Genomic DNA, 60,948 nt, shown 5'->3' with positions numbered 1-60,948 from the left:
GTCAGCCTTACGTTCGCAGCGTTCGCAGCGTGCCTGAGCCTCAGAAGAGGCAGAGGCAGGGCAGGACATCCTACTGGCCAGCTTTAAGCCATCTCCTCCATGGCCCTTGCCTACCCGCTCCAGCCCCTCCTCCGTTAATCCCACCAATTATCCACAGCTTTATGCTAATTCCACCATGACCAATCCCTCCAAAACCAGCTTACCACTGATAAGACAGGTCCTAAACCCAAATTCTGCCATTGGCCTCTGCACATCCTGATAGGAAGGGGTCTGGTCTGCTCAGGGTCTGGTAGGGTAAACCTCTAAAAGTTCTCGTAGAGGACATGTTGCTCAGTAATTTTTTAAATTGCAGTAAAACACACATAACATAGAATTTATATTTTGTGTCCAATTCAGTACTGCTAAGTAATTCACATTCTTGTACAACCAGTCTCCTAAAACTCTTTTCATCTGAACCCCAGTAACATTTTCAACACCATTCTCCACCTCCCCCCGTCCCCCGCATTTCCCCACTCATATCTCAAATTCTTCTTGATTGCCATACATTTTTTCACAGACATTATGAATCCTTGTGGAGCTCACAAAATAAGCCCCATTAGTTCAGCCGTTTCTCATTTCCCCACAGGCTGCCCATAAACACTGGGTTGTTTAGTTTTTGTCTTTCCCAACTCCTTAAAGCAGTTTTTATTTCCTGGTTTTGGCACCTCCTGACGAAGGGGAGGCTGAAAAATGGACAACACTTGGTTTGCTTTGTTTTTCTGCTGCTGCAGCTCTGGGAGACACTTCCCAGGGAAGGACTGAAGAACTGTCACCTGAGCCGCCTGGATCTCAAGGACACTTAGAGGGCAATGGACAGGCTTCACTGAGCTCCAGAGCCCCCGACACTGTATGCAAATTTCATGTGCATGTGGGAATATACATTTTTCTAGGGGGACATTCTCTACCTTTCCTCAGATTCTCAAGGGAGTCCCTGACCCAGAAAAGGTTAAGGGCCACCAGCAAGCACCCTTGGAGATTAGCATCTGGGGTTTTCATTTATCCAGATCCTTTCTTGAACAATAAAGGGCTGTAAACCACACGATGTTCCTGCTTTTTGTGTGGCCACAGATGTGAACTGAGTGAGTGAGGACAACAGATTGTCAAGGACATCACAGAAGGAAATTTGGAGCAGAGCCAGCAAGAAAGATTGAAGTGGGAGCATGAGGGAAGGGTTCTAAATCTGCAGACATTCTTGGGAAGCCAGACATGAGGAGGCTGCACAGAGGCCTTTCATAACTCACTGTGGCCTTGGGTGACTTCTTGAGTTCTCTCCTGGGGACTTGGGTGACCACGGAAGCTTCCAGAAGACTTCTGGTAATAACACTTATTATGTTCTTTACAGAGATGCGCTTATCCATCCTTACCACAACCCATAAAAGTGGGTATTTTAATCCCCATTTTACAGAGAAAAAACCCAGAACCTTAAGGATAATAGGTAATTCTCCCAAGGTCAGATAAATACAGAGCACAGCCCTAGCCAGTTTGGCTCAGTGGATAGAGCATCAGCCCACAGACTGAAGAGTCCCAGGTTCGATTCCAGTCAAGGGTATGTGTCTTGGTTGCAGGCTGGATCAACGGGGCGCATGCAGGAGGCAACCAATCTATGTCTCTCTCACATCTCCATCTCTCTCTCTCTCTCTCTCTCTCTCTCTCTCTCTCTCTCTCTCTCCCTTCTTCCCTCCCTCTCCCACTCTCTCTAAAAATCAATGGAAATAAATAAAAATCAATGGAAAAATATTCTCAGGTGAAGATTAAAAAAAAAAAAAGACAGAGCACAGATGTGAACTCACTCCAAAGCACATTCTCCTAATCATGAAACTACCTTATTTATTTATTTTTTTTATTGTGATAAAACCTTGTTTATTTGGCCCATTTTAGCCTTTGGGTTTGACATGCTTGCCTAGAGTCAGGACTGGACGGAAAACGCCACAAAAAGCGAAGCCCTGCTGGGGGCGCTCAAGAGCAGTTCCAAGTCCCCCTCCACCCACTCGCTCCCCTACCCGGTCCCACAGCGGGTCAGCCTCAGGACTGCGCCGTTACCTCTGCTTTCTTTGTCCCGGGCAGGGAACTGCAGCCCTAGCCCCGGGCCCCAGGCCCATCCATGCCTGGGTAGGGAAAGCCTTTCTCTCACCTCTGGGCTTCCACCGACGGGGCGGGCTGGTCCTTGGCCCCATAACCCACCCCCACCCCCCACCCCCCGGCTGGTCTGAAGCGAGACTCTGGCCCCCGCGATCCGCTCTGTTCGGGAGGCCACGGCGCTTGGCTCGCCACAGGATACCATTCTTGCTTGACTTTCCTCTGACGAAGCTGGGGCGTCCTCCCGACCCTGGGATTTCCACTCACCCCACCCTCCCTTCCGGCACACACCCCGCATTTGAGGCCGATCCTGAAGCCATCCCTGCCTGTGCAGAGCAGAGAAAGGTGTGTCCTGGAAGAAGCGCCCTGGTGCCCGGTGCATGCCCAGCCACTTGCCCCCTAGGGCAGGCCTAGCTAACCCCCATTTCCTGTTCATTTACTACCAGGCCCTGTGGGACCCACAGCCGATGGAAAGGGGGAGAATGCAGCCCAAGAAACGCACAGCCAAGCGCGCACCCACACACTACAGCCCCCGCGGGTAGACGCGGGGACGCACGCCCCCGGGACCCTCTGGAAGCCTTCGGCATCTCGGCGCGCCCGCGTGCGGAGAACCGCGGCGTTCACAGGCACCTTCAGAGGCAGATGCAACTCAGCCACCGGGATCCCAGCGGCAGGTCGCGGCGGGAAGCGGGGCATCCGTTACCGCATTTTGGAATACTCGCTCCTCCGCGTCCTGCTCCCCAGCGCACAGACAGCAGACGCTTGAAGAAGCCTGGGCCGGTCCTAGACGGCGGCCGTCAGCAATGACAGGGAGTAACCTGACTGCCACCCGCAGAAGCTGAGACTCAGGGTCAGGGCTGCAGCCACGCAGTCCTGCGGGAAGCCGCCCATTGTCTTCACTAGCAGAGAAGTGCAAACAAGGATCCCTGAACCTGGTGAACTTTGAACCCATGGCAAGGGCCAGAGTTATGCACCGATTGTCTAGTCCAGACAATGGGGCTCTAGTTATTTCCTGATCAAATAGTCTCAGAGTAAATCCTTCTAATATTTACAGACCTTTAAGCGGCTCCCGCAATTGCCTGCCTGACTAAGGGCTTTATGTGTATCCAAGATTGAATAAAAGGTTGGCGAGGCCTGGGCACCAGTGGAAGTCCTTCCCCTTGAGTTGGACTTGCCCGCCTGGCCCCCCTATATTTCCAAATTATCTCTTGTCTCTTTCATTTGCCTGCGGCCCTCCTCCAGATCCTGAACCCTGAACCCCAGGAGAACATACGCACAGTTGGAGACTACCCTTGCCCAGCTGGTGGCGCCCCACCTCCTGTCACAGGGCTTTCCCAGTCATCAGAAAGGCTGTCAACCAGCCCCTTCATCCAACCCGTTTCCTCCTCTCCTTGTGGTACCAGCCGCACTGTGGGCAGGTTTTTCTCCCCTGAAAAGGACAGTATCTGCTCCGTGGGGACGCAGTTCTGCACCTCTCCATTCGCAAGGCGCAGGGGGCACAGTTGGCTGGGGCTTGCCGGAAGCCTGGAGGCTCCATTGGGCTGGAGTAGCCTCCCACTGGGCCTGCTCTGGATGCGGATTACCTGTTTAGGATTAAGTCCAAGAACCCCTGTGGGGAGAGAATGAAGGGGCGATGGGAGCAGCCTGGATGGAGGAAAGCAGCACCTAGCAGGAGTCAGGGCACCAAGCACTTCCACCCCCTGCACCTCATGCTTGGGCAGATTACTGATACTCCTAAGACTGTAAATGAGGACGATAATAATAATAATAATAACCGATCTCTTTGAGCTGTTATGAGGATTGAATGAGATGATGGACGCAAAGCTCTTAGAACAGCAAAGCTGTGGACCAGCACTCAAAAGCCATTAGCTATAATAGTAATGACAGTCTGGACTCCTTGGAAAAGCAGAATGCATTTACTGACAATTTACTCAGCCTCAGCCTCCATGTCTCCAGTGTCCTAGTCTGGTTTGCAAAGGAAGACAGGCACTCAGCATATTTTATCTTACTGAAAAGAGCTGGAAATAATGACCAATCCAGTACTTTTACATCTCCTAAAAGTGATTAGAGCTCCTTTGAGAAATGACTGACTCTAGGTCTGGGGCAGAAAATGTTCAAAAAATTTTTGGAACTTTTTGTCATGCCAGAAAGTAAAGAAGCTATCAAAGAGTACTAGGATTGTATCAAAAGATCTCACAAACTGGTTCCTCCTTCTGAAAATAAAACCCACAGCCCTTTCAGGTTGTTCTAAATAAAAAAATCTCCCAAACTAATTTCATTTGGCTCCTACAGCTCAAAGGTCAGACATTTAAAATATCAATAAGGATGACGTTTGCAAGAGAGTGAAACATCAAATCATTTTAAATTCATAAAGATTTTTTTTAATTTGGCAAATTAGGGGAAAGAACCAAGCATTAATTATGCCTTTCTACATGAAATCTACTTCACATTAAGCAAATCACAGTGAGGGAAAATTTCTATTTATAAAAGCATTCCACTTAATGAGTGAATAAATGATGTTAGAATTAGAATATCTGCCAATCTGCCACACAAATGAATTAATGGAGCTCAGCATAATCATCAATGATTGCTGACATCACAGTAAAAAACCAGCATCCTGCTCTGGCCTGTGTTGCCTAATGGTCACAGTGGCAGCCCGTGGACCAAAGGTTGGTCTATGGGTTTGATTCCCGGTCAAGGGCATGTACCTGGGTTGCAGGTTTGATCCTCGTCCTGGTCCAGGTCAGAGTGCATGTAGGAGGCAACCTCTCTCTCACATCAATGTTTCTCTCTCTCTCTTTCTCTCTCTCTCTCTCTCTCTCATCTTCTCCCTTGCTCCCTTCCACTCTCTCTAAAAAAAATATCAATGCAAAAATATCCTCAAAAAGATTTACAAAACAAAACAACAATAAAATTAGCACCCCATGCTTCCTGATGAAACACAACATCACCATGTAGGACGTGGCCTGACCAAGATTGAACTTGAATCTGATCAAGCCTCTAATTTGGATCCTTATTTTCCAAAAAATGCAGGAAGACAGAGGAACATGTTAAATGATTACCATGGGAATGAAATTAGCAAAATTCAGTCTGTGAGAAACCTTATAGGACAAAAAAAACAAAACAAAAACAACTCAGTTCTTCAATTTTAAAAAATTGCAAGAAAAACAACGGAGGAGGAAACTATTGATTAAAAGAGACATAAAAGACAAAACCATTGTTCCAGCTATCTAAACTTATGTAACAAATCACTCCCAAACTCAGTGCCTCAAAACAGTAACAATATTAAATTTGCTCATCAACCTGTAACTTGGGACTGGATCTTCAGGATAATCATCTTTGCTCCACTGAGTTAGCTGGGATGACAGGAAGGTTCGGGACGGTAATAATCACATCTATGTAACCTGTTGTGCCTTTTTATTACACTCAGCCTTGAAATGCTACTTAACTGTTTCATGTGACTAAGGTTGTTTCCCAACTAAGCTCTGGAGGAAAAGGACTGGATTGTACATGTTTTTTACATTCTCTTTGATGCCCAGATGCTATGGTCTGAATGTTTGTGTTCCCCACCCCCTCAAATTCATATGTCGAAACCTCATCACCAATGTGATGGTGTTTGGACATGGTTAGGTCATGAAGGTAGAGCCCTCATGAATGGAAGGAATTAGTGCTCTTATAAAAGGAGCCCCAGAAAGAGCCCTCACCCCTTCTGCCATGTGAGTTCACATTAGAATATGCTGTTTATGGCAGCTCGAATGAACTAAGACAGCAGATCAGGGCCTTCACATAGTAGGTGTTCAATAAATATGAGATGGTAAGGCCAGAAACCAAGATGGCGGCATAGGTAAACACCTGAAATTGCTGCCTCACACAACCCCTTCAAAACTACAAATAAAAGACAAAAAAGACATCATCCAGAACCACAGGAAGGCTGGCTGAGTGGAAATTCTACAACTAGAAGGAAAGAGAAAAGCATACTGAGACTCAGAGGAGGTAGGAAGTAAAGTGCAGAGGTACGGAGGCTCATGCAGAAAGGGCTAGCAACTGAGGGTGCGGTTGACTTTTTCGATTGGGAGGGAGACACAAGCTCCCGACTGCTCTGAACTCCAGTTCCGGGCGAGTCTCTGGGGACCCAGACTCATACAGGGAGAAACTGGACTGTCTGGCAGTGGGCTAAACTCAGAACTCGGAACTCAAGGGCGGCTTTCTCTCAGAGGTGCTTGCGGGGATTGCCGAGGGACACTGAGACCCAGGGCCTCTTAGGGCATGGCTGAGAATCAGCCATAGCTGTTTGCTCCGCCCTGTTGATTCCCTGAGACCCTGCCCCACCCAAACTGTGTGCAGAGGTTTTTGCATATGAATGGCCTGGCCCTTTGCAATCTAAAATTACCTAACAAACTGCAGCTGGGTCAGAGAGACCCAGAACATCCAAAAGAAGGCCCAAGACCCCACAGCAGCTTGCATTGCTTCACAGCTGGGTCTCATCTGGGCGCCTCCAAATCCCAAACAAAGAAGAGGAATCTGCAGATCTCTCCATAGCTCCTGCTGGGTAGCTCAGGCAGAGGCTAAATTAGCACCTCCTTAGAGATCCAAGTGCCAGTGTACCCAGTGGTCAGAGTGAGACCATCCAGATTACAACTCCTCAGATCCATAAGGGACACACTCAGGGGGCAGACTCAGTGAGCACCAAAGCCCCACTAAAGCAAGTCTTGCCCCAGAAGTGTGTCTCCAGCACAGAAGTTCTCCCACCGTGACACAGCTGATTCTCACAGCCAATTGGCCTCGAGGTCAATTCCTCCCAGTGATACCAACAACAATCAAGGCTTAACTCCAAGACTGTGCACACAGCCCACAAAGGGGTGCACCAAGAGTGTCCACCTCAGGTAATTGGTGAGGCTGAGCCACTGGGCCCTATAGGACACCTAGCACAGAAAGCCACTCTATCAACACAGGGAAGCAGCCAAAATGCAGAGACAAAGAAACTGGTAAAAAATGACAGAAATGGAGGAAAGCAAACTACTGGATATAGAGTTCAAAACCACGGTTATAAGATTTTTCAAGAATTTTCTAGAAACCGCCGATAAATTTAGTGAGACTCTCGATAAATCTAGTGAGACCCTTGAGGATGTGAAAAAGGACCAACTAGAAATTAAGCATATGCCTGGTACTGGCACAAGAATAGGCATATAGATCAATGGAATAGAATAGAGAGCCCAGAAATCGGCCCGAACCAATATGCTCAATTAATATTTGACAAAGGAGGCAAGAACATACAATGGAGCCAAGATAGTCTCTTCAATAAATGGTGTTGGGAAAATTGGACAGATATATGCAAGAAAATGAAACTAGACCACCAACTTACACCATACACAAAAATAAACTCAAAATGGATAAAGGACTTAAATGTATGACAGGATACCATAAAAATTCTAGAAGAATCCAAAGGCAAGAAAATCTCAGACATATGCCGAAGCAATTTCTTCACTGATACAGCTCCTAGGGCACTTGAAACTAAAGAAAAAATGAACAAATGGGACTACATCAAAATAAAAAGCTTCTGCACAGCAAAAGAAACCATCAACAAAACAACGAGAAAACCCACTGTGTGGGAAAACATATTTGCCAATGACATATCTGATAAGGGCCTAATCTCCAAAATTTATAGGGAACTCATACAACTTAACAAAAGAAAGATAAACAATCCAATCAAAAAATGGGCAAAGGACCTAAATAGACACCTTTCAAAAGAGGACATCCAGAAAGCCAAGAGACATATGAAAACATGCTCAAAGTCACTAATCATCCAAGAGATGCAAATCAAAACAGCAATGAGGTACCATCTCACACCTATCAGACTGGCTATCATCAACAAATCAACAAACGACAAGTGCTGGAGAGGATGTGGAGAAAAAGGAACACTTGTGCACTGCTGGTGGGAATGCAGACTGGTGCAGCCACTATGGAAGACAGTATGGAGTTTCCTTAAAAAACTGAAAATGGAACTCCCATTTGACCCTGTGATCCCACTTCTAGGAATATATCCCAAGAAACCAGAAACACCAATCAGAAAGGATATATGCACCCCTATGTTCATAGCAGCACAATTCACCATAGCTAAGATCTGGAAACAGCCTAAGTGCCCATCAGTAGATGAATGGATTAGAAAACGGTGGTACATCTACACGATGGAATACTATGCTGCTCTAAAAAGGAAGGAACTCTTACCATTTGCAACGTCATGGATGGAACTGGAGAGCATTATGCTAAGTGAAATAAGCCAGTCAATAAAGGAAAAATACCACATGATCTCACTCATTCGTGGACAATAGAGACCATTATAAACTTTTGAACAATAATAGATACAGAGGCAGAGCTGCCTCAAACAGATTGTCGAGCTGCAGCGGGAAGGCCGGGGAGGGTTGGGGGGCAGGAGGTAGGGGGGTAAGAGATCAACTAAAGGACTTGTATGCATGCATATAAGCATAACCAATGGACATAAGACACTGGGTGATAGGGGAGGCTAGGGGACTGTCTAGGGCGGGGGGATAAAATGGATACATATGTAATACCCTTTGTAATACTTTAAGCAATAAAAAAAAATTAAAAAAAAAAAGAAATTAAGCATACACTGACTGAAATAAAGAATATTATACAGAGATCCAACAGCAGAATAGAGGATTGCAAGAATCAAGTCAAAGATTTCAAATACGAAGAAGTAAAAAACACCCAACCAGAAAAGAAAAAAAAAAAAAGAATCCAAAAATATGAAGATAGTGTAAGGAGCCTCTGGGACAACCTCAAGCATACCAACATCTGAATTATGGGGGTGCCAGAAGAAGAGAGAGAGAAGAAATATTGAAAAGAAGAAATATTGAAAACCTATTTGAAGAAATAATGACAGAAAACTTCCCCTACCTGGTGAAAGAAATAGACTTACAAGTCCAGGAAGAGCAGAGAACCCCAAACAAGAGGAATCCAAAGAGGACCACACCAAGACACATCATAATTAAAATGCCAAGAGCAAGACAAAGAGAGAATCTTAAAAGCAGCAAGAGAAAAGCAGTTAGTCACCTACCTACAAGGGAGTACCCATACGACTGTCAGCTGATTTCTCAATAGAAACTATGCAGGCCAGAAGGGAGTGGCAAGAAATATTCAAAGTGATGAATAGCAAGAACCTACAACCAAGATTACTTTACCCAGCAAAGCTATCATTCAGAATTGAAGGTGAGATAAAGAGCTTCACAGATAAGAAAAAGCTAAAGGAGTTCATCACCACCAAACCAGTATTATATGAAATGCTGAAAGGTATTCTTTAAGAAGAGGAAGAAGAAGAAAAAGATAAAGATAAAAATTATGAACAACAAATACATGTCTATCAACAAGTGAATCAAAATCAAGTGAATAAAAAATCTGATCAACAGAATAAACTGGTGAATATAATAGAATCAGGGGCATAGAAAGGGAGTGGACTGACAATTCTCAGGGGGAAAGGGGTGTGGGGGTGCGGGAAGAAACTGGACAAAAATCGTACACCTATGGATGAGGACGGGGGTGGGGGGGCGGTAAGGGCAGAGGGTGGGGTGGGAACCAGGTGGAGGGGAGCTATGGGGGAAAAAAGAGGAACAACTGTAATAATCTGAACAATAAAGATTTTTAAAAAGCTTAAAAAAATATGAGATGGTACATGAAGGTAGACATTTCCTTTTTCTCTGGGCTTTCCCCACCACCACCTCTTTGCTGAGGCCAGACCAATGCTTTATAAGTAGGTAGATAGACAGAGACAGAATACTCAGCAGAGAAATAAATTGTAGCAGTGAATAACCAGCACAGGAATTTTGCAAAGACTCAAGCTTTTATTCTAACTTCGGAGCTATTGACTTGCTGGAGACTTTTTTTTTTCCCCTGAGCCCTTTGTGAAGATGACAGCCTCGTTGATGCTCTGAGTGATGTAATCTATGTTGGAGGCATTGATACAGGTGAAGTTAATCCGACCATTCCTGGGGACGTAGATGTGTTTCTTCTTGACCAAATATTCTACCTGTTGGGCTTGTGATAATAACAGGATCTCAGATCCTGGGGTGACCAACTCTAAGTCCTCTCTAGCCCAGGTGGATTATGGGGGATAGGGTGCATCAACATTTGTGGGAGGCCATAGGGGTCTTCAAAGCAGCTCCACTTTCCTCAAGAAAGATTCAAAATCTGGTGTGAAGCTGGGGACTGGTCACCTAATCAGTGAAGCTGAATATTCAAATACAAGCCCAAGGTCAGAAAGGGGAGAGGTCTCTCCTCCTAGACACTTACAGTTGAGTCCAAGATACCCATGGGTCCCATCCTGATTAGTGATGTGATCCCAGGAGCCAGGGGTTCCCAGAAGCCGGAGCTTCTCTTTAAACTTTTCTTTGATGAGCATAATGTTTTCTGCAACCTCTTTCAGACTCAGCTTCCTGCCAAAGGAAGGACAGCAAGAAATTAGAGTGTGTGGATTCCCTCTGCTCCCAATCTCCTCATTGTCATTCCACTTCTCTTCCCTTCAAAAGCCCCCAACCAGAGTGCCTGAGGGCACACCAGTGGAGTCAGGGATCTCAGATGGTTATGAATTGGAGAAAAGTTTCAGCCTGTATTAATTTAAGCAAGCCAAGCAGACTCCTATGCAGACTTTGGTAGAGTAGCAAGCTCTTGGGGCTTCCTAATCTCCTGCAATCTGGAAGAGTTCAAATAATTCATCAGTCTGTGTCCCATTCTATTACCCACTTCCCCATAGTAGGGAAAGAGTTGGCACAGTCATTGCCATTGGAACACAGTGGGTCCTCAGTAAATGTTTATGAATGAATGGAGTAAAGAGGCAAGAAGCGAAGCACCCAGTTGAATCTTGTGAATCAGGAAGTATGTAGGTATCTAGAGGCTCTGCCCATCCATTCCTGCCCCTACCCTTCACCCTTACCATGCTTCATACAGAGCAGGGTTACAGAGGATGGAGGTGATAATGCGAGCACCCGAGGTCGGAGGGTTTAGCCACAGGGCCAGGGCGAAATTCATCAGCTGGGAGAGGACACACAGCAGGAGCTGGTTGTTGAGTGCCACCACGGCTAGGATCCCCACTCCTTCATCTGCAGCATGGAGACAGGAGCCTCGTTCTCAGTCTCCTCTACCAGGGCCCTCCCCTGTAACTCAGCCTCCAACTTCGCCGAAGAGAGGGGCAACCTGCAGGGCCCTCATCCCAGCCCAGTCAAGCTGGTGTCCAGGCCCTAGGAAGTTGCCAGAGGCTCTTCTTCGAGGAAGAGTAACTGTCAGAGTCTCAAAGGTAGAAGGAACTAGAAAGATAACTAATTCTTAACCCCTCCTCTTAGAGATGATGAAATAAGGTCTAAGGGCAAAACAATGTAACTGGGGCCAGTTTTAATAACTAAGCTGAGATGATGTCACGGAACCAGATGTCTAGCTCCTCTCCTGTGCCCCATGCTGCCCTCTCTGGAGGCCATGGCTTTTTCCACAGGGTAGAGAGAGTGTGGAGTGTGTCATGGGTGTGGCAGCACTTTACTACCAGACCCTCCCTTCTACTTGTGCCCAGACCATACCATAAATGCCAAAACTCTTGGACAGAGACTGGCTGCAGAAGAATTCAAAGCCTTCAGATATGAAGTATTGTAAGAATCTAGTATCTTCTTCCAGGTCACCGGTAGATAAACCTTGATAGGGAATGTCAAAAAATGGGAATATCCGCTTTCTCTAGAGGAGAAAGGAGAAAGAAAAAGGGTGAGACTGATGACAGTGATGGTAGATGGTGAAAGGAAGTCAAGTGAGACACTGGGCTCACCTTCATGGTGGTCATCAACTTTGTCCACTGACATTGTGTCAACTTGCAGTAGTCGATGTTCCCGATCACAAAGATACAGCCATCTGGGGCCCCCTATAGGTAGAGACTGTCTCATCAGGCACTGCCCCTGCCAGGTGGTAGGGGCACCGGGGTGTTGGAGGAGAAGTGATCCTCCAAGTTGGTTCCTACCAAAGCACTAGACAAATCCAAGCCTAGAAAAGGCCTTGGATAATTAGAAGGGTGGGAAGGAAAGGAAAATAACACTGTAGGTCAGATCTGGGAAAAAGTTTTTGAGGGTGGCCTCTCTACCTTCACCAAATTGAAGAGTATATTGGGGTCCATGCACAGCTGCTCAGAGTCCCAGAAGGAGAATTCAAAAACTATAAAGCCCATGTCCTGGAAGATGAGTCCATGTTGTTCTGTGAAAACACAGCCCCCCACCAGCTGTTACATGGGAAATGGAGAGATGGAAGCAGACACACCAGAGAATGGCCCTGAGGGTCAGGGTTGAAAATGGAGCAATGACAAGAAAAGGGCAAGCATACCTTGGCTTGTCCACCATTTGTCATGACAGAGAGTGAGAAGGACAGCAGTGAAGAATGTAAATGGGGTGGGAATCAGGAACGGGAGAGGGATCTTCTGTCACCCTCACCTTGCATAACACTCACCTACTTGAGAAGAAATGACGTAGACTATTTGAGAATCCCCACGCCAAGTTTTGAGGAACTGGGCCCCAAGTTGGAAGGCACCACTGTCACCAACAGTGTGCACACCCCCTGCCTGCCAGCAAATAAATAAACAAACAAACAAACAAACAAACAGAAATAACACTTTAGAAGAGTAATGGTGATACTAGAACCACCTCAGATTCAGAATATTCCTTTCCTTTTTTTAAAAAAATATATTTTATTGATTTTTTACAGAGAGGAAGGGAGAGAGATAGAGAGTCAGAAACATCGATGGGAGAGAAACATCGATCAGCTGCCTCCTGCACATCTCCTACTGGGGATGTGCCCGCAACCCAGGTACATGCCCTTGACCGGAATCGAACCTGGGACCCCTCAGTCCGCAGGCTGACACTCTATCCACTGAGCCAAACTGGTTTCGGCAGAATATTCCTTTCTTGAGAGAGTTTGCACACTAGCAGTGTGGGCTGGTGCCAAGAGCATGGGCTTTGGGTTCTGATGCTGGCCTTGCCCTTCAACGACAAGCTTGGGACTCTATGAGCCTCACAAGTCTTCTTTGTCAATGCCGGGGGGTGGGGGTGGGGGGTGTTCCAAAGTCCCTTTCAGGTTTAAAATTGTGCAAACTCCGATTTCCACACCCTGTGTCTGTGTGAGTGAAGGAGGGGCCCTTCTCACCCTGTTCTCCACGATGGCTTGGCTGTGCTTTCCAAAGAGAAGTCCCAACGAGGCCTGGATGAATGACTTCATGCCCATCACCGGTAGATACTCATAGTTCAGGGAGGGATCCTGTGCAATCTGCCGTCGGATTTTGTGCACCACAAAAGAAACCCAGGGTTGTCCTTCCTGGGTCATGCAGACTGTGAGAAGAACCGCAGAGGGTGAACTGGAGGTCTCTGGGCTCTGCAGACAGCCCACAAACAATTCATCTGTCCTGGCTTTCCTGAAGCTTTGGAAAGCTGCCTAGGAAAAGACAACTTTCCTTCCCATCCCTCCCTTTTATAAAAGCAACTTGCTACTAGTAAATATTTATAATTTTTTAAAATATTTTTTATTTTTAAATGTTTTTATTGATTTTAGAGAGAGAGGAAGGGAGAGAGAAACACTGATCAGAGCTGCCTCCTGCATCAGGGATCAAATTCACAACCTGGGATCATGGTAAACAATGGAGCAATGACAGGAAAAGGACAAGAAAACCTTGGTCCCAGCGACCAAGAACCAGCGACCTTTTGGTGCACAGGATGACACTCAACCAACTGAGCCACACTGGCCAGGACAATTTTTGTGGGTTTTTTTGTTTTGTTAATCTTCACCTGAGGATATTTTCCCATTGATTTTTAGAGAGAGTGAAAAGGAGGGAGAGAGACAGAGAGAAACATCAACGTGAGAGAGATACATCACTGATTGGTTGCCTTCTGCACATGCCCCAACCAGGGCCAGGGATCAAGCCTACAAATGAGGTTCATGCCCTTGACTGGACTCAAACTCAGGACCCTTCAGTCCTCAGGCCTACGCTCTATCCACTGAGCCAATTTTTGCCTTTTTAAAGAAGACAACTGAAACCTATGTGCCATTTTAAAGGGCGAAAATTATATACAGCCTGGGAGTTATAAATACCTGAGATTAAACAAAGGTAACACTGACGTTCACAGTGGCAAGGGCTCTCTGTATATCAGAAGAGTCAATTTAGGGAACCATTCTTAGTTCAGGAACAGAAAGGGGGTGGAGAAAGAGGCAGAAAAATGTGCTGTGCTCATGCAGGCCCCACATACAGCTGGGGAAGAGGATATACCAGAGCTTGTTTCAAACCTCTGAAAGCCCCCAGAGAAAGGCAGAGGGCGCGGAATGACCCAGGATGGTTTCTGCTCTTTTGCCCACTGGGAGAAGCTTGCGCGATGTTCCTGATTCCTCTGTAGCAATGGAATACTGCCCCCTAGAGGCAATTATGATATACTAAGTTTTAGGCGTCTACCTTTATAGGCCAGGAACATCTTCTTAGAGTAAGTGTCTTGTTTGTAGGTCTTTAACAAGCTGCCTTCTAGCTTCTGGGCTGCCGGCACATCCAAGAACACTGAAAGGGTGGACATCACTGAGTTGAAAGTAGAACCAAGACTATGAGTCCACTCCTAAGCTCTCTTCTGCTTTTGCCCCAAGGCTTCCTCTAAGCCTGAGCTTCCCAGGCCTGCCTCTTCCCAGAACCCCGGCAGTTCCAGTACAGAGGCCCCACGCAATTGGTCACCAGAGCAATAGAACCCAACTCCCAGTCTCCATGGTGGCGATCCTCAAGGACTATGGTACTATTCCGTGGCACTTGAGAAGAATCCCCTGAGAGATGGCTAGGGGAGGGAAGACCTGGAATTCTCAGGCACTTCTCCCTAACTCATTGCCTTCTCCTCTCTAACCCTAATTCGCCAAATCCAAAATAGCAAGTCAGCCCTTTAGAAGATAGGGAAATACCTGGAAATAAATAAAAATGAACACACAACAACCCAAAATCTATGGGATACAGTGAAAGCCGTTCTGAGAGAGAAGTTCTTAGCATTACAGACCTGCCTCAAGAAGAAAGAAAAATCTCAAATGAACAATCTAACCCTGCACCTAAAAGAACTAGAAAGAGGGCAACAAGAAAAGCCCAGAGTAAGCAGAAGGAAGGAAATAATAAAGGTTACAGTGGAAATAAATGACATGGAGTCTAAAAGAACAATACAAAAGATCAGTGAAACCAAGAGTTGGTTCTTTGAAAAGATAAACAAAATTGATGAATATTTAGCCAGGCTCACCAGGAAACAAAGAGAGAGGACCCATATAAGCAAAATAAAAAAATGAAAGAGGCAAAGTAACAACTGACATCACAGAAATACAAAGGATTAGCCCTACCCAGTTTGGCTCAGTGGATAGAGCGTCCACCTGTGGACTGAAAGGTCCCAGGTTCGATTCTGATCAAGGGCATGTACCTAGGTTGTGGGCACATCCCCAGTAGGAGTGTGCAGGAGGCAGCTGATTGATGTTTCTCTCTCATCGATGTTTCTATCCCTCTCCCTTCCTCTCTGTAAAAAATCAATAAAATATATTTTTTTTAAAAAAGAAATATAAAGGATTGTAAGAAAATACTATGGCCGAAACCGGTTTGGCTCAGTGGATAGAGCGTCGGCCTGTGGACTGAAAGGTCCCGGGTTCAATTCCGGTCAAGGGCATGTACCTGGGTTGCAGGCACATCCCCAGTAGGAGGTGTGCAGGAGGCGGCTGATCGATGTTTCTCTCTCATCGATGTTGATGTTTCTAACTCTCTATTTCTCTCCCTTCCTCTCTGTAAAAAATCAATAAAATATATTTTAAAAAATAAAATAAAATTTTTAAAAAAAGAAAATACTATGAACAATTATATGCCAACAAATTGGACAACCTGAGCAAAATGGACAAATTCCTAGAAAGGTACAATCTCCCAAAACTCAATCAGGAAGAATCAGAAAAACTGAATAGACCAATAACACCGAATGAAATTAAAGCAGTAATCAACTACCAGCAGCCCGGCCAGTGTTGCTCAGTGGTTGAGTGTTCACCCAAGCACCAAGAGGTCCCAGTCAGGGCACATGCCCAAGTTATGGGCTAGTTCCCCAGTAGGGGGCATACAGGAGGTAGCCAATGGATGTTTCTCTCTCATCAATGTTTCTATCTCTCTCTAAAATCAATAAAAACATATTTTTTTAAAAAACTCCCAGCAAACTGGACTGGATGGCTTCACAGGAGAATTTTATCAAACATTCAAATAAGAACTAACACCTACCCTTCTCAAATTATTCCAAAAAATTCTAACCTCTTTTTATGGGGCCATCATTATCCTATTTCCAAAACCTAAAACCTGATGAAAAACACTACAAAGAAAGAAAATTCTAGGCCAATATCCCTAATGAACATAGATGCTAAAATCCTCAGCAAAATGTTAGCAAACCAACCGGATCCAGTAATACATTAAGAAGATCATTCACCATGACCAAATGGGATTTATTCTGGGGATGCAAGGCTGGTACAATATCTGTAAATCAATAAATATGACAAATTACATAAAATGAAAGATAAAAATCACATGATCATATCGATAGATGCAGAAAAAGCATTTGATAAAATCCAGCACCTATTTATGATAAAAACTCTCAGCAAGGTGGGAATAGAGGTATCATACCTCAACAAAATAAAGACCATGTATGAAAAACTTACAGCCAATATCATACTCAATGGGAAAAAACTAAAAGTATTTCCCTTAAGATCGGGAACAAGACAGGGATGTCAGTCCCAGCCCAATCCAGAGTGTCACCGTGTCATCAGGGTTCCAGTGTCATTCTCTGTGGTTCCCTTGGCTCTGCTCTTCTGGATGCTTCAGCTTTGGTCTCCAGCTGAGTGGGCATGGGAGTAAAAACGAATGTAGTTTATGTGCAAAATGATAGGCATTTGAGGAATTTTTATTGCAACTGTATGTGCTGTTAAAGTAAAAAAAAAAAAACAACCAAAAACCATTCAAACCTATAAAGAATTTTTGTGAGTTTAGTTGAGCCAAACCTTGTTTTTACATTACAATCAAAGAGGGAGACATGAGACATGGGGGGTGGGGAACCTCTGGGGTTGGATAAAAAGTAAAATGATAGACACATACTTCTTTTACTTAGGTTGGTATAGGGTAGTTAACAGTCAACAATTAACATGCCAACAATAACGATGAAGGAATTTGATTTCACCCTGAGGGATATGGAAAAAGGGAAGTTACAAGTTACCCTGACATTTCACAGGTATGGTATCTTAGATGCAAAAAGACAATAGGCTCAGTAAAGATTGAAGTTGATTTTTGTCAAGGAAGATACTGGCCTGGGACTTGACTACCCACTATAAACTGTTTTTTAAATGAAAGGTTTTTAATTTCAGACCATCCTTTGTGGTTACTTTAGGTCTCTTGAATTTGGAAGGCCGCTATGCAGGCCTTCCCTGAGTTAGTCAGGTTAGCATGTGGCCCTTTGTTCATCCACAGTACAAATAACCTAAATGTCAGTCACTGAAGGATGCTTAAATTAATAATGGACCATCCACAAAATGGCATTCTGCGCTACTGTTAAAGGCAGACCTATGTGTGTAGCCATGGAAAATCTCCAAGAAACATCATTAAGTAAATACAACGGAGGTAGAGAGAAAGAGCAAAGAGTGGGCCGTTTGGGGAAGAAATAAGATACACTTACATGTGCATGCTTGCATATGGCAGACTCTCTGGGAGGACACACGGAAGCACGTAACTATGAATTCCTCTGGAAAATGGAATTCGGTGGCAGCTGGACACAGACAGGGGAAAAGGCTGATCTGCTTTTCACTGTATACTACTTTTGTACTGTTAAACCACATGCATAAATTTCCTATTCAAAAACAGTAGTTTTTTTTTAATGGCTGCAGCCTTTCCAGACATTATATCCTTATTATGCAGAAGGCCAATCATTTCTTCTCTTAGCTCCCTGAAAGGAGGAGGAAGTTTCCTTTCCTGGCTTCCCAAGCCTTCTTTCTCCCTTCTTTTGGCTGCAGAGACCCATAGGCCCATCGCTGATCTTATCATGACTGAGTATGGGATCCTCTAGTGACTTTAACCCAATCGCCTAGCACTCAGGGTGGTGTCAAACCCTCCCAAGTTGTGCCGCCAGGAATAGAAAACTTTGGTTCCTGAGTCCTGAGACACAGTGCTTGTTCTGAGAAGGGGAATGTGGCTCAGTCCTGGCCTATTGGAGTCCCCTTGGAGAAGAGCCTTTCATTACTCTCTAGTCATGTGGTTATAAGGAAATGGGGATCCTAAATCTTCCAGGAGCTACTAAGGGTTGGTAAGACTGAGGGTCTGATTATTTCAGCTTCAATTGTGATGAATGGGTTCTGTCTCCCACCAAGACCCACAAAACAGCAAATTCTCCAAACTCTAGAAAGAGGTCCACAGGCTAGGCAGCCAAAAAAGACAAATTTTCACAATTATACTTTTCTCTCTTCTCCCAGTAGACTCATCTACTGCTGGCATTTCTTATTTCACCGAGACAATAAAAGCAATCAAGAGACTTCCACATACTCCCATTGTAACTACCAATCTACTACATAGATGCCCACCTACTCTGTCTTTCCTCTTAGTACAGTGCTTGAGTTCACCTATTCTGTGCCCCCATCTCAATCCAATCTTTTCCTTCGTGCCCTGGGTCCAAGCTACAATACTCTTGCAGTTGTCCTTTCTCTTCTCTCAAGCAAACAAGCAGCAAACTATCATCTTAAAAACAAACAACATTCCCTTGCCCTCACATCACCTCTGCAGCTATTACTCCATGTGTCAAGGAAACAGAGCTGCTGGGAGTGATATGGGTATTACAGGAATTAGACTTCACACTATTGGAAGAGGACCTGAGGAAGTGAAGGCCCAATGAAGGGAGCTAGAGAATCAGAGAAAAATCATTAATCAGGCTGTCCTTGCCGGTGCAAGGATAAATCAGAGCTTGCAGGGAAATTTACAAAGCCAGACACATACAGCTGCAGGAATGGCACCGAGAAGCAGGAATGCATGGAGAGGTCCATAGGGCTTCTCTGAAGCTACCACACCTGTGGGTCTGCAGCCAAGTGCCTGGTGGTGCTCCATTGGACAGTGGGGTCAACAGTCTGGAAGAAGAGCTGGACAGAGAGCTGAGAGATATGCTTCCATATCTCACCTGGGAGTCCTTCAGGTATTAGTAGACTCTGCTTCACTTCTGCCTCTCAAATCTTGAGCAAGATCCTCTTTTGGAGAGGATCTAACCAGGATTCTGAGAAACAGGCTGCCCAGACTGACCAAAATAACAACAGGATCATCAATCACACCACATTTCTCTGGTCCTCTTCTGAGCAATAGTTATTGAGAGAACGTTTGATTCTATCTCCACTTCTTCATCTCCCAAGTTCTGTTGAATCCCTCTGATCAGCATTTCATCCCTTCACACCATCAAGCTGCTCTCATCAAGGTAACAAATGACAGACCTTCGTCCTGTCAAATCCGAAGGTGTGTTCTCAGTTCTCCTCTTATTTGATGTTTCAACAGCATGTGACAAACTGACCACTTCCTCCTTAAAACACTTTCTTCCCATGGCATTCAGGATGCTACTTGCTTTTGCTTCTCCTTTCACCTCATTACTGCTGCTTCTCAGTGGCTTTCTTGGTTCCTTCTATTTTTGACTTTTAAATGTTAGAATGCTCCAGGGCTCAGTCCTCTGAATTCTTTTATTTATGCCTGGAGTAATTTTGTTTTATTTTTCCAAGCTTTTTGAGATATAATTGACAAATAGAATAGTGTAAGTTTAAGGTGTGCAGTGTGTTGACTTGAATTCTCTATCTATGGTCACCATGCAGGTGAGCTCATCCATTTCCATAAGCTTAAATACATTTCTGTCAAATTTATAAATCCATTTCTGACTTCCCTTCTAATCTAGAGATTTGGAAATCCAAATGCCTGCTTGATATTCTAAGACATAATTAATAGGCTTTTCAAATATACTATGTCCAAAAACTAAACCATAGTTTCATATCCTCCTCACTTTCCCCCCATTTTAGTAACAGGCAAGTCCATTCTGCCAAGTGGTCAGGCCAAAAATCCCTTGATCTCATTCCTGTCTTCTCCCTTTTCTCTTATACCCTACATGCAATCATTGGCAAGCTTCATCAGCTCTACCTTGCAGCATATCTGGAGTCTGTTCTCTTCATAAAAACTATCTAGCGGCCGAAACTGGTTTGGCTCAGTGGATAGAGCGTTGGCCTGCGGACTAAGAGGTCCCAGGTTCGATTCCGGTCAAGGGCATGTACCTGGGTTGCGGGCACATTCCCGGTGGAGGATGTGCAGGAGGCAGCTGATCGATGTTTCTCTCTCATCGATGTTTCTAACTCTCTAGCTCTCTCCCTTCCTCTCTGTGAAAAATCAATAAAATATATTTAAAAAAAAAAACTATCTAGCGGATGAGCAGAGTGTACAATCCGTATTTGGATGCATGACAGAGGGTAGTCTGTGTGAAGGTATAGAGATAACAAAAATAAAATGAGTTCTTTAGTGAATTTAAGCCTGGTAGGAATAAATGTGGATGGGGGAGGAGAGTGGTGAGAAATTGGGTTAGGAAGGTAGGCACTGTCCATCTAATGCCAGGCCTTTATGTTAAGGGGTCTGATTTTTACCCCAAATGCTTTAGGAAGCCATTGAATGATTTTAAGAAAGGGAATGACATTGTCAGGTTTATATTGTATAAAAATCCCCCCCTGGGGGCCTTGTGGAGAATGAATTAGAAGGAAGCCAGAGCTAGGCAGGAAGGCCAAGTGGAGACTATTTTAGTTAATTCCGTTAAGAAGTGATGAAGACCTTGGATTATGACAGTGGTTATTGAGTAGTCTTGCCAGTTGTCCATAAAAATACTAGGCACCAAAGCAGGAACATTCTGGTGGGTAAGGATTTTGAAAAATATCTGCTAATTTAAACTGTATTCTATGTATCAAAAGTAATTACTTTTGTACTATTTGTACCTCCTTTTTTTTTTAATATATTTTATTGATCTTTCACAGAGAGGAAGGGAGAGAGACAGAGAGTCAGAAACATCGATGAGAGAGAAACATCGACCAGCCGCCTCCCGCACATCCCCCACCGGGGATGTGCCCGCAACCCAGGCACATGCCCTTGACCGGAATCAAACCTGGGACCCCCCAGTCCGCAGGCCGACGCTCTATCCACTGAGCCAAACCGATCTCAGCCTCCTTTTTGTTTTTTAAAGAAACAGGCATGCCCTGGCTGGTTTGGCTCAGTGGATAGAGGTGAGCCTGGGGACTGAAGGGTCCCTGGTTCGATTCCAGTCAAGGGCACATGCGGAGTTGTGGGCTTGGTTCCCAGTGGGGGGTGTGCGGGAGGCAGCCCATCAATGATTCTCATCGTTGATGTTTCTCTCTCTCCCTCTTCCTTCCTCTCTGAAATCAATAAAAATATATTTAAAAAGGAAGGAAGGAAGGAAGGAAGGAAGGAAGGAAGGAAGGAAGGAAGGAAGGAAGGAAGGAAGGAAGGAAAGGAGGGAGGGAGGAAGGGAGAGAGGGAGGGAGGGAGGGAGGGAGGGAGGGAGGGAGGGAGGAAGGAAGAGGCATTCTTCATTGCAACAAGTTGCAAGAAAAGCAAGGTTGGAAGTCCAATACAGACTAACCAGGTCAATGCCAGTGAGCCAGCAACCCTACCAAGAAGATGGGCATGAGAGTGGGTCAGGGTTAAGAACTAGATTGCCCTTAAGATTAGTTCTTCCTCCAGGAAACTAGTGGAAGCCATCACACAGCTAGCTTCTGAGGCTTGAGGTTGCTGATGTAGTGAAATTCACCATCAGCCCCAAATGTTTCTCCTTCCCCAGAACTGGCAGGAATTTCTTCATTGGAGAAGCAGCTGCCCATTCTCCCCTCCTTCTCCAAGCCCCTCTCCCTGAGTTCTGGGAGAGTGTTCCCACATCAATCAGATTCAGATGTGGGCCCAAGGAGAGGTCTTAGAGCAAGCATGTCAAACTCAAAGGCTAACACAGGCCAAATAAAAAAGGTTTAAGTTTATGGGGGCCGCAAAAGAACAAAAGCTTCAATTTTCATAGAAACATAGGTTTATTTCTATAGAGACATGCTGAATACAAAGGGCTGAAATAAATGAGTAATCGTTAACATAAAATAATAGAGCATTTTAATAAAAATTAATATTTTTTCTTTTTTTAAAAAAATATATTTTATTGATTTTTTTTTTTTTAACAGAGAGGAAGGGAGAGGGATAGAGAGTCAGAAACATCGATGAGAGAGAAACATCGACCAGCTGCCTCCTGCACACCTCCCACCGGGGATGTGCCCGCAACCAAAGCACACGCCCCTAACCGGAATCGAACCTGGGACCTCCCAGTCCGCAGGCCAACACTCTATCCACCAAGCCAAACTGGCTTTGACTAACATTTTTTCTTGAACATTAACTTACCAGACACTGAATAACTGCACAAATTAATAAGCACAACACAAATAAACTTATTTTTCTTGTTCTCCGAAAGCGAAATATTTCCTGTTGCACACACCAATCAAGCCAGTCCAAGACTAATGACGTGGCAATTGGCTGCTAAAATATTCGCTGCTAGTATCAGTGGAGAGAAATGGTGTGCCTGCACGTAAGGCACGTAAGGGAAATGAATGCAACATGATTGTAGTAATCAGTCATTAGTGAACATTGTAGTTCGTTATTAATAACTAGAGGCCCAGAGCATGAAATTTTTTTAATATATATTTTGTTGATTTTTTACAGAGAGGAAGGGAGAGGGATAGAGAGCTAGAAACATCGATGAGAGAGAAACATTGATCAGCCGCCTCCTGCACACCCCCTACTGGGGATGTGCCCGCAACCAAGGTACGTGCCCTTGACCAGAATCGAACCTGGGACCCTTCAGTCCACAGACCAACGCTCTATCCACTGAGCCAAACTGGTTAGGGCCCAGTGCATGAAATTTGTGCATGGGTAGGGTCCCTAGCGGTTGCTGGTTGCTGGCCAGGGCCTCCCTTCCCCTGGCTGCCTGTGGCTGCAGCTGGCCAGAGTAGTGCTGGCTGGGGGGAGGGCCCGAGGGCTGTTGGCCAGCCAACCCCGCCCCCTGGTCGAACTCCCGGTTGAACTCCCTGTCTGGGGACAATTTGCATATATTTTTTTTAATATATTTTATTGATTTTTTACAGAGAGGAAAGGAGAGAGATAGAGAGTCAGAAACATCGATGAGAGAGAAACATCGATCAGCTGCCTCCTGCACATCTCCTACTAGGGATGTGCCCGCAACCCAGGAACATGCCCTTGACCGGAATCGAACCTGGGACCCTTCAGTCTGCAGGCCGACGCTCTATCCACTGAGCCAAACCGGTTTTGGCACAATTTGCATATTAAGTTCTTATTATATAGGGCTATGTATAATAGGATATTGTAAAAATTAAGTTATGATTTTTTTAAAAAAACATTTCTTACATACCGTTACATTGGCTGGCCCACAAAAATATTCGTTGTGGGTTGCTTTCAGCCCAAGGGCCGCAAGTTTGACATGCTTGTCTTAGAGGAAGGACTCCCTCACTCAATCTAGTGACTGGAAGGAAAACCAGAGACACTGTGGGCGGTGCTGAGCTGAGGTAAAGCTCTCCGTTCTCACTCTCTCCTCTGGGAAGAAGTGATCTATCCCTTTCCCCTCTTGAAATACCAACAGTGGAAGCAATAATATTTCATCTTGCTTTTTGCTAAATAGATTTTGAGAACTATGTTTGTGTGCCATTATGTTATAAAGTGTGGCACCTCACCTGCAATTTAGAAATGAAAACTGTGGTAAATGGGTTCTGAACCTTTAGCTCCTAATTTTCTTAAAAGGTGTGTGGGGGTCAGGGGGTCATAGAAACTGGTCATTCCCTCAGAAGTGGAGAATGAAGCCTGAGAGACCTGTTCCTGGGACACCCAATCAAAAGTCCCCAAGGGGCCTTTCGGGAGAATAGCAGGCCATGACCGATCATGGGATCTTCCTGAGCTCGTGGTCCCATTGTACTTTCAATTCTGATGAAACACCTTTAAAAACACCAGAGAAGGGCTGTTATAAAGAATAACCTTAGGCAGAATTGTGCAGTGAGTCTATATTCATTTTCTACTGCCGTGTAACAAATTACCACAAATTTAGCAGCTTAGAACAATACATATTTATTATCTCACAACGTTCATGTGTTAGGGATCTGGGTGTGGGTTAGCTGGGTCTTCTGTTCAGGCTCTCACCAGGATGAAATGGAGATATCAGCCAGGGCCACAGTCCCATTTGAGGTTGAGTCCTCTTTCCACTCACACGGTTGTTGGCAGAGTCCACTCCTTGCAGTTGTAGAACTCATGGTGGCTAGCTTCCTGAAGTGCAGCAGGATTGTCCCTGTGACTTCTTCTGTCTCAGACCTCTGACCTTCTTTTAAAGGGCGCACCTCATTAGGTCTGGTTCCCCCCAGAATTATATCCCTTTTTATTAATTTAAGTCAACTGATAGGGACCTTAATTACATCTTAGAAATTCCTTTGCCTCTGGCATATAACATAATCACAGAAGTAACATCCCATCACCTTTGCTATATCGTGTGTGTTGGAATCAAATTACAGGTTCCACCCACACTCAAGGGTAGGGGATTATCTAAGGACATGGTTTACTGGGGGTCTTCTCAGAATTCTGCCTACTACACAATCCAAGAGAATAGTCCTTCCATGAGGGGTGACTGGTGTGGATGATAATCTAATGAGATAAGAACTCTTAAGTAAGGAATTCGTAAGTGTCTCTCACTGAAGTGGGTTGACTAATGTCCTCCCCAAAATGTGTCCACCTGGACCTTGTTTGGAATAAGGGTCTTTGAAGATATAATCTAAGATAAGGATCTTGAGATGAGATCGTCTGGATTAGGATAGGCCCCAAAGTCAAAGATGCATGTCCTGTAAGAGACAGAAAAGGAAAAGACACAGAGGAGCACAGGGGGGAAGTGAAGACAGAGGTACGTGATGTATATAAGTCAAGGAATGCCAAGAATTGCCAGTGCCACCCGAAGCTAGGAAAGAGGCAGGCAAAGGTGCTCCTTCAGAGCCGCCAGAAGGATCCAGCCTTGTTGATACCTTGATTTCAGACTCCGGCTTCCGAAACTAGGCGAGAATAAATTTCTGTTGTTTGAAGCTACTAAAGTTGTGGTCATTTTTACGGCAGTCTTGGGAAACTAACACACTTACTGATCATTGCCTCCTTACAAATCAATGTCCAAGAGATGGACTTGGTGGTCACAGGTGTAGCACAAACTCAGATGCTACAGAGATGCCACTCCCACAGATCAGAGGTACCTAAGAGCAGGGGTCCTCAAACTACGGCCCGCGGGCCACATGCAAATACAAATATTGTATTTGTTCCCGTTTTGGTTTTTTACTTCAAAATAAGATATGTGCAGTGTGCATAGGAATTTGTTCATAGTTTTTTTTAAACTATAATCTGGCCCTCCAACGGTCTGAGGGACAGTGAACTGGCCCCCTGTTTAAAAAGTTTGAGGACCCCTGCCTAAGAGGAACCACAGCAAGGCAGCTTTGTAACCCCACCTAATTCATCACAGAATGTAAACAGATGCCCATTTATTCATAACCTCTTTTATTATGTCCTCACTGATGTATTTGTTTAATGCAGCTGTTGTGTTGTTATTTTTTTTTTTTAAGGCTAAAATAACTGTGGCTTAAACAAGGTAAAAGTTTATTTTTCTTTCATTTAAGAATCTTAAAAATAGCAGTCCAGGGTTATAATGCTACACCGTTGGACACCCAGGCTCTCTGGTTTTTCTGCCATTTGATGGCAGATGGTTGCCATCTTATGACCCAAAGTGACTACTTCCATTCTTACCATCACACCTGCATTCCAGTCATCAGGAAGGGACGTGAGGAACCGTACACTTCAACTGGCTAGAACTTAGCCACATAGTCACATCCAGCTGCAAGCAAGGCTGCAGTGTATCTATGGTGAGGCCATGTGCCTAACTAAAACTTAGGTGACCTATTACTAAAGAATGAAGGGAAGAATGGAGAACGGGTTGCAACTTCTGCCCACAGGAGACAACAAACACCGGTCTGATATATCAGTGGTCTTTCCAATCTGGGGCCCAGGGATATGGGAGAAAAAGCCTAAAAATGGAAATTCAGGAATGGGAGCACTCCCACCACCCTTCTAACTGAGTATAGCATGAAACAGAGCTTTGGAAATGTGGAAAACATCAGGCATAAGATGAGCATGAAAAGGCTACGTATTACAGTGTTCCTCCTTCCTCCCATCCCCTGTTGTGGGTTGAATTGTGTCCCCATAAGATATGTTGAAGTCCTAACCCCCAGAACTGGTTAATGTGACCTTATTTGGAAACTAGAGGCCCAGTGCACAATATTTGTGCATGGTGGGGCGGGGGGGGGGGGGGGGGGAGGTTCCTCACCCCGGGCTGCACCCTCTCACAATCCGGGACTCCTCAGGAGATGTCTGACTGCTGGTTTAGGCCCAATCCTTGCAGGCAGTCGGACATCCCTCTCACAATCCGGGACTGCTGGCTCCTAACCACTTGCCTGTCTGCCTGCCTCATCACCCCTAACCACTCACCTGCCTGCCTGATTGCCCCTAACCCCTCTGCTGCCTGCCTGCCTGATTGCCCCTAACCACTAGCCTACCTGCCTGATCACCCCTAACTGCTCTCCTGCCTGCCTGATCACGTCTAACTACCTCTGCCTCTGCCTCAGCCTCCGCCACTGCAGCTTCATCCGGAAGGACATCCGGAATGACATCCAGAAGGTTGTTCGGCTATCTGGTCTAATTAGCATATTAGCCTTTTGTTATTATAGATCCGGTTTTTATAGATGTAATCATGTTAAAATTAAGTCTTACTGAGTTAAGTTGGGCCCTGATCTAATATCTGGTGTTCTTAGAAGAAGAGGTAAATTTGGACACAGACACACAGGGGAAGAAGGCCATGTGAAGATGGGGGCAGAAGTTGGAATGATGCAGCTACAAGTCAAGCAACCAAGGATGGCCACAAGGGGCAAAGAGAGATTCCTCCCCTAGAGCCTTCAGAAAGCATGACCCAACCAACACTTTGATTTTGGACTTCTAGCTTCTAGAATGTGAGAGAATACATTTCTGTTTGTGGTAATTGTTTATGGCAGTCCTAGCAAACGAATACACTATCTTCCTTTTTCTGGTTCCTTAGGGCCCCCTTCTCATGAACCCTGACTCTGTCCCATAAAGCACTGACATCTGGAAGTGCCCTCTGTCTCAAAACCTTCTGTCCATCCTTTAAAATTTAGCTCACTGTAAGTGCTGCAAGGGCAATGATAGGGTGAGCCAAACCAGGACCAAAATGTCAGGCACAAGCCAGACCAGGGTCTGAACGTGAGAAGAGGGCCCGAGGGGGGTATGTTCAGTGACATGGATATGGAGCCAGTAGAATTGGTCTGTGGTGGGGAGAAACCTGCAGAAGAAAGATAAAGTAGGGTGTGCCCACAGTGACCAAGGACAAGTGGGTCCAAGATCCAGGCTGTCGCTAGAAGCAGGACCATACAAGGATCAAAACCAGGACACCTGGAACTAGTCCCAGCTTCATACTCTAATGACACCACTTACACTGGAGAAGCCCTTTCGGTTTCCAAACCATTTTTGCATACAGTCATTTGTTCTTCAAAACCAGTCTGCATGAGCTGAGTAGAGCACTAATAAAATCTCCACTTGATTCACTGGCAAACAACATGTCAGATGCTAAGTAAATTGCTCAGCATCGCATAACTGATTACAGCAGTGTGTGTAGAGAGAAGAAAATAAACTTTGGAGTCTGGTAGACTGCATTAGAATCAATACACCCAAGCTATTTGATTTCTATGAAACTCGGTGGTTTTTTTGAGACTATTTTTTATTTGAGTCACTAACATAACATTTGTAGTGACACCAAATAAAACAGTTATATTTATTTGTGCTCAATAAATTATCATCTCTTTCCTCCTCCCTTTTTCCCCCCAGGTTTTTTTTAAAATAATTCTTTATTGCTTCCTCCTCCCTTTCTTACTTGTTTTCCAGCTCTGAATTCTGTGCTCTTTATACTACCAACCACAGTGTTGCATTTAAATCTTGGTTTCTCACAAGTCACCTCTCTAGAAGTCAGTCTCTTCATCCATTTTATCAAAAGATTGGTCTAAATCATTTATTGGTCTCTTCCCGTTGGGATAGGCAGGGGCCTTATGTTTTCAACAGACCAGTATTTCAAAGTCCACACCTGTTGTCCCTCACATCGCCATCAGGGGGCACCTAGCACTGCTTATGTCTTGGGTGGAGCAGATACTGAAGGTGCTAAGTAAGCTCTGCCTAGGACTTCACAGAACTTGAGGAGAGCCAACCATCCCAGAAACGTTCATTCTCCTTCTGAAGACAAGACAGGAGAGAAAGGGTTATTCTCCATTTATTTTATAGATGAGGGAAGCATTTTGATTTTCCTTAATCGCCTAACAGGATGAGCTAATGAAAGGTCAGATGGCCTTATGGAGTTTCTGCTAATCAAACTGAGTTGTGCATTATGCTTCAACCACTCACTAATTAGCCTAAAGCTGACTACATCCAGGGCTTTATGCCTGGAGTGGGGGGAGCATTAGCAATACTCTCCATGGGAGGCACCCACTTCCCCTCTGGACACAAGCACAGACATAACCCACCAGAGGCCTGAGAGGAAGCCTGGATCTTTGGTTTTCAGGAAGGAAACATAAAGAAGCACTATTTCCATGGCCTTGGCCTGTGCCCCCAGGACAAGAGGAAGAAGCTGCTCCTACTCTATGAAGGGTTGAGGAATGACGTTGGTGTGGAATTGTAGCCTGCTGACTGCTCATGGGGACCACAGTCTGAACTTACCTTCGTTCCCCAGAAGAATTTACCATGGGGGGAGCCTGAGAAAAGTCTCTCGGCTTCCCCCATGCCCTAATTCTGCCTGCTCCTTAGCAGTTCCTCTGGAAAATCCAGTCACTCCTCACTCCCTCTCTTCCAACTCAGCCCCCTCTCCCTGTCATTTCTGCCCCATGCCCAGCTCCTGCTAACAGCCTCTGGCAAGACCAGCGATTCCACGGGCTCTTTCATTCTCAACGGTCTGTAAGTCTTCACAGCTGTAGGTTCAGAGGAGGGTTGTTTGTCTTCCACAGTTCAAGTGCTCAGGCCTCATGCTAACAAACGCAGCCTGCTCCCCATCCAAGGATGTAAATCTCTCTCAGCCTGACACCTGGTCACAAGTTGCTGGAGAAACAGCCAGAGAGGTTGCCTCTCCACCTGTCAGATACACTGGTGACAATTCGCAGATGGAGTCCACAGCTCCAGTGCAAGTCTAAACACTCCAAAGGAGTCTGACAGCTGGCACACGGGTATCTGTCAAGCAAGACTCAAGCAGTATGAGTCCCTGGATAATGTTCAAGAACAGTTCTACAAACCAGAATCCTTCTCCATTCCCTCCCTCTTCCCCCTGACAAATCACCCTTCTCCCCTGCCTAGGACTGACTGGGCAACTTTCTTCAGTGATGCTGAGAAAATATTCAGAGATAGAAGAGGCGGCCCTCTTATCCCCAGGCTAAAGCTAGACTTCCTTCTCCACTAAGGGTTCAAAAGTTGAGTCCTTGCCCAGAAACCTTCCACACCTCAGACAGCAGAGATCTCACACTGGCCTGGGTTGAAAAGGAGAAAGCCATCTTTGGTATGCAAACATCCTAAGAAATAAAACCTGGGCTCCTGGAGAAAAGAGAACAGCCGAGGCCAGGTCCAATTCACAGGGAACACCCATATGTGGACATCCACCGAGCTTATCCTCAGGGCAGATCGAAGTTTTATAACTCTGGAGCTCCTGAACCTAGCCAATGCATTGTACGCTGCTGTCATTCAGCACATTAAACTTGTTTATGATTTACAGGTTATCCTGTATATCAGTCCAGACAATGGCCTCTGTTCAATGGGGTTTAAATAAGAACTCACAGAAAGATCCAGTGATTTCCATAAAAATGTGCTTTCCATGGAAAACTGCCTGATAAGATTCATAAAAATTGGAATAAGGAAAACAATGATCAACTGGCTCAAACTTGTAACTCCAGTTTTACTTCCAGAGGATACTATAGATTTCTGCAGCCCAGGAAAGGGAGTGGGGAGGTAGAGGTTAGGAAAAGAATGGGAAATGTCAGAATATATTTATAGCCCAAGACATATGCCCAACACAAACAGTGCTCCGTGCCTCCAGAAATGAACACGTACAGTGCAGAATAAAACTGGTTCCTGCTGGCACCGGGATCGTAGGAAGCCGCCACCGGCTTATAGCATGGGAGCTGACATATGCTCCATGTGCCCTGATCCTGAGCCCAGCAAACGCAATTCCTTGGACACTCTGCTCAAGTCCTGTGGGTAACATGGCTTTGCTACTCACTTGAACTGGATTCCAGGAGTTTTGGAAAGGATGGGGAGGCAGGAGTATCAGCGGCTCAAGCTCGCTCCCCTTTATCCAAGCAGATGTTTCATTTTCATTTCACGAGGGTTAGGAAGAAAGGAACAAGGATTAGTCCTAATTTATTGCCGCTGTCGAAAGCCAGCGCTCAGAAGTAAGTGGATTATGGAAAGAAAACAAATGGAGAGAAGAGAAGGCAATGGATGAACTGCATTCAATAATATTTATTAAGTCGATTTAAAAATGTAAAGAAGGGATCCATTCTAATGGTTCACCTTCTATGAACCCTGGAGTCCCCCCAAACCCTGAAGAAGTCCTTCTGACACTGTTGTGAGGTAGATCGGAGCTATTCTGTGTCTAAAGTGAGGGAGGCTGGTGCTTAGAGAGCCCTGGTGAGGAAGCCAGGGACAAAAATCCCAAACCTTGACCTTTTTTAGCTTCCTGCTCTCAGCCTGGGCTGCCAAGCCTAGAGGACACTGAGTGGTTCATCAGGTGGGGGCTGGGGGGGGGCGTAGAATGAGGGGTACTCTCTCTGCCCTAAGCACATGCACACAAGTGAGCAAGGTGCCCGGCCAAAGCCAGCCCTACCGCTCCAAGGGCAGCTGGGCACAGGCAGCCCGACCCTCTAGCTGCTGAGGTATTGGTGAAGTTCAGGAATGGGATTTAAAAATCTTCTCTCAGAAAGAAAGAGAGGGGATGGCAAAATGCCCGCTTGGTAAGGCTTCTCCTCCCAGTCGGTCCCCACCTCCTCATCCGTGGCCCAGTCATCAGGTTCTGGAGGGCAGAGTTTTCCAGCTGGGAAACTCCACGGGGGCTCGTTCTAAACAGAGGCCAGAGCTTTCCAAAGATTCTGGATCAATGATCAACGGAGCTCTTGTTTCTTGTCCTTCAAGGCCTAAGAAATTCCCCAGGAAGCCCTGGAAAAAATGAAGAGAGCAAATCTTGGGGTGGGTGGGGCACAGGGTGGGGACAGGGGACCCAGGCGGTCAGGGATCCTGAAAACCCCTAATTATACAAAAGCCTCGGCCCCACGCAGCCACAACCCTACGGGACTCCAGCCCAGCCCTGTCTCTACCAGCTGGAAGAACTCGCGCTGTGGCTTCCTCACTCCCTCAGACCCTTCAGACCTTCAGTGCATTCTCACCTTCGTGGCTATCAACCCTTCAAAGAAACCAGAACTGGGGCAAAAGACTTGGGGGGAGGGCCTCCAATGGTCTCTGAAAGCCAAAGCCAGCCCGAGTGGTGACAAGAAATCCGGGCGGCCGTGGAACGGGCTAGAAACCCAAAACTTGAGCTGACCTTGCGGGCAGGAGGCCTGGGGGACAGCAGCACTTCCCTGGCGCACACTTGGAACAACCCCGCGGCCCCCCTTCGTTTCAATCCTACGCTCGAGTGGATCGGATGCGGGAAAAGAATGGACTTCGGTTTTCATTTTGGTTCCCTAATCTATGTCTTCCCTTCTTTCCATGCAGAGTCCCTCCACAGCCCCACTTCTCCTCTCGAACCCCAGACTCAAAACATGGACCAGAGGAGACACCGAGTGTTTCCCGACCCCGAGCTGTCAGCCCCTTGGCCGCGTTACCTACTCGTTGAGCGGTGGGCACGGCCGGGACTCGGAAGGGCGGGCCGGGGCCGCAGGGGTCCAGGAAGGGGCGCCGGCAGCGGGGCGCTCCTCCCGCCGGCCGCGGCGCAGCAAGCGGCGGAAGACGCAGCGAAAGTCGGGGCTGCGGCAGTAGATGAGCGGGTTGAAGGCAGAGTTGGCGTAGCCCAGCCAGTTAAGGGCCAGGAAAGCCTGGTCGGGAACCAGGGAGGGGCCCCCAAGGGCGCGCACCACGTTGGCCACAAAGAAGGGCAACCAGCAGAGAGTGAAGGTACCCATGATGAGGCCCAAGGTGCGCAGGGCCCGGTGTTCCGGGAGAGGCAGGAGGCGCGCCGGCCGCCGGCTGCCGGAGGGCCCCGCTGCGGGCGGAGCGCACGGCCCCTCCTGGGCTGGGGCCCGACAGCGCCGTGCAGCCGACGGGGACTCCTCTGGCGGGAAGCGTCCCAGCTCCCGACGCAGCAAGTGCAGCTGGCGCGTCGCCACGACGAAAACTCGCGCGTAGACGAAGAGCATCACCAGCAACGGAAGGTAGAAGGAGACGGAGGAGGAGAGCAGCGTGTAGGTCATGTTGGCGGCGAAGGCGCAGCAGCGCGGGTTGGAGTGGCAACGCTGCGCCTCGGCGTCGGCCCCCACGCGCCACCATTTGCTCATGATGGGCGCAAAGGACACCGCCGCGGACACGACCCACACCAACACCACGGCGGCGCGGGCGCGGCGTTTGGTGACCAGCGCGCTGTAGCGCAGCGGGTTGGTCACGGCCAGGTATCTGTCCACCGCCAGGGCGCACAGGGTTTCGATGCTGGCGGTCACGCACAGCACGTCCACCGAGGTCCACAGCTCGCAACCGGTGGCGCCCAGGGGCCAGTGGCCGGTCAGCGCCAAGGTGGCCCCCGGCGGTACTACCAGGAGTCCCACGACCAGGTCGGCTGCGGCCAGAGAAGTCACGAACACGTTGGTCATGGTCTGGAGCCTCGGCGTCCGGGCGATGGCCACGATGACCAACAGGTTGCCTCCCACGGTGGCCAGCACCGCCAGCGCCAACAGCGCCCCCGCCAACGCCGCTGCCCACGGCACCCCTGACAGCCCACTCGTGTTGGCAGAATTGGGCGCCAGGGTGGGGGCATCTGGCCACGAGGCCAGAGAGCTGTTCGCGTCAGGCCGCGGAGCCATTCCCACGTCGCGCGTGGGGCGGGAGGGAAAGAGGTAAGGGGCCTCCCAGCTCACGCGACTCAGGGGAGGGGGCAGTGGGGCGTGGGAGAGATCTCCTTGGCCTGGGCCATCTTCCCTGGTTGACGGAGAGGAAGCTCAGCCCCCCCACACACCCCCACACTGGGTGCCACCGCTGGGGGGTGGGGGGAGTGGCGGCTCTTAAAGGGGCAGCAGCCAACAGTCTCAACACTCGGCGTCGGGAGGGGACTTGGAGGGTAGGGAGGGAAACGAGGTGGAAGCCCGACTTTTCCTTTAGCCAAATCCGGAGCGCGGAGGCCCTGACTTCTCTGCCACGATGTGCCCACTCCTGCCACGACCAGTTCCATACTCAGCACAGCACCGGTCAGCACTGGTTTCCTGGCCTCCCCGCTTACCGTGGCAGAGGAAAGGTAATCCTTTCCGCCCACAGTAGCCCCTCGGCTACTCGGGAGCCCTCCTCTAAGATATTGTAAGTTAAGTAATAGAGGGCAGCCAGTATCCTCGCTTCTCCCAGGAGGCCATTTCAGTGAGATTTGCCCCCTTTCCCTTCTATTTCCCTTACCCTCCCTGTCTCTCCCGTTTTCTGCTCTGGCTCCCTCACCCCCCACCCCCTCAGCTGCTGGGACGTTTGCCATTTTTCAGGGGTCTTTATCATTGCTCACTCATTTGAATTTCAATTTGGCCTCCATAGCCTGGGATGCTGAGAGTTTCGATTTCTCCAACTTCCCCATTACACATTGCCCTTTCCACACACCTTTCCACCTTGAAATTTTCTAGATGGGCCCTTTTTTCTTAAAATTCTGTTGAAAAGACATGTTAAAAGCGAATGAATGGGTTTGAGGTTGAGGCTGATCCACATCACCCCCAACTATCCACAAATCTTCCATCACCACCCTCCTGATGGAAAAGTGTTCACGCCACTTCCTTGAAGATTTATTCATGAACTTTTTTTATTTATTGATTTCAGAGAGGAAGAGAGAGGGAGAGACAGATAGAAATATCAATGATGACAGAGAATCATTGACCGGCTGCCTCCTGCACGACCCCTATTGGGGATCGAGCCTACATCCTGGGCATGTGCCCTTGGCATGAATCGAACCTGAGACCCTCTAGTTCGCAGGCCGACGCTCTATCCACTGAGCTAACTGGCTAGGGCTATTCATGAACTTTTAATTAAAAACTAGAAGAGGTTGAATTGAGGAATTCACGTGTTGCATCTCCAAGTGTGTGGAACCAGAGGCCTGGTATTGTAATGCAGCTCCAAGTCTCTTCATACCTCTTATCAGAGGTTCCCTTCACCTAAGGAAGCCCAAAGCCTACTTCCCTTCCCCTACCCTCACCCAGACTTAGAGCTGGTTCTGCCAGCCAAGCTATTCCAATCTCCAAGCCAGTTCCTCTGAAATTGGGTGTGGGGAGATGAGACTGGAAAATAAGCTCCTGGATTCAAGTTCAAGGGCAGGAAGATATGACACCTTAATGAAGTCCTATCAGAACCTGATCCTTGAGCTGTCTTGCTTCCTCCCCTGAAACAATGAGACAAAAAGGGGAAAAATATCATGGAAAATGCCTCCAGGGCCATGCCCTAGCATGTCTCTTTTGAACCGCTCTATATTTCAAAAGAACACTGTATAGTCACTGGTTTAAGCAATCCCTCTGGGAGGCTGAGCCAGGGGTTGGGAGGTTGAAAGACTGGAGGGGAAGTGAGGACCTAAAATTATCCTTGAGGAAAAAGAACCAGTTTCATCTCCCAGGGACCCAGCAGCTCACCCATGAGCAGGGTTTGTCAGTGGCTCCCAAGCAAATGCTTTCCATGCCCATGCAGTACTCCAAGCAGACCTTGGGATCCATGGAAATGCCTAGCGAGTGGAGGTAAAGAGACCCAGCCCCATCCCCTGCCCCAGGTCATGCCCCACTTGGCCTGAGTCTTGGCTGTGACGTCCTGCTGGTCATCAAGGCCAAGGCGGTCACTCCCAAGTGGGTTTTGCAACACCCCAGAGTGTTGCCAGTTATTTCAAAGGGGTGTCATGAGATTCTTAAAGAGTAATCTCTAAAACAAATACATGCCATTCAGCAATTTTTTTCCAGGACAATAGAATTGGCTGGGGAAGGGAAGGAGGGTGCCAGGAAATCAAGCAGCTTTAAAGGATGTCTTTGCTTTAGGGGGTGACCTTGTTATTCTGAAGAAGTGTGTACAAATGTTTACATTTAAAACACACACACAAGTTTTCCCTAACCACATGAGTGTGCCTGAGTTAGGGGAATGGTTAGGCGGTTCACCATAGGAGACCATGAGAAGAGGAATTTCAGGCCTCTGTTATTGGAGGCCCTTAGGAGCCAGCAGGGCAATGCTGAAGCACCTGGCAGCCCACTTCCCCCTCTTCTGTCTGTGTGTGGAGGTGGGGGTTATGGGGGGGAGCATTCCTTCTGAATTCTCAATCTAGTCTTTCCCCAGGCTATGCTGCTAACAGGGTGAAAGGTTCCTCCTTTTGCTACTTTGGTCTGTTTTCTAATTTAATCTTTTGAGTAGGTAATTGTTCTTTCTTTTCTACACTAATAATAGTAAAACATACCCACTGTTCTGCACCTTGCTTATTTTAACTTAACACTCTATATCTGTGACCCTTTCATACCAAAACCAAAAAAAAAAAGCTTCTGGTGGACATCTAGTTTACTCCCGATCTTTACTAGTAGATGGTATTGCAGTGAATAACTGGTTCATCATTTCACATGTGTGTGAACTAAATTTGTAGACTAAATTCCTAGAAACAGAATCACTATATTATAAGGCACCTACTTTTGCAAATTTAAGAAATATTGCCAAATTACCCTTCCCAGGCAAAATACCTATTTACACTCTTTTTTTAAAAAGCTATATTTTATTGGTTTTTTAAAGAGAGGAAGGGAGAGGAATAGAGAGATAGAAACATCAATGAGAGAGAGAACATTGATCAACTGCCTCCTGCACACCCCCTACTGGGGATGTTCCCGCAACCAAGGTACATGCGGTTGACTGGAATCGAACCTGGGACCCTTCAGTCTGTAGGCCAACGCTCTATCCACTGAGCCAAACCGGTCTGGGCTATTTACACTCTTGCTATCATTTTTGATGGCCAGCCTGGGTTTGGAAACAAGTGACCTGCTGCTTTGGAAAGTCGTCCTAATGACTGGCCCCAGGGATACGCTGCTGCCTGGTGTGTAGAGGTCATCCAACTCTGGACAGAAGCACGTGTTCCCCAGAGGGAGCTTTACCCTGGCCATGGGCCCCCTAATAACCTTTGTTCTGTGCCCTTGGAAGCAGACAGTGAGGGCCTCTGAATCTACAGAGTTCAGGTCTCCAGGCTGCTCTTTATGTGTTGGGGGCTCCAAAGATGCAAGTTGGGGGCAGTTGTGTGATGATCAGTGACTTAGAATGTGTGGTCCGCAGAACCAGCAGCCGCCTAATGGGCAGAAGTTCCAAGAGCAGGGAAGTTGTAGCTTGTGGTTGGTCCTATGCCCCTCACCATGGACTGCATGGATGTGTGCACATCTGTGTGTGTTATGTAACCGGGTAGGAAGAAACTCAGGGGACTTGAGGGGACTGCAGCCTTGTACATGACATGTGTTAGAGGTGTTACAGTCTATAATTCGTAACCTTCCCCCTCTGGCTTTAAAGTTCTTACAAATGAGCAAAAACTAGGTGGAAGTACCTCCACACCCCTTTACCCTGTCTGTTTTCTTCATATCCCACTGTGGAGTTTTTGTTCTAGTCTCTGATTAACTATCTAAATCCTTGACTATTGGAGTAGCTGCTCCTCAGGGGCTGGGAAAGGTCTGCCTGAAGACAGAGACAAGACTTTCTTGGGGTTCAGTAAGGCATCCTCTCCCTCAGAGTTAGGGGAAAGATGAAACCAGTGGGAGAGGGAGAGAGCTGGAGAGGGTGCCCACCAACCTGCAGATCAGCTTCTCCCATTGCCTTCCCGGGTCACCCAGGAGTGTTGCTGTGGCTCGTTCTTTGCAGGCTTTTTCTTTGGGAGAAGGAGGCAGCTTTGATCCATAGGCTCTCCCTCCACTCTTCCCTGGGAGGGAGAGCTCAGGCACCCGGGAGCCTGTCGGGCTCAGAAAGAGACTGGTTGTCCTAATGAACACACTCTGGCCCCTTCTTTCCCATCAGCCCACATCTCCTTAGGAAGCAGGTGCTGAGGAAAGGGTGGCTGGCACTTGGAAAGAAAGAGAGCAGAACAATGAGGATGGTTTCTCCTCCAACAGGGAAACCAATGCCTTGCATGACTAGACCCTTACAATTAAGACAGGAATGAGGAGCTTTCATGGCCAGAAAGAGGAAGGAAGCCAAGCCCCATAAACCCTTTTGGACGGTTAAAAATCCACCAGGAAATAAGGGGGCAGTCAAGGTCCAGATGCCAGTGGTGGGGAGAAGGGAAAAGTTTCCTATTTTGAAGAAGTCATAGGTGGATGGGGCAAATGCTACTTTTTTTTTTTTTTTTTTTTTTTTGGTTTTTTAACTTCACGAGGAGACCAAGAATTTGCTTTTCGTCAGGAGAGCACTGTCATCCCCTTTCATGATAAATGGGAAACAGGAGGAGAAGGAGACATCCTCGAGCCTGCCATTCAGCCCGAGGCACCACGCTCCCGTGGCCCTTGCTGGTGGGTTGCCAGCCTCTCAGTCACCACTGGACATACTTTCCCCTTGTCAGTCCCCACATGAGGCATGCTGATGGAGAGGGCACTAGGACCCAGCCCCTGTCCCCAGGGTAGGGGACTGCCAGCCACATAGAGGAAACTGGGTTTCACCTTGTTCCCCCAAAGAACTCCTTTGGTCATAGATGCTGGGTGGGGTAGCTTTATCCAATGATGGAGATGAGAAAAGAAGCAAAGAAGGACATCTCTTGGGGACACCAAGGTGACTTTTTAAAAATTTTTATTATTGAAAGTATTACATATGTCCCCTCCCCTCTCCCCCATTGACTCCTTTTAGCCCCCCCCCCCCCCCCCCCCCGCCCCAGGCATTCACCACCCCGTTGTCTGTGTCCATGGGTCATGCATATATGCGTACAAGCTCTTTGGTTGATCTCTAAGGTGACAGCTTTGAGGAGAGTCCCCCATGACCAGACAGGAACTTTCCCACTACTAGTAAAATAGTTGCAATTTAACCTTCTGTCTCCCCAATCCTGGGTCGCCCATCCTGCCTCTCTCATGCCTGATCTTGTCCCCAGCAGTCCTGGGCTCCCGTGAAAATGTTGCTTCACAGATGCTCTGCAATATATATTGGTGGCAGCAGGATGCTGGGATGATCCTGGCTCTTTCTCAAATCATGTTGTTAAGATTTAGTGATCACAAAGCGGACAGGGTGATGAAGCCGGGAAGAGACACCAATTCCCTGGAGCCTTCAACCCAAAGATGTTCTCCTCTGGCCTTAACTGGCAGCCTGTTCTTCCTTCTCTGCTGGAGAGGGATTTGGGAGTGTAGGGTAGTGAGGTGGAGATGCAGGGAGGGCTGGAGAGGGAAATCAAGTCATTAACATTAACCTCCTCTGCTTCCTGGAGGAGATGAAAGGGTTAATCCAGTAATGAAGGAGGGTGTAGAAGAAGAATGGGTGAAGGAAGGGTAGACTTTTGAGCTGTGACAAGTCAGGGTGTGGCTGGGTTCCCCCAGAGCAGGAAGGATGGCTTTGATTATAGGGGCACAGTTTATCTGCAAAGCCCAAAGTAAGGAGGTCCTGAAAAGGGTGGGGAGCAGGGAGGCAAGGAGGAAAAGAATGTAAACAGTGTTGGGAATGTCAGCTCTCTCCTGGGAAGGAGAGGGAGTGGAAGGCAGCCCTGAATTTCTAAAAAGCTCTTCTTTTAATAAGAAAATAATAATAAAAAAAATTAACAAGGTCTTCTCTTTTGGGCATCTAGATCCCATTAAAATATTCCACAGGATGCCATGGACACTCAAGGCCAAAGGCTCCTGTGGCTCCCAGGCCCTATCAGGACCTCAGAGTAACAAGAAGAAATGGCATTATGAAGGCAGAGTCCTGTCTGGTGAGGGGAGGGAGGATGAAGGGAAGGGGGCGGGGGCAGCATAAGCCTCCTCCATGCCTTCATCCCCATCTCGAGGAGCAGAAGGCTCAGTGGATAGAGTGTCAACCCGAGGGTCAAGGGCACATACCTCTTTGCAGGCTTGATCCCCAGCTTGGGTTTGTGTGCAGGAGGCAACCAATTGATGTGTCTCACTCACATCAATGTTTCTCTCTCTCTCTCTCTGTCTCTCCCCCCCACTTCCACTCTTTCTAAAAATCAATGGAAGCCCTAGCTGGTTTGGCTCAGTGGCTAAAGCGTTGGCCTGCAGAGTGAAGGGTCCCAAGTTCAATTCCAGTCAAGGGCACATGCCTGAGTTGTGGGCTCCATCCCCAGTTGGGGGCGTGCGGGAGGCAGCCGATCCTTGATTCTCTCTCATCATTGACAGTTCTATCTCTCTCTCCTTCTCCCTTCCTCTCTGAAATCAATAAAAACTATATTTAATAAATAAATAAAAATCAATGGAAAAATATCCTTGGGTGAGAATTCACAACAACAACAAAAAGGAGAAGGAGTTGCTAATGAACCAATTGGAATCTGTTTCATGTGGTCAAGGTTAGGGTCTTAGGCACCAGCTGAGAGCCGCTTTGGGTGGCCATACTTGTACACACTCGAAGCTGAGACACACTGATGTACACAGCCAGCAAGGCAGAAACTCAGATGGGAGCACTCTCACATATAGTCACACACACAGGTGGGCATAAGTGTAACAGCCACACAACGCATAAATGGGCTGATAAGAACATCCCACCATCAATCACACAGACTCAGAGATGCATCCACACAAATCGACAAACTCAGAACTCAGATGTACCCCTCTCTCCCTAAGAGAGTCATCACATTCATATGCATAGACATGTATACCCAGCCCAAGACCACCCACTCAGAGATGCAAGCCCACACCCCCGCACCAAAGCCCAGTGAGTGCCCCATTTGGGCACGCTCCATGTGTTGAGCTGGAAATGAAACGCTAAACCGCCTGGCTGCAAAAAGCATGGAGCGGAACCAGGTCAGAGGCCGGCACTGTTGGCTGCATCTCTCACCACTCATCTCTCAGTGGTGGTGCTAATGGCACAGAACTTCAGGTCCTGAGTCCGTCGTGGGAAAGTCCTTTTAAAGCATGAAAGGCAGAGCAGCCTAAATTAAACGCAGCATCAGCCCCGTTTGCTCAGAGGGAATAAGTCACTGGCCAGTGAGTTCTCCATGTTCACTGTCATTTATCCCAGGGAAACTCCTCTAGCAAGTCCTTTTTTTGGAAGAAGACGGCTGAGAAAGAATGCCTGCCCTATTGCATCAATTACTCATTCATCAGTCAGCACTCATTGCACACAATCATGTGCACGGCACCAGGCCAGGTGCTGGGCCATAGCAAGAGTCATCGGGCATGATTGCTACCTTCAAACAGATTCCACTCTAGAAGGCAAGACTTCAACACAGTAAAATCACGGCCAGCCCTAGCCAGTTTGCCTCAGTGGATAAAGCATCGGCCTGCGGACAGAAGGGCCCCGGGTTCCATTCTGGCCAAGGGCACGTACCTCCATTGCAGGCTCCTCCCTGGCCCAGGCCCTGGTCAGGGCCCATGCAGGAGGCAACCAATTGATGTGTTTCTCTCACATTGATATTTATTTTCCTCTCTCTTCCACTCTCGAAAAATCAATGGAAAAATATCCTCAGGTGAGGATTAAAGAAAAACCACTCCCAGATGACAAGGACAGAGGAGGGAAGTGAGCATCCGTGACCGCCGGGTCCTGAAGAAGAAGAAATCACTTCCAACTGAGGTCGAAGTTGAGTGTTAACCAGTGATTAGGACTTGGAAAGGCATAGAAAAGAAAAAAATGGCCTCCCAGATGGTAGGATTGGCATACACAAAAGTGTAGGGATGCCAGATTGGTGCGGCTCCTTTAAGCTGCCTGGCCTGCCTTGTTTAACATGCCAGGCACCTCGGAAAAGGGGCCACTGGCACTTACCCACCATTCGTAGCCTCAGTCCTGGATGCTTTACCTTCATTAATGCAAACTCACAGGCTTGATACTCATTATATTTGCCCCTCACTTCTCATTTGGACGTTGATAATACCTCCTCATTCCGGAGGATAGCTCTTCCACCACAGGCTTCCTTGCACAACACCCTCTTTCCCCACTTGACTTGCCCCTAGTCAAGACCCTCATCCACTATCACCTCCTCCAAGGGGAGCTTTCTCACCTGGTTCAACAGCCTAACTCAGCCGTGGGCAAACCACGGCCCGCGGGCCGGATCCAGCCCGTTTGAAATGAATAAAACTAAAAAAAAAAAAAAGACCGTACCCTTTTATGTAATGATGTTTACTTTGAATTTATATTAGTTCACACAAACACTCCATCCATGCTTTTGTTCCGGCCCTCCGGTCCAGTTTAAGAACCCATTGTGGCCCTCGAGTCAAAAAAGCTTGCCCACCCCTGGCCCTAACTGGACTGTGTGGAGCGTCTCTGGAGACATTGGAGGGAAGTTTTCCCTCCAACAGCTTCCAAGAGGCTGTAGAACACCAGAAAGAACAATGGATCAAGAAGTGTGGTTACAAAACAAGCTCATAGCCCTGACCGGTTTGGCTCAGTGGATAGAGTGTCGGCCTGGGGAGTCGGGGGAGTCGGGGGTCCTGGGTTCGATTCCGGTGAAGGGCATGTACTACCTTGGTTGCGGGCACATGCCCAGTGGGGAGTGTGCAGGAGGCGGCTGATTGATGTTTCTCTCTCATCGATGTTTCTGACTCTCTGTCCCTCTCCCTTTCTCTCTGTAAAAAATCAATAAAATATTTAAAAAAAAAAACCTCATAGACATAGACAATAGTATGATGGTTGCCAGAGGGAAGAGGGGGTAGGAGTGGGAGAGGGCAAAGGGGGTCAAATACATATAATGAAGGAAGGAAACTGGATGGCATGCACACAATGGAATATACAGATAATCCTATATAATAAAAGCCTAATATGCAAACGTGTGACTGAACGGTGGAACAACCAGCAAAATGACTGGCCACTATGCGGCGCACTGACCGCCAGGGGGCAGACGCTCAATGCAGGAGCCACCCCCAGCCCACAGGCCCCAGGCCAGCCAAGGCGGGTGCCAGCAGGGGGGCCCCCCAATAGCCCTGCCAGTCACCCTGCAGAGGGAGGCAACCAGCGGCGGTGGCAGGGGCAGGGGCAGGGCCAGCAAGCGGGCAGCACCAGGTCAGCCAAGGCGAGTGTCAGCGGGGGCCCCTCCAACACCCCTCCGGTCGCCCTGCAGATTAGCCCTGATCACCAGCCAGGCCTAGGGACCCTACCCGTGCACAAATTTTGTGCACCAGGCCTCTAGTGTATTATAAAATTGTACCTGAAACTTACCTAATGTTATTAACCAGTTACTCCAATAAATTTAATTTTCTAAAAAGAAATGCTCTTGCCCTAGCTCAGCTGTTCTCACCCTGTGGGTCGCGACCCCTTTGGCGGTCGAACAACCCTTTCACAGGGGCAGCCTAAGACCATCCTGCATATCAGATATTTACATTACAATTCATAACAGTAGCAACATTACAGTTATGAAGTAGCAACGAAAATAATTTTATGGTTGGTTCACAACATGAGGAACTGTATTTAAAGGGCCAGAAGGTTGAGAACGACTGCCCTAGCTGGTTTGGGTCAGTGGATAGAGCGTCAGCCTGCGGAATGAAGGGTCTCCCGTTCAATTCCAGTCTAGGGTACATGACCGAGTTGAGGGCTCAGTCACCAGTGGGGTCATGCAGGAGGCAGCTGATCAATGATTTTTTCTCATCATTGATGTTTCTATCTCTCCCTCTCCCTTCCTTTCTGAAATCAATAAAAAAAATATATTTTAAAAAAGGATGTTTAAATCATTTTTAAAAAATGCTCTTAGGACCATTGTCAGGCATGCTGTTTTAAGGATGATGTAGCATATGATTTAAGGGAGATAGAAAGATGTTTTCCTCCAAGAAAAAAAATTATCCTTGCCCTGGCCAGTGTTTCTCCGTGGTTAGAGCACCAGTCCACACATTAAAGGGTCTGAGGTTCAATTCCTGGTCAAGGGCACATACCTGGGTTGCAGGTTCATGCCCCACCTCTGGTTGGGGTGCATATGAGAGGCAACCAATCGATGTGTCTCTCACATCTGTGTTGTTGTTTTTTCTCTCTCTCTCTCACCTCCCCCTCCTTTCCACTCTCTCTCTGAAAAGCAATGGGAAAAATGTCCTTGGGTGAGGATTAACAAAAAAATTATCCTTAAAATTCCACAATTATACATTCATGGCTTTTCCTGAAATTTTTATTTCGTATTCAAGTGAAAGGACCTCTGAAATGGAATGTCTCCGTCGATTACACCTTAGGATGGATGAATTTACAAGACCCTTTCCTGAGAAGAGTTTGCCCAAGGCAGACAGAGTGTGAGGATATTAGATGCTTTTGGGAGAGTAGGAGATATTTCTTTCTGCACAGCCGAAGTATGGGCAGTGTTTGGGGGCATGAGCCCTTCCATAAAGGAGATGGATGGTCCCTTTGAGCAGCTTGTCTGGGGTGATGTCTCATGATCAGTATCACCACTGAAGTGCAATGAATTGGACCAGAATTCTTGCATGAAACCTTAAAACAAAGGACATTTTTGGTAAAACTGGGGGGGGGGGGGGGGGGGGCTTTAGGTGTCTTGAAAGCTAGGCTGACCAGTCAGCACTGTGATTACATTCTGAATTAACATAATGGGCCTTTGGAGAGTCAGAGCTGTGAGGTGCTGTGAGAGGTCATCTCGCCCAGGGCTCTACTTTTGTAGATTGAAGCTGAAGAGCCAAGTGATTTGCCTAAGATCTTAGCAACGTGCTGGTCTCCATGCTCTTGGCTAGTGGATGTTTTTCCTTTCTGTCAGACCGATCTTCAGAACCAGGAAGCTGGATATTGAAAACACATCTTTCACTGTGTCTTGGCATATCTGAGTTCATTAAAACATGTTCTTTAAAACTTTAGCATCCCCCTATGAAATAATAGATGTGGCAATGATCATCAAAAGCTACGGAAACCATTAGGCGAAAGCTAAAAGAGAGTTTTATGATGAGTGGAGCAGGCTGACAACACCCAAACCGCACTGATCAATTTTAATATCACCAAAAGAGAGACAGCCGGACTCTACATGCCTCCCAAAGTAATGCAATGAAAGTGCTTGCACCTTGACTAAGAGAAAACAAAAGACTCAAATTACTAAAAGGAGAAATAAAAGAAAGGACATAATTACCAACTTTACAGAGATAAAAAGGATTATACAGGGGTGAGCTATAAGGGGTCCATGGGGGAAAAAGAGGATGGACATAGGTAAAACTTTCAACAATAAAGATTTTTTTAAAGGAGTGTAAAAAAATAATATAAACTATTCTACACCAACCAAATGGATAATCTACAATACCTGGGCAGATCCCTAGAAATACAAATTTCTACCTAAACTGACTCAAAAAGAAATAGAAAATTGTAATAGATCTATAACAAGTAAAGAAATTAAATCAGTAATCAAAACCTCCCAACAAAGAAAAAACCCACATGGCTCCACTGGTGAATTCTACCAAACTTTAAAGAAGAATTCAGCCTGCCCTAGCCGGTTTGGCTCAGTGGGTAGAGTGTCATCCTGCAGACTGAAGGTTCCCGGGTTCGATTCCAGTCAAGGGCGCTTACCTCCATTGCAGACTCATCCCCGGCCCAGGCCCTAGTCAGGGCTCATGCAGGAGGCAACCAATCAATGTGTTTCTCTCACATCGATATTTCTCTCTGTCTTTCCCTCTCTCTTCCACTCTCTCTAAAATCAATGGGAAAATATCCTCAGGTGAGGATTTTTTTAAAAAAAGAAAAAGAATAATTAATCCCCATTCTTCCCAAACTCTTCAAAAAACTCATCCTATGAGGCCAGCATTACCTTGATATTAATGCCAGATAAAAGTACTACCAGGAAAGAAACTATAGATTAATGTCCTTTGTGACTATAGATGCAAAAAATCCTCAACAAAATAGTAGCAAACCGAATTCAGCAGCACATTAAAAGGATTATACAGTATGTCCAAGTGATATTTGTCCTAGGAATGCAACATATGAAATCAATGTAATGTGTGATATTAATAGAATGAAGGGGAGAAACCACATGATCATCTCAACTGATGCAGAAAACATTTAATGTTTAAAACATCCAGCCGAAACCGGTTTGGCTCAGTGGATAGAGCGTTGGCCTGCGAACTGGAAGGTCCCAGGTTCAATTCCGGTCAAGGGCATGTACCTGGGCTGCGGGCACATCCCCAGTAGGAGATGTGCAGGAGGCAGCTGATCAATGTTTCTCTCTCATCGATGTTTCTGACTCTCTATCTCTCTCCCTTCCTCTCCGTAAAAAATCAATAAAATATATTTTAAAAAAAAAAACATCCAATACCTTTTCATAATAAAAAGGCAATAAACTAGATATAGAAGGGAACTTCCTCAACATGATAAAGGCTTTGTCTGAAAAACATCATCCTCAATGGCAAAAGACTGAAAGCTTTCCCCCTAAGATCAGGAACAAGACAAGAATGCCCACTTTTGCCACTTCTAGTCAACATATTAGAAGTTCTAGACAGAACAATTAGATTTTAAAAAGAAGAAGAAGAAATAAAAGGTATCCAAAGTGGAAAAGCAAAACTATCTCTAAAACCCTAAAGCATTCACAGAAAAATTATTAGTGCTAATAAACAAATTCAGCAAAGTTGTAGGATACAAAATAAAAAAACAGTTGTGTTTCTTTATACTGCCACTGAACAATCAGAAAAGGAAACTGAGGAAATAATTCCACTTACAATAGCCTCATACAAGAATCAACCAATGAGTGCATAAATAAGTAGACAACAAATCGATGTTTATCTCTTTCTCTCTTCCCTCCTCTCTATCTAAAATAAATAAAATAAAAATAAATTATAGTATATATATTCAATGGATTATTATTCAGCCATAAAAATGAATGAAATCTTGTCATTTGCTACATGAATAGACTTCAAAGGCATTATGCTAAGTGAAATAAGTCAGACAGAGAAAGACAAATACCTATGATCTCTCATATCCTATCTAATAAAAGAGAAAAATGGTAATTGGCGTACGACGATACCCTTTTCATTGGCTATCAGGGCTATATGCAAATTAACTGCCAACTAAGATTGGCAGTTAACTGCCAACAAGATGGCGGTTAATTTGCATATGTAGGCACAATGCAGGGAGGCGAAAGGGAAAGCAGGAAGAAGCCTCCTGCCACTGACAGTGATCGGAAACCCAGGGGGGAGCTAAGAGCTGGGGGGCAGGGCAAAGGTGGCCCTGGGGCAGCCTTTGCCCTGCCCCCCAGCCATGATCGGAGAATCAGGTGCCTTTGCCGCCCTGGCCAGTAATAGCAGGAAGTAGGGGTGGAGCCAGCGATGGGAGCTGGGCACTGTCGAAGCTGGCAGTCCCGGGAGCTAGGGGTCTCTTGCCTGGGCCTAAAGCGAAGCCCACGATCACGGGGCCGCTGCAGCTACGGGTCCCCGCTGCCTGGGCCGGACGCCCAGGCCAGAGGCGTTAGGCCTGGGCAAGGGCGGAGCCTGCAACCACGGGGAGCTGGGGGTCCCCTGCCCAGGCCTGACACCTCTGCCAGAGGCCTCAGGCCTGGTCAAGGGGCCGATCCGGTGATTGGTGATCAGAGGGTGATGAGGGTCAACTCCTCTGGCCGAGGCATCAGGCCTGGGTGGGGGGCGGAGCCGGGGATTGGGGGGATATGATGGTCCCCTTGCCCAGGCCTGAAGCCTGGGTCAGAGGCGTCAGGCTTGGGCAGGGGGTGGAGCAAGCGATCAGAGGGAGATGGGGGTCCCCTGTCCAAGCCTGACACCTCTGGCGGAGGCGTCAGACCTGGGCAAGGGGCCGATCAGGCGATCGGAGGGTGATGGGGGTCTACGCCTCTGGCCGAGGCATCAGGCCTGGGCTGGGGGCAGAACCAGTGATGGGGGAAATGAGGGTCCCCTGCCCAGGCCTGGGCAAGGGGCCGATCCTGCGATTGGAGGGTGATGGGGGTCAACGCCTGAGGGCTCCCAGTATGTGAGAGGGGGCAGGCTGGGCTGAGGGACACTCCCCCCCCCCCCACACACACACACCCAGTGCACGAATTTCGTGCACCGGGCCCCTAGTATATATATAATGAATTAAAAAAAAACACCACAAAACATGTTTACAGATGCAGAGAATAGATTTGTGATTGCCAGAGGCGGGAGTGGGGGTGAAAGAAATGAGTAAAAGGGGTCAAAATGTTTTTAATTTTTTTTTAATTAAGCTAGGTATACAGAATACCAAATACAGAATTGGTAACATCTATGAAAAAGTATTAATAAAAATAAGTGGAAGGAAGCATTAAAAAAAGAAAAAAAACAAAAGTCTCAGTTGTTATGTTGTTACAACTGAGCTAAATGGAAAAGACCTTTTTTTTTTACAGCTCAACAACCTTCTTGCCCAGAGGCAGGAAGGAGGTGAGGAGAACAGCCGGCTGCTCCAGCCTGGGCAGACCGAAAGCAGGGTCCCTGGGGAAACAGAAGGAGAGGAGGACCTTCCCTCACGGGTGGAAAGGCCGGCGTCAGGCCAGCTTTCCGCTGCTGCCCACAGAAAGCGAGAATGCCCACTGAGCTCCTGTCCCAGTCCCCCCACAGCAACAGTCTGTCAGTTTTACACCTTTTCACTTCTAAAGCTGTCCTCTGTTTATGACCTATTCACCTTCTATATAAACTTAGCGCAGAGGCCGGCTCACACACTGTGGCAAGCTCAGGGTCCAGTTCAGTTCTGTAAGCCCAGCACCTTGCTATATGCTTAGGAAAATAAAAGATAGTTGAGATGTGCTTTCTGCCCCTCCAGGAAATGACAGTACAGAACATCAAAATGTTTTTTAATGTTCATACCTCGGAAAAAAAATGTTCTGTATGGATCATATGTGTGTGTGTGTATAAAAAAAAAAACACCTAAATTTTTGTCTGTCCATTTAGAAGTGATTAACACTTACTGCTTATGACATACCATGCACTATTCTCAATGGTCTATATATATTAATACTTCATTACAAGACAGCTACAAACATTAAGATCTTGTAATAATGAGATACATACATATTTTTAAATGATTTATTTATCAATAATTCGAAAGTTATTTTTGTATCTGCTAACACAATATTACAACTAACATGGTCTGGAAGCGAGAGTTTTAAATGTCATACAAATCGTAGTGGCCTCAAACTATTTGAGGCTACCTTTTTTTTCAAGCTTCAATGTCTTATTTATTTATTGTTGACACTATTACAGATGTTCTCTCCCCACCGTTTCCCACCTCTACCCAGCACCCCCCATGTCTCTTTTAATTTTCAACTTTTTTGAGATAATTTTTTAAATTTAAATTCTTTATTGTTTAAAATATTACATAAGTCTCCTTTTTCCTCCATTGACCTCTCCCAGGTCACCCCCAACCCCCAGCACATGCCCTCACACCCCTCCTCCCCCCATCTGTGTCCATTGGTTATGCTCATATGCATGCATACAAGTCCTTTGGTTGATCTCTTACCCCCTCACCCCTGCCTTCCGTCATAGGTTGGACAGTCTGTTCCATGCTTCTATGACTCTGGTTCTATTTTTGTTCATCAGTTTATGTTGTTCATTATATTCCACAAATGAGTGAGATCATATGATATTTATCTTTCTCTGACTGGCTTATTTCGCTTAGAATAATGCTCTCCAGTTCCATCCATGCTGTTGCAAATGGTAAGAATTCCTTCTTTTTTACAGCAGCGTAGTATTCCATTGTGTAGCTGTACCACAGTTTTCTAGTCCACTCATCTGCTAATGGGCACTTAGGTTGTTTCCAAATCTTAGCTATTGTAAATTGTGCTGCTATGAACATAGGGGTGCATATATCCTTTTTGATTGGTGTTTCTGTTTTCTTGGAATATATTCCTAGAATTGGGATTACTGGGTCAAATGGGAGTTCCACTTTTAACTTTCTGAGGAAACGCCACACTGCTTTCCACAGAGGCTACTTTTTAAAGGCCCGCTGTACACCTCTAGGGAAGCTCATCATTAAGGCTAGAGGCCGTAAAACCGTATTGCAAGTGCTCTTCTTAATCACTGTTGACTTTTTTGTCCAGCTTTACGCCAGCTGTGATTAGCTTATGGTGGGTTTTACCTTGTAATGTGGCCGATGAAGGGCTTGTGCTAGGTATGGGAGAAGTGCAAGATCAGCTATGTAGAGGGAGCAGAGAGGAAGGGCATTTAGTTCTGCTGGCAGGGGCGGGGTAAGGGAAGGCTTTCTTTGTGAAGTGATGCATTCTAGGCAGAGGGAACAGCCTGGAACAGCATGAGCTGAGATCCAGAAGCTTTAAGCAGGAGGTGGCTTCAGAGAACTATTTGCTCAGTGTTGCTGAATGTAAAGATGGTAAAGATGGTCTTAAGAGCTTTTTTTAAAAGTGGGGGGTGGCTGTTGAGTTGTTCTGGGCTTGACAAGAACAACCTTAAAGAAACAAATTAACCTGCGATATGAGGCTCCTGCCCACAAGAACACCTGTTTGTCCATGTGGAAGAGCATCTGAGGGGTGGCAGGAAGCTCCAGCCCCAGGTGCTCACGGGCCCAATCCCTCCCTCCTATCAGCTAGGATTCTCTGCACAGGTACATCATTGACGGAAATCCAAGCGGCTCAGTGGCGACCAGCCAACCATTTCCAAAGAGACTCCTAGTAACGTGGAGCTGAACCCAGTAATGCAAATCCGCTCAAGGTGCGGCCCAGCTGAGTGGGTGTGCTTGGAGGATGCCAGCCTCTGACACCAGTGGAAGACGAGGAGCCAACAGGTCATGGTAGAAAAGGTAAAGGGAGATTTCCATTTCAAACCTGCTTTGCGAACAGCGACGGACGGCCTTATCTTCTTGAAGGAAAAGGAAAAGGAATCAAGGCGCTGAGGTCAGGAAATGTGCGCCCAAAAGGAACTCAAGGCTCACGGTGCCATGTTGGAAACCACGGTGCCTGCAGGGAGCAGGGGAGATGGGCTTGAGCATACAAGAGGATTTCTCCAGTCCTATACCCTCCTAAAGAGCAGGCAGAGGTATGAAGACCAAATGCTGGTCTCCTTCCTGAGCAAGGACCCATCCGCCTGCCTCGGCGAGCACCATGGCAGATTGGGGAACTGCACTCTGTGAAATGGTAGGACCGGACTCTGCCCTGAACAGCTCCAAGGCTGTTGGTTCCCAGCGTCTCCTTTTGGCACTGCTCTGCCTGCCACAGAATTGCTGGTACACTTCTATTGCACTCTTACACAATACAAAGTGAAACTTCATTGACTCTTTTCATGTGGAACTGAAAAAAGGGGGGGCTTCATTGACAGAGTGAGAAAGAACAGAAATGATTAGGGATTCCTCTCTAGGAGCTCTCGGGTTCACAGACACAGATTTTATTGTCCTTGCTCCTTGGCAGCTAATGCTGAAACAGAATCTTCCAAGCTGGCTGCCCTGGACCGAGTTTTCTAGACCAGAGGCTGGCAAACTACGGCCCACGGGCCAATGCTCGCCCACCATCCATTTTTGTATGGCTTGAGAACTAAGAATAGCTTTTACATTTTTTAAAGTGTTATAAAAAAAAAAAAAGAAAAGACTTACAGTGGACAATAATGTATGGTACGCTTAAAATTTGTTAAGAGGATAGATTTCATGATAATAATAATTTCATATTAATAATAATTTTTAAAAGAACAGTCAAGGAAAGGATGGTTAGTATTTCGCGACACATGAAAATCATATGAAATTCAAATGTGAGTGTCGCTACATAATGTTTGATTGGAAGACAGCCATACTCAGGCTTAGGGCTGCTTTCACACCACAGCGGTGGAGGCAAAGGCAGGGCTTGCTCCCAAAAGTCCTCGTGAGGCTTGGAGGTCCCCAAGGCTGATCTGAATCCATGAGACTAACCTGCTAATTCCACCAGGGTTGTTCACAGAATGTTAACTCTTTTACAGCTACGTTGGTGTTTGTATGCCAAAGTCATTGTAGAACAGGAGGGGACCTGTTTGGGGTTGACTATCCCTGCCAGGGAAATATAGGTCAATTGGCAGGGCAGGGTGGGGGGGCTCTTAAAAGTCCCTGGCTTCTGTGTAACAAGTCAAATTTGTGCAGGTTTCTTAGGGCCATTGCAACCAAGACCCTCCCCAACCTCCCTCTCCACCCCAAAGGCCCAGGTCTAAATAGTCTTTCTCAGTGGTTCTCAACCTTCTGGCCCTTTAAATACGGTTCCTCATGTTGTGAGCCAACCATAAAATTATTTTCGTTGCTACTTCATAACTGTAATGTTGCTACTCTTATGAATCATAATGTAAATATCTGATATGCAGGATGGTCTTAGGCGACCCCTGTGAAAGGGTTGTTCGACCGCCAAAGGGGTCGCGACCCATAGGTTGAGAACCACTGGTCTATCTGGCGTCTTTGAGGCTGCCAGCGGTGCCCCTCCTCTTTCCTTTGCTATGGGGAGCAGACAAGAGTGAGTCCCACATTAGGAATGCAGCAAGCAGATGGACAGTTGCTACGTTTTGGGTTGTTTCCAACCCCCCTTTCCTGTCTGCACCCTTCCCCCCATTTCTCCCAGTGTCCCAAGTACATTTTTTAAAAAGAGAGGGCAAAACACAGAAACTTCCCTCCTGACAGCCCCACTGCCTGTCCCCACTACTTCCCAAATTTCAGGCCAGCAGACAACCTCTGCCCCACTGGGGAGGTCTTCTCCAGGGACCATCCCTCCTCTCTGTTCTCTCAGCTCCCCTAGGGTGAAGGAGGAGGCCTGAGAGTGGAAAGGGAGTGGGAAATCAAGGTATGAGCTGCCCACCCCACTTCTGGAGCCCTGTGTAAGGGCTGTGAGAAGCTGATAAGTTGAAGGGTGGAAGGGAAGCCACCTTCAATACCAGCAGCTGTTCAGACGTCGGTGGGGAGTCTTCCCTAGGTGCCTCTGGCTAAGCTGCTCAACCTATGGGGGCTGTGGAGGTAGCGTGGAGGCACAGACCAGGGACCTTGTAGGGCAACAGGGAGTGAGAGCTGTGGGAGACACAGGCAGAGGGAAGACCTGTGCAGAAGTGGCCCACTCAGCCCCAGGCCATACCAAGCTGGACCATATCCACCCAGGTTCTTGCTTGAGCAATTAGGCATCACTTAGGGTTCATTTCTAACTTGTGCTTCTTTGCTTGGTTTGGCTTACCTTACTTTCCACTCACATCCACCCCCAGATTAGAAAGCAATTCCAATGTCATGATGCCATTTAAGACCAAAGGCAGTCGCAGTAGCCAGGAAGGCATTCCAGATGGTGTGGCGGGAGTAAGGAATTCCTGGGCTTACAGGGAGCAGGGAGAGTATGCAGACACCATCTGTGATCGCCGGGGAAATATAATAGGACCCATGGAATGGGGAACCGCATACAACACAGGGTAGGAGGTTGTCTTTTTAGCCGCTCTAGGGTCTGGGGTCCTCTCCATAGGCTGCAGTAAGGAAGTCCCTCCAATGTCATCCTGCTATGACCTCTTCCACCTCCCAATTTGAAAATGAAGTGCTGCCTCTCTACAAATGCTTCCAGCCTGGAAACCAAAGAGTCACTGGCGCCTGCCTTTCATTCCAATAGCTGTTCCCTTTTCTCCTGGCCCCCACCCAAGCCCTCCACCCCTTAATGAGCCACTGAATACAAGAGGAAATGCCAGCAGGACTGGGGGCCTGGTCACCTCACGGGCTCCAAAGCAGAGCTTGGCTGGGGGAAGGAGGGCTAACTTATGTCATCGCTATTCAAGGGCCTGGGCTCTTCCTGCCCAGCTCTGGGTATTGGGCTCAGCAGCTGGTCCTGGGAAGAGATGAAGCTTCTGGGTTCTTGAACTGGATCCTGAGATGCTGATGCCTTCTGGAGACAAGATGGCGGTGGAAACCAGGAGGCCCTGAGAAAAGTAGGACAAAGACAGAGACTTGAGTTGGGGAGGTGAACACACAATACAGTGTGCAGGTGACGTGTTGTAGAATGGTGCACCTGAAACCTATATAATTTTGTTAACCAGTGTCACCCCAATAAATTCAATAAAAAAGAAAAAAAAGAGTAGGACAAAGGATATTCATCTGATCTGTCTGCAAAATAACCAAATACCCACTGGCTACATCTTCCTGGGCCTCGAGAGATATGCATAAAAGTAGAAGACACAATAATGCCCTCACTAAGCCCCATGTTATTGTAGATTATTGAATACATGCCTTAAAACTAGGAATACAGCCCAGCTGGTGTGGCTCAGTGGTTGAGCATAGACCTATGTATGACCCAGGATGTCATGTTTCGATTCCCCGGTCAGGGCACATGCCTGGGTTGTGGGCTTGATCCCAGTGTGGGGCATTCAAGAGGCAGCTGATCAATAATTCTCTCTCATCATTGATGTTTCTATCTCTCTCTCCCCCTCTCCCTTCCTCTCTGAAATCAATAAAAATATGTATTTTTTTAAAAAGAATCGTGGAATGATTTTATATTTCCCCCAAGACATATTGTGAATATTCTTTAAGTTATTTTGTTAAATAAATTCCTCAGAGGACAAGAGGTTCCTACAGCATGCAGGACTGAGCTAATGGGAATGTGTCCCTTGACCCTACAAATACATAAATGTGGGTAAACCATATCATTATAGATAGATGATAGATAGATAGATAGATAAGACAGATACATATACATATACATATACATATACATATACATATACATATACATGGTTAAAAAAAGGGGGGAAGGGAAAGAGAAATCATCATGTTTTAGAACCAAAGAGGGAACTCACAGGCAGAGAGCTGTCACATGAGCCTGATGTGGCAGTCAGGGAGGGGGTGGGAACTGGGCCCGGGTGCCGGCTGAAACTGAGACCCTTGTGTAAAGCTGCCCAAAATGGACTCAAAAAACCCTTCCCAGCAGGACAGAGAAACAGAAAGCAAGATTTCTGTGTCTCAGAACTCAAGATGGAAGTTGGGGGGCGGTGGGGGGAGGGGGGCGGCAGTGGGAAACTCTTCTATAAGAAATTACCAAATCAAGTTTATGCTGTGTGGACCTAAATTTCTACTACCTGTCCCATGATAATGAAAATTCTAGACCAAGAAATTAACATACAAGTTGATCCAGGCTCTGTTCAACCCTGGGGCTCCAGCAAAAGCAAATGCAAAATGGCTTTACTTCTAGAACACTGCCACTGAAAATAGAAGAATTCTAGCTGGAAGTGAGGACAATAAAAACTAGAAACCACAAAAACAAAAATGAACCACCTGAAGAATGCTGAGTAGACGCATGGAATCGGATAATTGGCATCCCACATGTTAGAAATGACAGAATAATCTAAAAGGCACTACAAAACCAAGCATGTTAAAAGTTACTAAAGAGACAACAGAGCCCTGGCCGGCTTGGCTCAGTGGATGGAGTGTCGGCCTGCGGACTGAAGGGTCCCGGGTTCAGTTCCGGTCAGGGGCATGTATCTCGATTGTGGGCACATCCCCTGAGGGGTCTCAGACTGTGAGAGGGCACAGGCCTGGCTGGGGGACACCCCACCTCCCCAACCTCCCCACCCCTCCGCCGCAGTGCATGTCATGCACCAGGCCTCTTGTATAGATATATTAGTAAAAGCCTAAGCAACCAGCTGACCAGCCAGTAGCTATGATGTGCACTGACCACCAGGGGGCAGACATTCAATGTAGGAGCTTCTGAGCGACAGTAACTTTGCAGAGTGCCCTCTCACACTCTGGGACCCCTCAGGGGATGTCAGACTGCTGTTTTCGGCCTGATCCCCTCAGGCCAGGCCGAGGGACCCCACCTGCCAGAGGGACCCCACTCACTCTGCAGATGCCCTTTGAGCCCCGGTGCTGCCCCAGGTACAGCCAGCCAGGGAGGGACCGGGGGAGATTGGCTCCAGGGCATGTCCAGCCCATCTTGCCCAGTCCCGCCCCATTGGCCACCTTCTAATTAATTTCCTTTCAATGTGCACGAATCTGTGCACCAGGCCACTAGTTTTAATATAAGGTCAAATAATTCTTCTGTTTCTTTTTCTTTTTTCAAGATTGTTGTAATTATTCTAGACCCTGTGCTCTTCTATCTAAATCTTAGAATAAATGTGTCTATGACTACAAAAATACCTTGCTGGGATTTTGATAGAAATTATATTAAATCTATAGATGAATTTGAAAAGAATTGACATTTCTGCTATGTTGAATCTTCCAATCCATGCCCATAATATATCTCTCCATTTATTCAGGTGTGGTTTTTTTGTTTGTTTCATCAGCATTTTGTAATTTTCAGCATGCAAACCTTGTGCATGTTTTTTGGGGTTTTTTGTGTGTGTGGTTTTTTAAAATAGATTTTTATTGATTTCAGAGAGGAAGGGAGAGGGAGAGAGACAGAAATATCAATGAGAGAATCATTGATTGGCTGCCTCCTGCACTCCCCCTACTGGGGCATCAAGCCCACACCTGGGCATGTGCCCTTGAGTGGAATGGAACCGGGACCCTTCAGTCCGTAGGCTGACGCTCTATCCCCTGAGCCAAACCAGCTAGGGCTAATTTTTAAAAATTCACTTTGGCAATACATAAGATGGGGTAAATTAAATGCTTCAGGGATCCAAATATAAGTTACTAACTTATTGAATTAGTTTAAAGAAAGAACATTGCAGGAATTTTCAATACCGCTATATTCCCAGTACCTAGAATATCCCCTGGCAAGAAACTCTCAGTAAAACTTTGAGTGACAGACTGTCAAAAGAACTTATTAAGCCGAAACCGGTTTGGCTCAGTCGATAGAGCATCGGCCTGCAGATTGAAAGGTCCCAGGTTCAATTCCGGTCAAGGGCATGTACCTGGGTTGCAGGCACATCCCCAGTAGGAGGTGTACAGGAGGCAGCTGATCGATGTTTCTCTCTCATCGATGTTTCTAACTCTCTATCTCTCTCCCTTCCTCTCTGTAAAAAATCAATAAAATATATTTTTTAAAAAAGAACTTATTAAAAAGGAACAAAAGCACTGACCGGTTTGGCTCAGTGGATAGAGTGTCAGCCTGAGGACTGAAGGTCCCAGGTTCAATTCCAGTCAAGGGCATGTACCTTAGTTGCGGGCACATCCCTGGTGGGAGGTGTACAGGAGGCAGCTGATCGATGTTTCTCTCTCATCGATGTTTCTAGCTCTCTATCCCTCTCCCTTCCTCTCTGTAAAAAATCAATAATATATATATTTTTTTAAAAAATAAAAGGAACAAAAATTGCCTGGCCAGTGGTGGATCAGCGGTTGAGCATCAACCAATGAACCAGGAGGTCAAGACACATGTCCGGGTTTCACGCTTGATCCCCAGTACCAGGACATGAAGGAGACGGCCAATCAGTGATTCTCTCTCATCAGTGATGTTTCTACCTCTCTTCCTCTCCCTCTCTCTCTCTGAAAAAAACAAAAACATTTAAAGAAGAAAAATTTACAAAGCAAAACCTACAGACTTAGTGAGAGGACCACTAGAGGGCGCTCCAGCCCAGTAGCTAACAGCAAACAGCCCCACGTAAAGCACTCATCTCCATGGGAGAATCTTGGGGTTCCCCTAGCACAGTGGTTCTCAACCTTCCTAATGCCGAGACCCTTTAATACAGTTCTCATGTTGTGGTGACCCCCAACCATAAAATTATTTTCGTTGCTACTTCATCACTGTAATTTTGCTACTGTTATGAATCGTAATGTAAATATCTGATATGCAGGATGTATTTTCATTGTTACAAATTGAACATAATTAAGGCATAGTGATTAATCACAAAAACAATATGTAATTATATATGTGTTTTCCGATGGTCTTAGGCGACCCCTGTGAAAGGGTCGTTCGACCCCCCAAAGGGGTCATGACCCACAGGTTGAGAACCGCTGCCCTAGCACTTCCCATACTCTAGGGTGGTTCAGAAGAGTAAATCCTAGGCCCACCCCTCCTTCACATCACACCCCCATGTCTTTCCTCTTTTGTGTGCATGTTTTCTCATGTGTACAAGTCAACCCTCTGACCCAGAGGGTAGGATTGCAGGCCCTCTATGTGCCGTTCCTACGTGCTGGAACACTTAATAAATGTCACATTTTGCGCCTCAAATAAAGTAAATAGAATGTCACAGGCAGAAGCCTAGCCTGGGAATCAGGAGGTGGGTTTCTAGACAATTCTTTACATTCACTGTAAGTTCATCAGGTCCCTAACACTGTGCTATAAGTTTTATAGGTAAACTAGAGGCCCGATGCACAAAATTCATGCAAGAGTAGGCTTTCCTTCCCCTGGCTGCCGGCACCGGCTTCCCTCTGACACCCAGGACACCGGCTTCCCTCGGCTTCGTCCGGAAGGTCATCCAGAAGGATGTCTGGTCTAATTAGCATATTACACTTTTATTATTATAAATAGTGTTACTCCATTTTACAGATAACAAAAATTGAATTTCAGAGTGCTTATCAAGGGTCACATAGATCATAAGCAGATTTTGTGATCATGGTATCTCCCCTGCCAGGTAAGTATCATAAGCAGATTTTGAACCGAGGACATTTTGTCTACAAAACCCATGGAATTAACACTACACCATCAGCTTTGAGTTCAAATATGTGACTATTGAGAGCATTCATGCTTTCTGTGAGATCCGGTAAGGCTAGAAGACTGAATGCTGGGGTTCAGTTGGAGTCAGGGGAGGGGAAAGAGAGGCAGTTATATTGGAGCCCTTTCTGGGGGGTAGGAGAGGGAACTGTCATCACCCAGAAGAACAGGGTGGGCCCACCCTCGGGCAAGAGTCTTCAAGGTTTCTATCTGCTATGAGCTGAACCTTTGAGTCCGCCCCAAAATTCACTGGGATGGTAACTCCCAATAGGATGGCATTTAGAAGTGGGGCCTTTGGGAGGTAATTAAGTTTAGAGTAGGTCGTGAGGGTGGGGCCCCCATGCTAGGGTTGGTGTCCTTATAAGAAAAGGAGATCAGAGCCCTCTCCTTCTGCCACGAGGGGACACAGCAAGAAGGTGGCCCTTTGCAACCCAAGAAGAGGGTCCTCACCAGGAAACAAATCTGCAAGCGACTTGATCTTTAACTTCCCCACCTCCGGAACTGAGAAATCAATGTCTGTTGTATAAGCCGCCAGTCTGTGGGCTTTTGTTACAGCAGCCCAAGCAGATTGACTGACCATCCTTGCCCCCACTGTATCCTTTTCTCTCCTTGGGACGACTCCCCCCACCCCCACCCCCTCTTCTCACATTAAAAGCTGCTCTCAGATAAAGATCCCATCTAGTTCACAAGCTCCTCAGCTAACTTGAATCACTCTGAAGTTTGGGAATCACTGGGGTAAGGAAGTATGGGCCTTGGACTAAGTAGGTTATAAAAATATTTAAAGTGGGATTCTGAATATGGGCAGGCTAATTCCCCCTTTCCCCTGCTTCATTTTCCTCTTATGTGAAATGCAGAGAGTAATTCTCGTCTAGATTGTGGTGCGATTTAAGTGATTTTTTTTTTTTACCAGTCAAACCTCTTGCCCATGGTGCAGGCACAGAGCTGGGCCTCAGGAAGTGTTCGTTTCCTTTCTTCCTTACTTGTAGAGAATACCAAAGACAGTTTACAGTTAGCAGAACCTTTTCGTTCAAAGAGAAAAGTTAAAATGGGAGAATATCAGGCATCAACTAGTGAGTAGAAGAGGTATTTGGGGTCTGAGGGTGGGGAAGGGCATTTGGGGACTGAGGACCTTGATGAGTCACATTAACCATACGGAGACTGTGGACACAAGTCACAATCCTCACCCAAAGCAAGAAGAAGGCCTCAACACACTACCTGCGCTGGGTGGATCTGCTCAGAACTAGGGTTTGCTTGCGAATGCTTTCACACACACCCTCCCAATTTTTCCTCTAATCCACTTGTGCTGGAATCTTCTGTTGCCTCTTAAGATTCACTCTCCACCCTTTTCCAGCCTGCTCTGTGCCCCAGGAAGTTGGACTATAAGGCAGCATCAATGGGCTGCCTTGTCCTTTGTCCTCCAGCTGGATTAGGACACCTGGGAGCTGGGCAGGAGAGCAGAGGGCAGGAGGCCAGTGGAGCATGAGTTTCTACTTCCTATTCCCTCCCTGTGCCAGCCATATGGTGGCAGCTCCATATGGTGCCTCTCCACAAATTTGTGCTCTTTCCCTCCCTCCTCCCCTCCCTCCCTCTCTCCTTTCCTCCCCCCAACCCTGAATCCCAGTAACCACACTCCCCTTGTTCCTTCCGGCCCGGTCTGCCCCAAGTACCAAGGTTTCCATTGTGGTTTTCCTACCTCTAGCCCACACCTTCATAAATTGTCTCTTTATTAAATCTCCTCAAATTACCTAGTTTGAGTGACACTGACTGACCATCCATGAAGGCGGGTTAGGTCCAAGAACCTGGCATCCTGCTGGTCCCTGGTGATTACAGTGCTACTGTTCTTCAGTTGCCACCAAAGGATCTCTTTGTTGTTTCACTCTACTGGCCAGCACACAATACCTTCTGAGACATCTCAGGTGGACACACCCAGGGCCATCTGCAGAAGGGCAACCCCAGGTAAATCGCCTCATGGGCACTCCCACCACTCCAGCTCCATTGTGTTGTTCCTGCAATGGGAAGAAGATGATTAGCAAGGAATTAAGCCTAAGAACCTGCTCTTGAGGTCCAAGTAAAGAGTGCAGACCCTACTCTGAGCCAATAAAATGTTTTTATAAGCCCTTGAACCCAGGAGACATATTAAAACATTGACTCCACCATTGGGAACCTTCATGTTTGTTCATATGTCCCATCATCATGGCCCCATGATCTTTAGAGGCACCTGTGATTTTTTGTATGACAAAGGATTCCTGTATTTTCTGCCCCAGATCAAGATTCAATCCTATATAATAAAAGGGTAATATGCAAATAGACCGAATGGCAGAACAACCGAACGAACAATCAAAGCGTAATATGCTGATATGCTAAGGCTGCTCAAACACTCGCTATGACATACACTGACCACCAGGGGGCAGATGCTCCGACCAGTAGGTTAGCATGCTGCTGGGGTCCAGCCAATCGGGACTGAGCGAGATGGGCCGGACATGCCCTGGAGCCCTCCTGTGGTTCCTCCCTGGCCCAATTGTGCACTAGTGGGGTCCCTCAGCCTGGCCTGCACCCCCTTGCAATCCAGAATCCCTCGGGGGATGTGGGAGAGCTGATTTCAGCCCAATCCCGCAGGCCACTCCCCTTGGGAGGGCACCAGACACAGGGCTCATGGCTGGCGAGTGCTGCTGTGGCAGCACAAGCCTCTCCCGATTGGGACTGATTGGGCACAAACCTGTGGCAGGCACAGTGGGGCTGGCAGGCACAGTGGGGCTGGGATGAGCAGGAGTGGCAGGTGGGAGCTGCAGGTGGTGTTGGACTGCAGGTTTCTGCCCGATCCCTGGAGGCCACCCAGAGGGACCCCGCCTGTGCACGAATTTGT

At 46.9% G+C, this 60,948-nt stretch overlaps 2 protein-coding genes and 1 long non-coding RNA gene across 3 annotated transcripts in view; all 3 read right to left on the bottom strand.

Moving 5' to 3' along the window:
• Window positions 1–9,949: 9,949 nt before the first annotated feature.
• GOT1L1 (glutamic-oxaloacetic transaminase 1 like 1) lies at window positions 9,950–15,659 on the bottom strand. Its single transcript, XM_059681100.1, has 9 exons — window positions 14,588–15,659; window positions 13,294–13,475; window positions 12,601–12,712; window positions 12,242–12,351; window positions 11,933–12,025; window positions 11,694–11,844; window positions 11,060–11,225; window positions 10,420–10,562; window positions 9,950–10,164 (listed from the first exon to the last, which is right to left on the bottom strand). The coding sequence occupies exons 1-9, from the start codon at window positions 14,700–14,702 to the stop codon at window positions 9,989–9,991; spliced, it is 1,248 nt and encodes a 415-aa protein (XP_059537083.1). The 5' UTR covers window positions 14,703–15,659; the 3' UTR covers window positions 9,950–9,988.
• A 10,957-nt stretch (window positions 15,660–26,616) lies between these two features.
• ADRB3 (adrenoceptor beta 3) lies at window positions 26,617–33,825 on the bottom strand. The gene is made up of 2 exons (XM_059685388.1): window positions 32,210–33,825; window positions 26,617–31,540 (listed from the first exon to the last, which is right to left on the bottom strand). Exons 1-2 carry the CDS (start codon window positions 33,391–33,393, stop codon window positions 31,519–31,521), a joined length of 1,206 nt encoding a protein of 401 aa, XP_059541371.1. The 5' UTR covers window positions 33,394–33,825; the 3' UTR covers window positions 26,617–31,518.
• Window positions 33,826–48,994: 15,169 nt separating this feature from the next.
• Window positions 48,995–60,948, bottom strand: part of LOC132228651 (uncharacterized) — a 16,547-nt gene continuing 4,593 nt past the window's right edge. Inside the window, exons 2-4 of the long non-coding RNA XR_009451395.1 lie at window positions 59,831–60,091; window positions 58,993–59,104; window positions 48,995–53,421 (exon numbers count right to left, since the gene is read on the bottom strand). This is a non-coding gene — a long non-coding RNA (uncharacterized LOC132228651). The remainder of the gene's footprint in view (window positions 53,422–58,992; window positions 59,105–59,830; window positions 60,092–60,948) is intronic.

The sequence above is a fragment of the Myotis daubentonii genome, chromosome 2 (genome assembly GCF_963259705.1).
Source record: "Myotis daubentonii chromosome 2, mMyoDau2.1, whole genome shotgun sequence".
In the NCBI taxonomy this organism is placed as follows: Eukaryota; Metazoa; Chordata; class Mammalia; order Chiroptera; family Vespertilionidae; genus Myotis; species Myotis daubentonii.
Note: the sequence above shows the minus strand (reverse complement) of the source record. Positions and strands in the feature narration are given on the sequence as shown.

Excerpts from the sequence above, each read along its gene's own strand:
- GOT1L1 (XM_059681100.1), bottom strand. The coding sequence starts at position 14,702 with ATGTCCACCCTTTCAGTGTTCTTGGATGTGCCGGCAGCCCAGAAGCTA. Across the intron at positions 12,026-12,241 it reads TACTCTTCAATTTGGTGAAG|GGGGCCCCAGATGGCTGTAT; the intron begins GTAGAGAGGCCA and ends CTCTACCTATAG. Across the intron at positions 11,226-11,693 it reads CAAGAGTTTTGGCATTTATG|ATGAAGGAGTGGGGATCCTA; the intron begins GTATGGTCTGGG and ends TCCATGCTGCAG.
- ADRB3 (XM_059685388.1), bottom strand. The coding sequence starts at position 33,393 with ATGGCTCCGCGGCCTGACGCGAACAGCTCTCTGGCCTCGTGGCCAGAT. Across the intron at positions 31,541-32,209 it reads CCGTGCCCACCGCTCAACGA|GGCTTCCTGGGGAATTTCTT; the intron begins GTAGGTAACGCG and ends CATTTTTTCCAG.